This window comes from Cryptomeria japonica, chromosome 11 (genome assembly GCF_030272615.1).
Source record: "Cryptomeria japonica chromosome 11, Sugi_1.0, whole genome shotgun sequence".
NCBI classification, from domain to species: domain Eukaryota; kingdom Viridiplantae; phylum Streptophyta; class Pinopsida; order Cupressales; family Cupressaceae; genus Cryptomeria; species Cryptomeria japonica.
The window spans coordinates 66,722,098-66,778,188 of NC_081415.1; the positions used below are offsets into that span (position 1 = coordinate 66,722,098).

The following is a 56,091-nucleotide window of genomic DNA, read 5'->3' on the forward strand; positions in this document are numbered from 1 at the left end:
TTTGACTTAATTTGACTTAATTAAAGTCTCTGAGCATCAGTTTGATTAATTTTCCCTTTTAGGTTTAATTAATTAAGCCCCTTTTTACTAACTATTCTTCCTAATCTTTTAATCTTTCATCATCAACGATCTCCTTTTAAATTGTTTATAATGATGCTTTTCTCTTTGAATGTAATCACAAATGTTGTATGTAATGGCATGACAAACACATGAACATGGAAAACCCTAATCACAAGATTGATGCAATTTTGGTCCATAATGGTTGAATGAAGAATCTACAGCCTAAAGATCTCTGAAAATGCTTGATGAATGTTTCATGGATGCACAAGTCTTAGATTGCTTAGATTTTTAGATAAAAATAGGTTGATAAAATGTCTTTATACAGGGTTCCTTAGGTAATTTAATAATTAGGCCAACCTCCAATGGTCATGTATAGCCACACAAATGAATTCCCGCCTCGTAGATACAACACCTGTCCTATTTCAAATTTGAGCCCCACTAAGAGGGACCATGGTGTTTTAGGGCACCATGGTCCAGATTAGGACGTACCATGCCCTGGTCCCACTACAAAGGGGACTAAAATAAGGTGCTAGGGAGGTGGGTACCCCTTTGTGGGACCCATAATAGTTTGTTCATGACATCAAAGTTGGGTAATAAGCACAAATTGAACCTGGAGAGGGGATGGGGATAGAAAACGCTAAAGTGGAAGCACAAAAATGAGGTGTAAATTGGACCGATGATAATTTACAACACTACATTTATCCCCCACTTTAATGGGAGTATGAGCCTATGCAAATACTCATGGTAAAGTAGATGAAAGACGAAAGAGGAGCAATCATGAGCGAGATCACAAGGATTACAAGACATCACTAATTTCGAGTAACCATGGTCCCAATCTTGGGAACTTAACTCACACAATTGCATGCAAGGGCACAAAAAACAAGACAAACAAATACAAAAGGCAAAAGACACACCACAAAATCTAAAAACCAGAACAAGACCTCAAGTCAACTAGTCGAAGAGACCTAAATAATCAAATGTCTCAACCACTAATATCATTCCCAAAATGCCAGCACAAGAACATAAGCGACCACATAAAAGAGCAAGAGCATGCATCAAACCATGAACCACAAATAGCAAAGTTATGAGCTCATGATTAGAAGAAAGGAGGAAACATGGATGACATGAGCTAACTGTGTTTGGCTAGGTGATCCATGAGAGGAAAATAAAGAGAGGAAATGGATACCACGAGCTAGCTGTGTTTTGCTAGGTGATCCATGCTGGGAAGGAGAGTCGAAATAGTCTAGCTGTGTTTTGCTAGTTCCACTCATCTTGCTATATATGCAACTGTCTAGTTTCAGGAGTTAAGAACCTTGTATAAGAGTTTGTTTTCTCTAGTTTCGAGCATGCACCATCTTATATAAGACATGAAATGTAAATGCAAAAATGTGTCTAGTTTCGGGAACATCTCATGTAAAACTTTACTTTGTTTGGTTTCAAGTATGTGTAACCCCGTGTAAGACAAATATATGCCTAGTTTCAAGAACAACTCGTGTAAGACTTTGTTTTGTCTGGTTTCAAGCATGTGTAATCCCGTATAATAAATATATAAATGTTGCATCTATTTTTGGGCATGAAGCATCTCGTTTAAGACTTTGTTTTGTCTAGTTTTGAGAATTAACACCCCATTTAAGACATGCAAAAACATAGTACAATATAGTACAAAGAGGGCGATATGTATGCCTCTCCTTAAGATGTCAACATAGTCCTGTGTTGATGTTTTAAGGAAGCTAGAAACAAGGATACCCACCTTCAACACCAAGGAGATTTCCTTTCAAGAAATAATGTTCATAAATCCAAGCAATACTTTTGTAAGCAATGATAAAATAGTTGAAAAAGAGATATCTTGCAACAAGTGTAAAGAGGATCCTTTAAGGAGAAGAGATCTTTTCTCAAAAGATATTTACCTCCAAGAGGAGATTCTTAAACAAACATAACATCTTCTACCAAAAAAGAGAAAAGGAGAACATGAATGCATACCTTCCGCCTATTGCTATGTGAAAGGGATTTTTTATGAAGGATGACACACTTTTGACCTAAAGTGGAGGGTTTGTTTATAGTAGACATACATTGCCAAGTGAAAAAGAGGTTGTACTCAAGGATACACATCTCTTGCATAAGAGAGAATCCTTGAGAAAACAAAAACTTCACACAAGGAAAGACACCAAATCATAAACAAACACCACTCACCAAAGGAAAAGTGGATCCTTAGAAATACTCCCCAAGGAACAATGAGAAGAATTACACAACCTCTAAGAAGAGATTATAGATAAATAAAAGAACTACTCCAAGGAAAGAAAGATCCTAAACAAGAAACGCACATGTACTCACATGAAGGAATATTCAATGCAAGAAAAAACATCAAGATATGAAAAATGCAACTATAAAGAAGAGGTAATCTTCAAATAGAAAGATAGAATTGGATATGTATTGTCCTTGCCCCCCAAGCGAGGAAGCAAGGAAGAAACATGTGTCAATTGTTGTTCCAATATGTTTGTTATTTAAAAAGCATCACTAGTCATGACAAAGAGCCCCCAATGAAGTTAACTTCTAGTGTCATGGGGCAAGGAGCAACATGAAGGGTGAATGGAGTGCTAAGGCATTACCTCTTCACCAAGAAAGAGTGTAAGATCAGTCGTAAGAGCTATGTGAGCTCTATCATATTGGTCTTGAACAAATGTTTTAAATGCTTTACAATTCCCAAGAAAATGAGAATAACTATGATGAAAAAGACAATGTTCATCACCTTCCTAATGCTTAGAGTTGTAATGAAGTCTAATGAAAGGAAAAACAACATTCTTATCATACCTCAATCTCCAAAATATTATTATAGCTAATTTCTCTTGGTCATCAATAGTTTGATCAGGTTTTGTCTCTTGAGATGTAGAAAAAGGGTTGTTAAAAGAAGATGGATTGTTTTCTGTGATTTTGACTATGCCATTATCAATGAGTCTTTGCATTCCATTTTGAAAATTTGGACAACCATTGGTATCATGGTCATTAGTTTGATGATGTGAACAAAAGGAGCATGTGAAGAAGAAGCACCTTTAGATGGACAATAAACTTTATGTCTTGCAAAGTACTCCTTACATTTTTTAACTCTAATGTGATCATCCATAGGTGAATGATGAGAATGTCCTAGACCTTTTGTGCAGGCTTGTGTAGGAGGTTTATAGGGTTTGATTGCTTGTTCAAATTTTCCAAGTCCTTGTCCTCTTTAACCTTGTTTTGATATTATGTTATAGCTACTCCTATAAGAGCTTTTTAATTGAGAATGAGTATTACTATGAATTTATTTAAAACTTGTAGTGTGAGTGTATCGAGAAGGAACAAAGGGAGAAGTAGATGAAGGAATATCCTTTGTAAGCAGATTCAACTTTCTATCAACATTCATATCTTGTTTGATAGGTTGGGAAAGAAGAACCGAATCATGCAAGGTCTAATCTTTACTTAATGTTATTTGGGGAGATAGATGATGAATGAAATGCATAACATCATCTTCTCTATAAATGTTTTGGTGGTTAAGATAAGCTCTAGGAGAATACGGGGAATCTAGAGAGATTGAAACACCAATATTTTGACCTTTCCCCCCTTGTGCTAGGGTATGCGTATGAGAAGAAGATTGTGCCTATAGTGTCCTAAATTGTACTCCCTTTACAATTTAGACCACATTTGGAGCTCTCACCTTAGTGTTCACATCCCTATGCTTGGCTAGGACCCATTTATGCTCACATAATGCAAATATGGCATTAATATCACATTTTACCTTGCATTGCCCCTTTATCCTAGCCCCATATTAGGGTAGGATTAGGGTGTGGTGTCTTGGTCCTCACTGGGACCATGGGACCACACCAAGGTCCTCCCTAATTGGGCCCTATTTTAAACCCTTTTACCCCATCTCAAATTTGAGCAGGAAACCTTTCTCTGTGTTGGCCTATGTTAAAAAATTAACATGATTTCCTGATGGGCAAGTATATAAGGAGGCTTTCCCCTCTCATTTCGATGGATATACATTCATAAGATGGTGAAATTGGGAGCACAAGCAATCAAACAATCAAGCATTCAAGTATTGAAGCATTCATCATCAAGAATTTCGAGAGGTATTCAAGGCCACATATTCTTCATCTATCTATTGTGAAGCAAATTTATATGATTCCTATGCAAGCATGTGTGTGTGATTAGGGTTTTGTCATGTTCATGCCATTTCATAAAACATATGTGATTACATTCAAGAAGAAAAGCATCATTATTAGTCATTGTAGATCTGAGATTTATCTTTCTATTATTTATTTTAGTATTTATAACATTTCATTCAAGGTTGATTCCTCAACTGGGGTTTGACTTAGGCAAACCCCTATTCCCAACCTACTTCCCATTTTTTCTATGTGTAGGAAACAAGTACGGAGTTGCGATCTTCAGAATAAGCTTTATTTATAGTGATGAATTAATCCCCCTTTGATGTGCAAAAATCTCGGAGGACCATGGTGACCACCACCACAGTTTTGATATTTTAGGTGCTCTTTCAAGAATATCCAAATTTGCATACATTTCTCGAATCTAGGTGCACAACTCAATCCCGCATCTATAGTTCACTGTTTTCATTTTTTTACTTACATTTCTAGCACTTTATCCAAATTCAACTTACAAAAGAGAACCCCAAATTAATCAATCCAATCAGTATTCAGTCTTAATCCTTGTTGATTTCTGATTGAATCTATTGGATTCCCCCTCTTTTGAATGTAATGGTCATCTCAAGCAAAAATTAGTGGTTTTATTCCTCTAATGGTAGAAACCCTAATTTTTCACTATTACAGTGCCATGTTGCTCTTCAATGTTTGCTCTCCATTAGAGAGATCATTGATAGGAGTATTGACTCTTTCTTCATTCACATAAGATACCCTATGAGAGATAGACGTGTTAGGTTTTTCATTAGCTTCTCTCGAATTATCATTTTCTACAAAATATTTTATGTGATCTACATAAATAATGCATTTTCTTAAAAATGTCGTCATAATACAACTTGCATCATGGATAAAAGCTTTGAGATGTAGTTGATTAGTAGGAAACATTTTGGAAATTCTAAAATTGCAATATGCCAAAGTGCTATGAATGAAAAGAAGCAATGTAAAGTGAAAGAAACCATTATCCAACACATGATTTTGATAAATATAAGGAAATCAGATCTATTAAGAGTCATTATGCATGTCTAAGATTAGATGTGAAAACAAAAGTTACAAATTATGCAACCCACAAATCAAAATAACCAAAATAAATTAGGATTTTTATGAATTTAACCTCTAAATGTATATATTTTTTATTAACAATAGAATCCATGAGTGCAAAATTTAAAACTAAAATTGGATGCAAATTAGATCTGAGAACACAAATAAAAAATAGTGGTTTAAGAAATCAGGTTCACCAAAATGTAATGGTGGAAAAAATTAGGGTTAGGGTTAAATTAAGATAATAAAACCACGTAATTACCTAATTAAAAATTACATTAGGTAGGAGAGGAATCTAATAGATCTAGCCTTCAAAGAATAAGATTTTGATCAGATTCTTGGTTCCTTTTGATGGGGGCTTTCTCCTCCTTGAATTGAATTGGTTTGATTGTTGAAGATTAGGACAAAATAGGTGATTATTGAAGAGATAGAGTGAAAACAATGAGTTACAAATGTTGTATGGAGCCACCAACCTAGATTTGGGCAAAATAATATGTTTCAGACATGTTCCTAGAAGTTCAACTTGATTTTTGAGGACCAAGTAGTATCAATTCGCCATGGTCATTTGAATTTCTTGTTGTCAAAAGTTGAACCTATTCGTCTCTATGAATTTTGTCGACCCTCCAAAACACAAATTTGTACTTGTTTATTGCACACAAAAAGAAAGGAGAAATTGTTGGGAATTGGGGTTTGCCTAAGTCAAACCCTGGTTTAGGAATTAACCTTGAATAAAATAATGCAAATACTAAAATAAATGGTGAATAAATGTGGAATAGATATACCTCAGATATGCAATTATTGATGATGACACTTTTTCTCTTTGAATGTAATCACAAATGTTGTATGTAATGGCATGACAAACACATGAGCATGGAAAACCCTAATCACACACACATGCATGCACAAGATTGATGTAATTTTTCTCCACAATGGTTGAAGAATGAATATACAACCTTGAAGATATCTGAAAATGTTTGATAATGGATGCTTCACATATGAATGAATATTAGATTTCTTGCAGATGAAGACTTTGATTGCTTTGATTAAAATAGGTAGATAAAATGTCTTTATATAGAGGTTTCTAGGTAAATTACCGATCAAGCCGACCTTCAATGATCTAGGGAGATACAACACCTATATTTCAAATTTGGGCCCCATTGAGTGGGACCATGGCGTTTTAGGGCACCATGGTCCAGACTAGGACGTACCACACCTTGGCCCTCTATCACAAAAGACCAAGATAAAGTTTCAAGGAGGTGGGTACCCCTCTGTGGGACCCACAACAAGTTGTTCATGGCATCAAAGTTGGGTAATAAGCACAAATCAAACCTAGAGAGGGGTTGGAAATAGAACATGCTAACGTGGAGGCACAAACATGAGGTGTAAATTGGACCGGTGACAATTTATGACACTACACTTTGGGGTCTCAAATTATCCCAATCCCATTCCTAGTGACAACACTATGAATGGAGAAGATCACTTAAGATACAAGTCACTAATATGATTGATGATTATGAGATTGAAGACAAACATAGGATGACGAAGTTGTTTGTTTATTCCTTAGAGGAGAGTGTTAAGGAGTGGTCTAGAAATCTTCCTAATAGCATAATTTCTTCTTTGGGAAAAGTTTGTTGTTGTGTTAAGAATGTAGTATGGGGACAAAATTAAACAAGTCATTTCTATCCATGATATCACCACCATAAAAAAGAGCAAAAATGAGATGGTGAATAATTTCAACAATAGGTTCATCATTATAGTGAGAAAGTACCCTAGAATCTTAAGCCTAATGAATCTATATTTTTGTGCTTTGTTGTGGTGCATTTAACTCTAAAATGAAATATTGTTTAAGAGATAAGAATCTTCAACCCATTAGGGAGGAAAATACTACAACCATAAACATTGAAAGTAATATGAGGGTATCTAATAAATAATTAAAAAAAGTTGATGTAAAGTTGTAATAATTGGATAGGGCTCCAATGAACAAACTCCTCATAATTTAGGATAAATTAGACAAACTAATGGTGTCATGAAAGACTTGTCTTACAAGGTAGAATATAATGAGAATGAGCTACCACCTCAAGGTGCATCTACACATTCAATGAAGGACAAAGGTTGCACAATAAACCATATAACACTAATTGGCCTACAAGACCATGACAAGATAATGGAAGACTTTTCTTAAGATAAATAAAATTTAAACAAGATAAAGATATACTTGAACCTTTGACCAAAGAAAGTGTCAATTATCAAGATGATAAAATGTGGTGTGATTCATGTTTCCTTCCACATGATCCTCTCAATTATGTTTTTGCACACTCATTGAATAGAGAATGAATTCCCAAATGATGAATGTGATCCTCAATACTATGAGGACAACATTTACCAATTTGATGAATTGGTTCATGGTCATACAATAGATACGACATGTTATAGCAACTCTTGTATGAATGACCAACTTTTCCAAGTTGATGAAAAGCTTGGTCTTTAACCACATCAGTTATGAGCACATGATTTTGAGCATATGAAGTCCTTTGTGCAATAGAGGTATGAGAGGAATAGACCTTAGGTTGGTGATATCAAATCCTGTTGAAGACACACCAAATGTTGAGAGCGAGAGGGGGAGGGGGGGGGGGGGCGGTGGTGAATCAACATTAACCAAAATCTTAAGACTTCAATCTTCCATTAACAAGTTTATTTCAGACATGCACATCAAAGAGTATAACATGATAACATCATGAAACATTCACACATGAACACCAATATTTATACGTGGAAAACCCAAACTAGGAAAAACCACGGTGAGCACTAACTCACATAAATGATCCATTATATAGAAATAATTTACAAAAGAAGGAGCTCACTACTCTAGACTTGCTGACCAAGGTTAACTGCTCTTGGGGCAAGATACAAAAAGAGGACTTGCACACTGATGCTAACTAGAATAGGGCAAGATACAACATTGCAACTTTCAGAAAAAAAAAATAAAAAAAAAAAAAATTGTATGAACAAGGGCATCTCGGTATGCTAATTATAGTCTTTGTTATAGCAAAAACTCTGACCTTACTCAAGTATCCAGACTCCCAAGTCTTTGGATCACCACTCTTATATCAACTGTCACCTTTGCACTGCAATCTCTTCTAATGTAGCAACTACAATCACATCGACATCCTTACATCAAGTCACACACACTCATTGTTGGATTCTACAAGCTCATATCACACTTTCTTTTCAACAAATCATCACATATTTACCAAACTGGAACAAAAACATCCTCACCTTGAGTTAGCCAAAAAGAAGATTGTAACATGTATGCATATTTCCAACCCAAATTATACAATTAGACCAAAATATAAAACACAGAGAACATAATCTAGACCAAAACCAAACCAAACGTGCAACACACAAACACTATACCAAAAACATATGTTATATTTAACTTTGAATATATGTACCAATCATTTCTTCTCACAATAGCAAAAGTCTAGACCAAAACAAACAACACCCGAACACAAAAATCAAGCTTCCAATTGTCTTCACCATATAAAACAAGCTAATATTAATCGAATCAACTGCCAACACAACCTATCCACATCCAAACCACAATACTAATCATAGTGACCTCCGGTCCAAAAACATAACTGCAAATACTTCAACACTATAGCTAGCTCTGTTGATGTCCAAACCAGAACCCGTCTAGACCACACTGTTTGACATCAATGACAACAAAGCACATATTTGTAACAAAGCCTTCATTGATGTAGTCATGGTGTAGGCCTAAATGGGATTCAATTGAGAAATATAACTATTTTGGTGTAACTATAGAATGCTAGTAAGTTAAATGTAGTGACCCAAAAAGTTGACATTGGTAAGCAAAAATTGAGTGTTGATGACAAATAATTGTTTTCAACTAAGAAGATTGTTTATCAAAGGAAAAATCTTAACCAACAAAATAAAAATAACTCATATATCTCCAAGGATTAATGCCTTCCTATGCAAGTAAATGGTATTTTTATTCGTGAAGATACAAACCATAAGCATAAAGGAGTCTAGGAAAGGCATTGGGGCAACAACATGGCAAGTACTTGTAGATGCTCGAGATGGAAACAAAGTAAGATACAGTCAAATCATTTCTTCTATTAAAGTGAATTTATGCATACCAAATACAAATTTGTGGTGACCACAACACCAAGTACTCCTCTACCATAGTACACTCCAATTGACATGGGACTAATTATGATTCAAGGAAGAGTTTCTATTACATTGTCATTGGCTCTTAGAATCTCAAACATAGAGCTAGGGCTACATCTTTTATTCCAAAGGTGGTGTAGGAGCAACCAAAGGATACTTCTATTGAAGAAGAAAATAAGGTGGATAATACTTTGGAAGTATACCTTGGTACTTTAAAGGCCTAGATATGAAAATTTTATATTACCCTCAAAGACATCAAATTTTCAAGAATTTCATAATGGAAGATTGTGTATTAGTAAATAAACCTAGGGTTACAAGTTGTAAGTTGAGCAAAAATGATTAGATTCCATATAGATCAATGTTTGACAACCTACCATATGTAACAACATCAAGGTGTGACATTGTGCCAGCAACAAATGTGAAGATTTCATAATAGAAAAACCAACTAAAAAATAAACACAGTTATTAAAAAACATTAAAAATTCAACACTAATTTATTTTTTCCAAAAATACAATTTCAAAAATTATATAGTTATAAATCTAATGTCAACTTTAAAAAAACCAAAAAAAATTCAAGAAAAAATACTCATTTTTAATGGATAAATAGTTTATTAATAATTTTAAAATAATTTTATCAAATACAAATAAATTTAATAAAATATCTATACTAATTTTATCTATTATTATGTATTAAGTTATTATTTATTATTATTTTTTCATTGAATAAATACTTCCAATTCTATTAATTATAAAATATACACATAAAAAAAAGTCGGGAAGACACAAGATTACTATTTTTTATTATTAATTTTATTTTTCTATATATTTGTTATTTTTATCAGTATTTGAATTTCAAAAAGTTTAATCTATGTTACTGGTTTGTGCAAGAAAATCTTAGATTTGGTTCTGGATTTAAATCCCGTGTGTGCCAAATGGACCTGAATTCAATGAGGTCTGTTCTGTTTTGCTGGACTTATACAGAATCCGTCTGAAAAGGGGAGTAGTTTTAATTTGGTTTGTTTTTTGCTCTATTACCTGCTTACGCAACATGGAAGTATCAGCGGGAAGTTTCAAATTCCATCAGTATGGAGTTGGGAAACGGCGGCTATGCAGCCAGAAGAACTGCATCTGATTTGACAATTTTTTTATTTATTTAATAAATGGAAAATAAGAATATAACTGTGTACTGATTTTGGTTTTATTTAATAAATGAAAAAAAATTGTCAAATCTTCAGACTGCACAGCCAATTTCAGTTAGTAAGGCTTGAAGTATTTATTTACCTGCTGCATTACTTGGTGAAAAGCAGTAATTACCTCTGTTACCGGAAACGCACATTTGGTTTCCCGTTTTAACAGGTTCCGTCTTGAATGGCCGTTGTGAAAATATTATTTCTGTTTTTAGCGTTTTCCTTAAACTGCGCCTTCTTTTCCGCGCTTTTTCTTTCTGCCCGTTGTAATAATGTCATTTTTTTTTTTTGCTTTTGAATTCCCTATTTCATAGTTGGTGATTATATTTTGTTGGAGCAGTTACCTTGTGGAATGTGTCAATTTCCCTCGCTTTTAAACTACGTTCTGTAAAAGTTTCTCTCATTCTTTTAATTCTCTACTGAAATTAACACATAATGCAGAGAATTGATATGCAATACAACTCTTGGCTGTTATCAACTTCTCTCAATCAATATTGCAATATGTACATGCTTTGAATCATTGTGGGAAGCTCCAGCTTGAAAATGGCATTCTGCTTCCAAATTGCATAAAAAGTGCACGGCTACAGGTCTCAAGGTACAACAATCCATCTTACTTGTTTTACGTCAGAGTCTTCGCACTCTTCTACAAATTCACCATCCGAAGACTGTTCAACTGCATTCTGTGATTGTTGCTGGGATATGCCGGAAAATCAACATAGGAGACACCAAATCACAAAACAATTAACAATCAAGTTGCCAATTCACCTAACTTCAAGATAGGGTGGCTAGCTTTCTTTTCTGTGTTCATTGGGATGGTCTCAAACATAAATGAATCCATTACTGATGTCCTGGTAATGAATTCAACCACTTAGAATTTGTTTCTGCTATCTGCTGCCTAAATACAGGTTCAATCTGGGTCAACTCAATCATGTCTGCATAAGTTATATCTTCACGTTGGATTTTACTTGTTTAGTCCTGTTTGAGTCTGTCACTGACAGTTCTTGTTTGGATATTAGAGGTTTATTTCAGGTGGCCATAACTTCATCATCATACTATGGTTGGAGAGCTATTGAAGAGATTAATGTGGATGTTTCAATAGGTTTTGATTTGAATTTGCAAATTTTTAAAAGTATGAAACATAAATCGTTATATCTAGCATAATTTTGCATACAAGCTATCAATTAATTGTCATCATAACCATGCAAACCATGTTATTTGATTTGACTAAATTTGGCTGATCAATTTCTGATTGCTTTTGCTGTATTTTGATCTGTCAGATCTGCTGCTTATAATTTTCCTGTTCTTATTTTTTAACGATACCAACTCTCATCTGTATTCATTGATTTTGGTTCACAGTTAATCGATTACAATGACTGTCTTTGTATTTTGAAGTGGTGTCTTAATTTGTTTAGGTATTCTAGCTTACCATACAAATTGTTCTTAAATGTGAACCCTAATTCATGAAGGTGGTTTTACTTTTAATCATTTTCAACACTGTTGGCTGTGTCAATTGCAAATGCATAATATGAGTTTCAATGGCTTTCTTTCTTCCTTATTTGTTTTCTACAGTATGTTTGTCCGTCAACTCTGCTTGTCCACTATCCCTCTCTTCTCCAATTGCTTTTGATGGCACTTGCACTGGTCATTGATTCATGTACTTGTTTTTGATGTTCCAAATGGGTTTATTGCCTAGTTGTTCTAGCTTACTATAAGTTACTATCGGATTGTTTCAAATGTGAACCCTTGTTAATGTAGTTAGTTTCACTTTCTATAGTCCTTATTGCAAATGCATTGTACTGGGCATATGCAAGTTTAAATGAGCCGTGGTGGTGTCACTGGCTCCCCTCCCTTTTCCTGTTCTTTTAGTTAGAGGCTCACCTGTTTTTATAGTATGGGTTCCAAAGGTTTCCCACTTCTTGGGGATATATCAACTGCACACTTGAAACCTGCAAGGTAACATTTCATGCCTGTTTGAAATATGATTGTGCTTCATGCACATTCATAATATTATGACATTAAATTTCTCTGTTACAAAAAGTTCTTACTCAAAAATTAGTAAATCATGTACCAAGAGCTATCCAATCAGATTGAGAACTTCTTGTCTTAGTATTGGGATCAACAAGTTTCCTATGGTGCACTTTTTAATTATTTGTTCGACAAATTCTCATGCAAGTCATTGTGTCAATTTTTGGGAACTCCATATTTCATTGTTGGTAATTATATTTTGTTTTAAACTGCGTTCTATAAGAGTTTCTCTCATTCTTTTTAATCATCCTTTTGGACCATAGGTATTGTTGTAAAGTTCTTCTGGAGGTAACACACATTCATACCATTGTAATGAGGTTCAAACTCCATTGGTACTTGGCAAACTGATTTTTGTCCGACTTGGATTTGGTGAATTTCTTTTCCAAATTTTGGCATAAATTTGGCAATTAAAAAACATAAAAAGTAAATTTGTACAAAAATCAGAAAAATCAGGTGTTGACTGAGTGGGTGTGATGGGTAAGTGAAATTAGAGTTTTCAAAACTTTTAGTTTTTCTGTATGAATTTTTTATTTTATTTTAATTCTGAGATTCTTGTAAGTCCGATCAGATTAGTGGGCTGTGCTGCCCCGCAAAACTGAGGCTAGAGATTCACAGCTAACACCTTGCCTTGGGGCCTGCCGGATGCTCACCAATACTTGCCAACTTTCAACACTTTGATTCATCACACACATCTTCTTGTCCGCTATTAGGATGTCTCTCAACTATAGTTCCCAACATTTTTTTTCCATTAGTTGTTTCTTAGATGTTTATCCCTTCATACTTATCTTATCATGGATTTACTTTGTATCTCAAGAATTTCTATCATAGGTGCCATCATTAGATGTATTTAGTTTGGATTTATAAAGATATTTTAGCATATATATGTCTGTTTATGAGTTGATTCTGTCTTTGTCATCTCACCGATGTTATTTTGGGAGTTTTACATTTTTAGATGTTATGGATTACCTATTAACTCTTTATAATCTTGAAAATATATGATATGTGTGTGTATTTTGTATCACTTTATGTCTTAAGTTTCCTATCAATTATTACTGTCTAGTTTAACTTTTCTCTGCAAGTACAAATAATGTTTTTACCATTGGCAGTAGGACTTACTATGGTTATCCTTGTTTGTGTTAACAGGGTTTCTGTTATAGGGAGTTCAGTCAAAGAATTTGATCAGGGCATATGTGCAGGATCATAAATTCACAGAAGAATTACTGAAAAGGTTTTTAAAATTTTAATAATATTTTCCAGCAGCACATGCAAAAGATGTCAGATAGGATGGGATATGAGTTGCTGGAGGTTCCAGATAACTCTCCAGATCGTGCATCTACACAGGATTTTGGTCGTTTAAGAAGGGATTTTGGGGCAAGGCGACAGCATTCTGTTTCTTTTCGGAAGAGAAGTGGAGAGGATGAAAACTTAAGCAGCAGAGAGCAAGACCAAACTGTAGGAGAAAAGGCCACTTTAGGTTCTTATTTGTCCCCTGGTTCTGTAGCAACATCATGTAGATTACAATATAGCTCGAGGAAGGATGGTTCTACACAAAAGAAAGACCATGGGCACCGGCAACGCACATTTTCCTCTTCGGGGTTTCATCCTCATCGATATTTATGTCATCAGTCAGAAGGATTAGCGAAAGAGTCATGTATGGAAACTTGTAGTAATGTGTTGAAAGAGGACAAAAACAATCGGACTCTTAATATTGATGAATTATTTCAAACTGCTCTAGAGGAAGTTAAAATGAATGAGAATAATACACTTTCTGGTCATTCAATTTCTACACCTATGCAGAATCGAAGAAAAATGTTGGTATGCAATGGTGGCATATGCCCAAATGGAATTGCTACAGATGAAGCCATGTCAAGCAAGAGTGTGAAAAGACTACGGGAGGCCAGTGTAGAGGGGCGTATTATGAATGATGAATCTGCAGATGCAAATAGTTTCATTAGTTGTGAATCTTGTGGTCTTGATTCGGAGCCTAATAACATTTCTTTACCTTTCGTTGGTCAACAAGAGGATAGGAAGAAAGGCAATGCAATTGCATCTGGCGGTATGGTTGAAATAGACAAGAATAAGTGTGTCCAATTGCTACCAAGGAGGTAACTAATAAATTTTGGCTTGAATGTGGATTGATCTCTTCCAATTAAAATCAGATGTACTTTTTATATAATATGTTGAATTTTGTTGAAATTTGAGGGGTAGTTCATTTTTTCCTCTGTTGTAGTGATTCTCAATGTTCGATTAATCTTTGGTAAAACACATCTATCAATATTTGTTCCTTTAGAGTCTGTAAACAGTCTATCTGGAAATTTTGTATCAATCATTGTTGCCCTGCGGGGTCATTTCTTTTTTATTACAAGCATTGTATGTACTTAAAATTAAGTCTTTTAAGCAAACAAAATTTGTTCTCATTTATCATTCATATGGTGCTTGACCTTATAGTGTTTTCATCTTTAGTGAACATGACTTGCTTTCTGGAGATATGTTTTTCATTTTATAATTATAGTGGTGCTTGCTTTTCATTTTAAGTGTTTCTGCTGTAATTTACCTGGGTGCCACATCGTTGTAGTGTTTTGATTTTATGATACACATCAATGCTCGATATCTGTATTCTAATTATGCAGTTCAGTATTTAACTCTTAAAAGACTTAGTTATTATTTTTAGGAATTTTGTTTGTCATGATGTTTTGGCATTAAGATACCATTCTAAATTTATTAGGACTGTAATATTGCCATTTACTTTCTTCTCGGTTGTCTCTATGCAGGAAGAGAATGCGAGTTAATTCTTTATGTTCTGGAGAAGTTAACAGATTCTCTGTATGTAGAGAATGTTCTAGTCATTGGCCTTGTGGTTCTTCAAGTTCTGGAGAAGTTAACAGATTCTCTGTATGTAGAGACTGTTCTAGTCATTGGCCTTGTGGTTCTTCAGGTTCTCGAGAAGTTAATAGATTCTCTGTATGTAGAGACTGTTCTAGTCATTGGCCTTGTGGTTCTTCAGGTTCTCGAGAAGTTAATAGATTCTCTGTGTGTAGAGACTGTTCTAGTCATTGGTCTTGTGGTTCTTCAGGTTCTCGAGAAGTTAAAAGATTCTCAGTATGTAGAGACTGTTCTAGTCATTGGCCTTATGGTTCTTCAGGTTTGGCTACACAGGGCAAGAGCCAAGTTTATACAAATGATGTTTTTCACAATAGTTCAAGGGAAGCAAGTGCAAGGGCCAGACAAATAGAACAAGATGAACTCTTGGCCAAGCAGGTCCAGAAGGAATTTGCACCAGGAGTCAAAGGAGGCCCACAGGTAAGTCATTGTTCATACTTCATAGATATATATATATTTTTTTAACGATTTACCAGTGTAGTTGATCTTTATTTAATCTTATTCTTCTATATGAATTTAAATTGAGGTGCATGCATCATGAATATGAATAAAATTTTATGAGTAATCTCTTATCTCTTATATTTTAATTTTTTTTTAAGAAGCATGAAATGATATCATGAAATTTCAAGTCATAGATGTTTTTAGTTATAGAGTTCAACTTAAAGGGAATGACAAAAACACTATTTCTGGCCATGCAATTCATACATCTATGCAGAATCAAAGAAAAATGTTGGTATGCAATGGTGGCATATCTCCAAATAGGATTGCTGCAGATGAAGCCATGTCAAACAAGAGTGTGAAAAGACTACGAGAGGCCAGTGTAGAGGGGCCTGTTATGAATGATGAAGGAGATGAGAATAATTTTGTGCAATTGCCACAAAGGAGGTAATTGATAAATTTTGGCCTTAATGTGGTTTGACCTTTTACAATTAAAATCAGATGTATTTTATATATAATATGTTAAGTTTTGTTGAAGGGTGGTTCAATTTTTCCTCTGTGCTAGTGATCCTCCATGTTAGATTAATCTTCGATCAAACACATCTATCAATAATTGTGTTGCTTTAGATTTTGTACACAGTCTATCTGAAAATCTTGTTTAATCATTGTTGTCCTGCTGGGTCATTTCTTGTTTATTACAAGCATTGTATATACTTATCTGCCCTGGGATCGAGAATATAACTTTTTGAGTTTTTATTATTTTATGTTTGATAGAGATTTTTGGACTTCCTTACAGTGCTTTTCCACCGTACAGTGATTTTCAAATCTGATTTATTAATAAAAGTTTGGCTACATATCGGTATTGTATGTACTTAAAACAAAGTGAGGCTTTAATGCAAACAAGTGTATTCTTAATGCCATTGAGCTCAATAGTTGTTTTCATTTATCATTCATATGGTGCTTGACCATGTAGTGTTTTCATCTGTAATGAACATGACTTGATTTCTAGAGGCATTAAGTTTTTTTAATAACTACAGTGGTGCTTATTTTTCGTTTTAAGTGTTTCTACTGTAATTCAGCTGTGTGCTTTGTCTTTGCAGTCTTTTCTTTTTATGATTCACATCAATGCTTGATATCTGTATTCTGGTTCTCCTCATGCAGTTCCGTATTTAACTCTTAAAAGACTTTAGCATGATGTTTAGGCATTAAGATAACATTCTAATTTTAGGACTGTAATATTGCCATTAACTTTTTTCTCTGTTGCCTTTTAGCAGGAAGAGAACGAGGGTTAACTCTTTAAGTTCTGGAGAAGTTAACAGATTCTCTGTATGTAGAGACAGCAGTAGTCCTTGTAGTTCTTCTGGTTTAGCTACAAAGGGCAAGATCGAAGCTTGTAGAAATGATCTTTACATAAATAGCTCAAGGGATGATGCATCAGAAGGAAACATAAAGTTTACTTGTAAGCCTCAGGGTTGCTCAAGAGTGCATCAAAATGAAAGGCAGCTGGCAAGGCTTGACAAAACCAGAGGTGGCTTACCGTCTTTATCTTCGGTTGGGGATCAAGGGAACACTTTTGAAGCAGGTTCACCAGAAGTTATATTCCTTGGGTCACGTAGACCATCACGAAGAAATCATTCTTCTACTACTAGAACTAGTAATGTTGTTCAGGATTCCAGCTGTGGTGTCAAGGTTCATGATCATACCCCTATTGATGTTGATAGCTTAGAATACCCTATCAATGGAGCTGTAAACCTAGAAGAAAGTAATAAGGAAGCAAGTGCTAGGGCCAGGCAAATAGAACAAGATGAACTCTTGGCCAGGCAGCTCCAGGAGGAATTTGCACGAGAAGTATGCGAAGGAGGCGTACAGGTAAGTCATTGTTTATACATATATTTATAACGCATCTTATGAATATGAATCTGAATTGAAGTAATGCATCATGAATATGAATATAATTTTATGAGTAAATGTTAGTGTGAGATGATGAAACTAAAGATGCTTTTAGTTAGAGAGTTGAAGCATGCATTGGTAGACCTTTGATGAAAAAAGTGTCACTCATTTTACTTAAGGTTAAATATGTGCATGCAGCAAGACGATCATATTTCAGATTTGATGGTACAAAGGGAGTTAAGGGAGCATGTAGCTGCCTCTGATTCTGATTCCGCTCCTGTTTCTACTGGCTTACATGTAAGCGAATTGCATTATCATTTATCTGGAACTCATTTTTTGTTTATATATGTTATATCTTCAAATGTGCTTTTTGTTAGTTTTACTAATGTATTGCTTGGCTGCTGTTCTCTTTAAGCAGTCTGCATATATCAGCAGCATTGTTTTATTTTTACATTTGTTTTCTTTTTCTGTAAGGACCAGCTAGTCCTAACCTTGAGACTTACTATCAAATCAAATTCTAACAAGCGTTTATTAAGTACTATTAAAGTCTGCATACTCTTATTCGAATGAATAACAAAGGACCATTAACATGAGTGCCAAATTTACCTATATAATAACGAGTATGGAGGAATGTTATGACAAAAATAGGTAATTATGACAACTAAAGATTAACATTTATGAAACCACGAATTACTACTATGATGAATTAAAGTTAATATGCCTAACAATATCTCAACAAACTTATGTACTAACTTTCATATATGAGGAATGTAGTTGAGTAAAGTAAGGACTATAGGTTAATACGAAAGAGAAATACCGTATCAAAATATTATTGCAACTTATAGTTGGCATGATTAAGGTAAGATAACTAAAAATGAAGAACTTCAAATGTCTATGATTAATACAAACTGGGGTTAATGTGTAAAAGAGTAAAGATAACTTATCATCTTAAATAATATCATTAACCATGCATTCATGAATGGAAAACATAAACTAAGCAAAGAAATCACATGAAGGATGAATCATGCACATATCAACACATGTTAGTAGGTTGGTGGTTAGTAGCTTTCTCACTTTTCTGTTAATTACATTTACATGGCAACCTCCTGTCGCATTTTCATAGCTTACTTAATTTATTCAAAGATTTAGGGAGATCAGAATTCTTGGAGAAGGGTGTACATGCACATCCATAGAGGTGCTGACGTACCGTAGTAGGACTTACCTTTGAAGAGTTAAATCCCACATGTTAGTGCTTCATGAAAAGGTTTGCATTTTGAAAGAAATAAGGACCTCCATGAAAACCTCCATCTCTGTTAGATGCTTTAGTAAAAATAGCTATAAAAAATCCCTTAGCATAGGGTCAAAGCTCATAATCTCCTTCAACCTTCCAATTCTTCCAGTGCATGTAAACAACTCTTCCAAAGAAAGCTGAAAGCCTTCGAATTGATGGATCAGACTCTTACCTTGAAAGGTATAGGCATTTTTCTTGAATCCCTCAACATTTGGAAAAACTCTTGAGATTCCTCAAGAGTTGGCATGCAAGAATTTGATCCTTTGCTAGGTAGATCCATCGTTTTTTTTTCCCACAATCACTATCACCAAATCAATTTCTTTTTCTCAAATCAAAGATCTAGATCCAACAATTGCATCCTTTAATGAGTAGTGAGAGGGTGGAAAGTTTGCCCCCTACCAGCAGCCATTGAAGTAGGAACTTGAGATCAAGAAAGCAATACTAAAATTCAAAGAGACATAGCAAGAAGCCAAGAAATCAACAAACCCTAGTAGACTTTATTTCCACAATCTAATAGAAAACTTTAGAATTAATTATTAAAATAATAGAGGAAACCATTCTTGATGTAGGTATAGAGAATGTGACTTTACTATAGTGAGTGATGGATGATTAGATATATGTCAGGCCGTTGATTAATGTTTCGGTAGCTTGCCTTTAAGATTTTGTGGTCTTGAAGGTGACTGACACCATGCACTATAAGAAAACTTCATAGTTTATTATTGATTCTATGAAGCCAATTATTGTGTAGTTTAATTCTGAGATGCTAGTAAACTTGCAAGCAAACAGCATAAGCAAGTTATAGAAGCAACATCACATGAAAACAACATAACATATGATTTACCCTGGAAAAATCTAATTTGAAATTTAAAATTCATGTAAATGATCCACTAACAATCAATAATACAATTGTGTTTCCCTTTGTGGAGGCACTCTAGATGTATTACGTAACTCAAACGCATTCTTGTTCCTCCCACGAAGCCTATCATGCCTGTAATATAGTGAATTATTCAAAGTATCGCGAAACTCGCGAGTACTCGCGAGCCAGAAATGCCTACGAGTCACTCGCGAGTAAACTCGCGGACGAGTTTTAGGTTAATCTCGCTGCGATTTTTACCCTAAAAATAGCAGAAAAATGCTTGAACTCGGCCAAAAAATTGCCGTATGTCAACACCCAGCCATTTCCGTCGAACCCTAAACTTTAATTTTTTCTCCTGACCTTCATTAACGATGCCGCCTTCATTTCCGACGCGCGAGGGCATGTTTTTTTGACGCGAATTGAACTGACGAAAATGGGATAAGACGTCTGAAGTTGTAATTAGAGTTATAATTTTATTATATTTAGATCGAAAACTATAGTTTTATTTATTTACATATTTGTAATAAAATTATGAGGGGAATCAAAATTTTCATAATTAAATAGGTGGTTATAAAAAACTATGACGCCAAGTAAATACTAGTTTTCATTTATATCTATAATTTTATTTACATTCAATATATTATTAATAATTGATATTATAAAAGAATTTTAAAATTTAATTATTATATACTTTATCAATATATTATTTATTAAGCTATATATTAACAATTATATGATATTATTATAAATTAAAAATTAAAAATTACAAATTAAAAACTTGTATATTTATATACATCATAACATTATAAAATATATATTATAAGTTTATAACTATACTTATTTTTAATTAATTTATAACGTATATATTAAATTTTTAATACATATATTAATTTTAATTAATATATTTAATTATAAATTGACAAGCTTGTTCCCTTATTAAAGGCCTAAGAACGCCTAAATATTAGACACTCATTTGCACGCAGAAAAACGAAAACATATAATATTTCTAAAAACATGGTGATGGATTACAACCTTTAATTGCCACAAACTCTGGGCTGGGATTGAGTATCTCAATGAGTCCAGCCACCTTGGCAGATACCTCAACGTCTGTACTTACGCCTGAGGATGAGTATAGGAGTTGACACTAAAATATTTCCCATACAGCGAGACAGAAAAATAACCAATTCACTTGGAAAAGCTTCAGCTACACTATTTTGTCATACATGGAACAAATTCAACCCCAATTAAAACCGTCTGCCATGCCTTGTTACATTGTGCCATTTTTGGCCCCAACTGAAATGGTAAAATTATTTTGGCCCCATTTGTAATTGCCATTGATGAAATGTCCTACAGCTTGTTGAGGCTGTAATTTTGTTGAGGCTGTAATTTTCATATATGGACCCAAAATGAATGCTGTTTTTTTTTTGTAGAGGCTGTCATTGATGAGTAGTCCTATAATTTGTAGTCTCTTTTATGCAGTTTTTCCCTCTGCAACAAACCTGTGTTTAACATTTTGTATATAGCCCAATTGAAACTGAATATTTATCCAATCAAATTCGGATCACCAAAACATAACCAGAAGATATTTACACTAAAGAACAGTTCTCATAATTGTCTAGCATTTGTTTGGGTAACTTTATTCTCAACTTGTGCTGCCTCATCAAGAATTTGATGCTGTGTTGGTAACATTTGCATTCATGAAGCTTGTGTTAGTTTTGTTTGTTGCTTTTAATGTCTCTGATTGCAGTATCGGTTTCAGTTTCTTTGGTGATGTATAATAAATTTAGCTGTACAAAGTTTTTGGCTAAGTTGTTTTAGTCGTGGAATGCATATTTTTGACAATGAAAACAAAATTTGATATACAAAATTATGGAAACCTGGCAGCCAAGTTTTGGAACTAGGGGAATGAGAGAACCAAGCCATTCTTTGACAATTCATCCATCACTACCTCCCTTTTTACCTGGTCATTCAACTGTTCCACTACACAGAAGGAGAGATGAATTTTCAGGAAGATGGCACCAAGCATCAGGGAGACCAGTTCGTGGCAGCAGATTCCAATTCCTGTCACATGGGAATATTGAAATGAATGCTCTTTTTAATTTTTGGTGACCTATTTTTCAGAGAGTAGATGTGTTGGAAGCAATGGAACATGCTGTTGAAAGCAATGCGACTCATCGGTTCCTTGCTGGACTTCAACGCAACTTCAATGAGTAAGTTCTCCAATTTACCATAGTTCTGTTTATGGGATGTATTTTTAAGTGAAGACAATTTTAAAAAATTGGTTTTTCCTTATAACTTTTACTAAAATTTTCCAGTTAATATAAAATAATACGGGTAAATCAGAAAAGAATGTTGAACCATCTAAAGCTTTGCACTTTCTAATTTTTGATAGCTTAGCTGCTGTTCTTTTCTAGCAGGTGCAACAATAGTTAGACTCAAAGTTGCAGGCAGAAACATCTTATTTTCATTGAATTAAACTGCTATTGATGGATACTTTTATATAGCGACTTTGAGTGCAGAAACATCATATGTTTAGTGAATTAAACTGCTGTAGATGTTTACTTTTATATAGTGTTAGCTTTCTCTTTGATATTTTTAGTTTGTTTTATATCTTTTGTAAGTACTTCTTCTTTTTTTGTATGAGCTAGAGTTGTATTTTTTGGTCCTATTGTAATGTTCCCTACTAGGATTTGAGCTATTTTAACCATAATTAATCAATTTCTATATACTTATAACTTAAACTAGATTGATTAGGAAGCAATTCCATCTTAACATGAACCAAATCTAATATTTTTATTTGTCTGATTTAGACATTAAGTATACATATATAACTATATCTGTATATGTATTTGTATATATATAATCCTTATTCTAATTTGAACATGCAAATAAATGAATTATAAATTATACTATAAATCATTTATATCTTTATTAGTTGCCTATTTATTAATTATTTATTATATAAATAATAATACAACCACTGCCTAACAAAGCATCAATTATACTAGTGGCTGTAAGGGCAGACAGATCTGACTTGGTCTGCCACTTTATATGAAATCAAAGAGTCTATATTAATATTACTATTAAACTCTGCATTAAAAAAAAACATTATTAAATATCATATATTAAACATACGTATTGCAGTCTACAATAATGTTACTCTTAAATTCTGCATACAGACATTGTATCGGGTTTCATATATTAGGCATATGTATCAAGCACATCCCCTATGCAGACCCCCAGAACAAAATGTTATTGCCTGTCCTCTTATGAGCACAGACTGTATAATTATTTCCCATCTATCCGGTCATTGCCCAATCCTCTCTTTCCTAGTTTTTTTCCCGATGGAAATCGTTTTGAATTCTTTCTTATATCTTACTTTTGGAATGATAAGACACTATGTCAAAACACGTCTTATTGATATCTCCTTTTTCCTTAGTGATAAATGCACCTCTTAATAACTAATTGCTATATTCCAATTCTTTTATATTAATCACCTTCTTTCATATGCGATCGGTTGGCTTATGATTAGCCTTCTTACTAGTCGATGCCTGCTGATAACTAATCACTATCGAGTCCCTTCATAAGAGCTGAGAGCATAACATCGATTGGCATATCTTCTTTACTTATTGATTAGATATCCCTTGTCGCTCGTTGTTACTTAATATAATTCTTTGTTTTCACATCAGTTAGATATAATCATTATTTAGTCATAATCGTGCCATTTTATAAGACATTAATTAGTTTATAATCGTTATCAACTTATACACAATATCAATTGGACTAATCATTGATGAAAGATGCTGGGTTATATTTGTTGATATAAGTTGTTGCTGATCTCTATCGATCTCTTAATGTTATTATTTCTAATGGGGACATCACTTATTCTCTATCCGTCAATCGATTTGGGAATGGTCTTAATAATATAGGTGATACAGTATGTTATATGATGCGATTAGGGCAGGATGCATGATTCTGAAATTGTGAAGTCTTACATCCACAAGACAATTTCATATGATGGTTCTGCTGTTGGATAGGGGACATGACACCTATTTTTAGAGAGATTCTAAGGGACAGGAAATGTGATAAAATTCCAACTTCAACCAGTACTTTAGCTTTGTTTTTGTGCTCCCAAGATAGTAGTAGGTCTATTTAATGACCATGGGTGCTCACTTCATTAACATATAAATGTTAAGAATAAGAAGAATATTCAGACAGCAAGTAAAAGAGTTCTGATTTCATCTTATTTGTTGGTTTTGATACTTTTAGCTGATTTGTTTTGCAGGTTAATGTTATTAGTGTTGTTTGTAATTAGGGATGGCGGATTCCAATTGCCTTGGGTAACATTGGAATCCGCCTAAGGGGGCCAGCCCCTTCTCCAACGTGTAGGGCTAGGCCCTATACCTCTCGGCTTCTCCTAAAAGGTCTCCACGCTACACTCAAACCCAACACGTCATCTTGATAGGGCCAACCCTATCCATTTCGGATTAAATAAATTAATTAAATTAAAAGGTTCAATCTAAAAGGCAAGCTGACCTGTTAGAGGTATTGCTCCTCATATAAATAAGCACATACCTCTCATAACAATTCAATTATTCAGTTTCAAAGGCATGCGAAATATATACATTGAGGTAGCGATTGCTTCTATCATCTTCATGTTCAGCGAAATACACATAGAAGGCAGCAGATCATCATTAGGAGATAGCGCACTCCATTGAAGGCTCAGCAAACCTCATAGAAGAATTGCGAACCAGTTGAAGGTGCTGCGAACCCTTGTTCATAAACAGCAAATCAGTTTGGAAGGACTGCAAATCATGATCTCTGTCAGTGAGCTAATCTTGTAGACTGCTATGCCATCATTCTTGTGACAGCAACATCTGTACTCCAGATAAGTGTGTAATCATCATATGAATCTAAACCATAATCAGATCTGAGGATCTTTTCTGGCTGGGTTTTTCCTCCTAGGAGGTTTTCCCAGGGTAACTGTGTCTTGTCTTTATTTCATTCTCTTTCTTTACTATGCTTAAATCTGAAAACTATAAATCTCTAATCTAATTAATCTAATCAGTAAACAAATTCTGATTTTCTGAGTTTTAGTTAATCTGAAAGTGTTAAAAATCAACAATTAGATACATAAATGTCCATTAGTGACCAGAAGTATCAGTGGGACTCAAGAAAACACTAGTTTACAGTTGAAAGCTCTAGGAAAAGAACATCCTAGAAAGGCAAAATAAAAGGAAAAAAAGTACTAAAAACAAAATGAAGTTCAGCAACACCAGAAAGTAGTTAAGAAATCAATACAATAGCCATGTGGGGGGGACAAAATCCCCAAAGAACAAGGGTCAACAAAGACGAGAAGGATAGGATACAACTTTCAACAAATATCTTTGTTGATGGTCGTAAAGTGACTTTATATTTAGATTTAAATTTGGTGAGCATTTTGTTTACAAGCAGTTGATAGGTTTTCTAAGTTCTTGTATATTTCGCATATGCTAGACCTGAAAGTTGTAGTGAATACATTGAGTTAGTTTATGGTTGAACCAAGGGAAGTTCATTAGTCTGCTGCAAAAAACGTTTTCCAATAATTGAAGGGCATACTTCATCATTGATTGGAGTATGATGGAGACAGAGTTTATGTTGCAGGCTTTTTGTGGATTTAGACTAGATAGGTGATTTTATTGCTAGGAAGAGCATTTCAGAGTTTTGTTTCAGCATGGCCTCGAATATGATATCCTAGTTTAGTGGGAAACAAGTAGTAGTAGCATTTAAGTTCAGCTGAGGCAGAGAGTACGTAGCAGCTTCTACTAGTTGTGAGGTTATCTGAATTTGCAAGTTGATAGCATAAATTGCTGATCAAATATTGGAGCCAACTTTAGTATACTGTGATAATTAGACTTGCATCAAGCTTTTTGAAAATCCAGTATTTCATGATTGCTCCAAGCATATAGATATTTGTTATCATTTTGCCATACACAAATTTCAAATGGCAAACAGTAGTTCTTCATCCTCAGATGAGATTAAGAGCTAAGTTGGGTTTGGTGGAGAACAACATTCTTGTGAAGAGGGTGTCAATTTTTTATTACTTAGTTGCTGTTCTTTTGCAGTTGGCACAATGGTTAGTCTTAAAATTGGGCATAGAACATCTATGTTGTGATCTGGGATAGAGTCTCTTGAATTAGTCTAGATGATCCTCAAGAAATCAATCCTTGGTGAGAAAATGGAACAGAGTGGTTGCCTTCCTTCCTCTCATCATCATGGAGCATCACAAGATGAGAGGGAACATATTTGCACTACTTGACACATGAGAGTAATATTGGGGTGAGTTAAAGGACTTGTTAGAGATGAGTGATGGTGGCAGGCATGAGTGTAGATGATGGGTAGATTTGGTAGAATCCAATATAAGGTATCTTGCCCTATTATCTAAAGGAGATGCCATGATCTTTGCAATGTTCAAGGTTTGAGTAACATTTGGGCAACTATGAAAAGCTACATGCATTCATACAAAGGCAGGGATGGTACGTACAAGAAGCAAGGGCACAAAGTTTTTACAAAGTATCATCATTTGGGATTAGGCACTTTTATGCATAAGTCATTTCTACCTTCTTTGGGATCTTCATTTGGTTAGGTCTTCTGATTTCAGATAAAGAAAATGGTTTATCTTAAAGCAATTTGGTGGTTTGATAATGTTAAGATAAATTATTGTGTGTCCTGTTTTATTTATGTTTGAGATTTTCACCATAGCCCTTTGTAATGGCTGTGATTGTTTTGGTTTTGGATTTGCCCAATGTGCATATAAGCAAAAAAAAAAAGATCAAATTGTGAAACGTTGCGAGTTATTGAGATATAAATGGAATCATTTGAAAGGCTTCCGTTGGAATCATGAATGCAGATTTCTTAGGATGCCACAGGGTCATTATAAAATGGCAAGACATGATATGCCATTTTTTTTTTGCTCAATAGACATGATATGCCATTATTGATCTTGATGATTAAAGATTTTTTGGAGAGATGAATGTATTATAATGTACATAGTATATTATGGAGGTGTTGTGACGTTTTCACACATCGCCCCATTGCAAATGGGGACCCATGTTTTTTTTTTGCTTCTTAGGGTTTGTTTTTTTAGGTCTTTTAGGGTTTTGTCAGTTGGCTTTTGCATTTTTGAGTGCTGTCGGGGAGATCAATAGGATAGCAGGTCCTGCTGGAGTGAAGTCCTAATCCTGAAAATTTGGCTAAGTCTGAAAGTCCTGGTCCTGAAATTTGACTAAGTCTGGAAACTGAAAAACCTCAAAAAACTAGATTTTGCAATATAACTCCTGGAGGACTGAAACCACTCTCAAACATCCTGAAAGTATATATGGAATATAACTTAAAGTATAAGAAACTCTTATACTTAAATGTTATATTCCATAAAAATTATCCTGATAGAGAGTTCAAAAAATCAAATTTCACTCCTGTCCTTCACTAAGGGTCCAGAGCGAATTTCGCTCCTGACCCTCCCAGGAGGTCCAAGGCGAATCGCTCCTGTCCCTCACCAAGGGACCAGGGCGAAAATGTTTTAAAGCAAGCTCCTTCCAAAGGTCACACGAATTAAACTCTAAATTCCAAGCAAGAGTGCCATTTTGAACGTCAAGGATGGGTTTTTGAACGTAAAAAACTAGAAATGCAAGGTCTAAAATCTATGGGCGCTCCTGTCCCTCTCCAAGGGACCAGAGCGATGTTTTTCATGTCTACTATTTTCCCATGCTTGAGCACGTACCTTGAACAACTTGCATCAAATGCCGAATTCGCTAAAACCTTGAAATATTTTAATTAAATTGGCATTTAATAAGGGTGCGTTGATATTTAATAATTAATTTTAAGCCTAGGAAAATCGTTTTTTTTTTAATCAATTGAGGCATTTGAAATTAATTATTATTAAAAAAGGGAGCGCTTGAGGTATCATTTTTATTTAAGTCGGCCTCTTCCTTTTTAGTTTTATTTATTTTTTGGCCTATTTTCATCAAGTCGGCCTATGGGGAGGTGAAATGGTGAGCGCTCTATATATTTGGGGTGTGTTTTTCATTATTAAAATCATTCACTCATTGTTTCAAGTGCGATTTGGAGAAGCAAGGAAGGAGGTGCGAAATCTAGCTTGTGTGGAGCGAATTTCTACCAAGTGTGGAGACTAAGGAAGGCGAAATTCATCTTGAAGGCTATTGGAGAGGCGTATTTCTTGCTAGTTTGGAGGATAATTTCCAAATTTTTTGAAGACATTTGAAGGCGAATTTCCAGATTTTTGAAGAGGAAGGTGGAGTTCTTTTCCAAGCTAAAGGAGGTGCATTTTATCCAAGGGAGAGCTTTGATCTATCTTTCGCCTAGCAAATTCATCTATTTTTACATCATTTCTTAGAATTAATTCTCAAGTGGAGGTATGGCGTGATCATCCTTGTCCCAATGTTGAAATTTTGAATTTTGAACTTCAAGTTTTTTTTGAAATTGCATAGTTAATTAGGAAATGATAACTCAAGATTTATCATGAAGTTTCCTAATTAAAATCTTAAATCTTCCTTTTGAATCCTAATTTCTACACTTCAAGATATATTATTAATTGTGAAATGTTGTGTAGGTATCAAGATGGCAACTCCAAAGCCCGGAGGATCTACAAGTCGGCAGGTTCTGATCAGGACGATCTCCTCCAAGGACGATCAAGCAAGGACAAGGGCGACCTCCTCCAGTCTAGCATCGACAAGGACAACCTTCTTCGATACAGCATCATCAAGATAAGGGCGACCTCTTCCAATCCAGAATTCCAAGGCGAGGTACATCATCATCCTGCAAACCAAGAACACAAGAAGTCAGAGCAAAGGGTTCGTTGAAGAAGCATATAGTTCCAGATGAGTTAATTAAAGCTAGCTTCTCAACAACATCAAATTGAATATCTACCAAGCTACAAGTGTCAGACGAGTTGGCATCCTAGTCATCACTCCTCCAGTCGGATTGGTCCACCTCAACAATGTCCAAATTCAATGTACCTAACTCATGGAAGGTGGTACAAACTTCGATGTACCTACCCCGGCTATCCATTGGTCGATTTTTCCAGAGAGGACATGTGTCCAAGCAACACAATTATTTCATTGGTCGAGCATTAAATGTTATGTAATGGTTGTAACAAACCCTAATTAGGGTTTTCATTGTTGAATCTTGGCCATTGATCTCGAATTGATCTAAGCCATCGAATTTTATTGAGGGCACTATATAAGCCCTGGCATTTCATTTTGTAAAGATAATAGAGAATAGTTGGAAGTAGTTAGAAGACAGATAGAGAGTAGTTAGAAGGTGATTAGCTAGTTGATAGAATAGCAATTAGAGTAGAGTAGAGAGAGAAGGCAAAGATTGTTGCCAAGATGTTGTTGTAAAAGACTTGTAAAACTTCATTGAAGAAATGGTGAAATTTATGGGTTGATTCAACAATTTGCATGGTCTTTATACTTCTCATATTAGATTTCATGTTATTAGATGAATGGAAGAAATGTGCTTGATTGATGGTGGAATTCGTATATCCATACTACTAGCAGTTTGTTGATTGCAGACTTGCCTTGCGTAGTCAACTGGAATCATTCAGCTTAAGCTTAACTTCAATTGTCGCTTCTTCATTGATATGCATCAACCTGATGGTGTCTATGCTTGCAGTGATGATTTGAACATCATAAAGCTTTCCTTCGAAGATCGCACTAACCTTGTGGAGATGGTCCTGGGATGTCAAAACAAGACTTAGTTAGAATTTCATCAAAGATCAATCATTGCTCCTACATTCTTAGTGTTAGGATTAGATCCTTTCCTCGCCCTCATCTTTTTTCCTTTTTTTCAAATCAAAGCTAGTAAGAGCTTGTGTTCCAGCAATATTCAAAGCAGATCAGACGTTCAATCATCAAATGTAAGTCCCCTTGTGATTCCAGCAAATCACATCATACCACAGAGAGCTTATCCACACGTAGAGACCCTACATACAAGAACCTTGAAGTCATCCCGATTGAACCTTTTCACGACATCTTCAGCATTCGGAGGCTTTATTCAAGAGAGGATAAGGTACCCTTGGGTATTTTATTCTGTGTTTGATTGTGTACAAAATACACGTCAACAGGAGGTCAATCAGAATTATGGATTAAGCTTGTTATAGGTAAACTTTTATGATTATGTGAATGTTGAAAGTGAGAAAATGACTATGTATCCTTTGAGAACCCTAAATCAAGTTTTGAGTGTTAAATATCTGAATATTGGTAGACTAATAGAGAGAACTTGTATATTCATATACCATATCAAGACCATGATGTTATAAACTTGATAACCTTGCTATTTTCCTTGATACATGCATGGTAGCAACTATTTTGATGTCTTGTAATCCATCTACTCAAAAAGATAAGGGGGATAAACAAGGATCGACAAGCTATTTTTGTCATGTCATTGATATGATCAAAGTATTAATCTTGGAAGCGTTGTTTAAGGATAACTCTCTATGGGGTTTTGATTACCCTTAATTCATGCAACATTACTATGTGAGGATATTTATGCTTGGATTGAGATAGAGAGAAATGAAATTGTACCGTGGTAATGAAACTATGTATGGTCTTGCTACTACACTTTTTAAGTATATCGTGTTGTATTGTGAGAATTATTAGTGGCCTAGGTTATTTTTGAGATCCTCGATTGACTTCATAAATGAAGTCTTCTTTAGCTATCTTATGCATAACATGGGTACTAGGCAAATATAAACATGTTGTAAGACGTATGAGGTCACATGTAGTTCCTTTGAGGCTTTGCTTATGTCTATGATTCAGACATGATAATGGATTGTCTGAACTTGACTTTTATTTGATAGACTTTGAGATAAAGTGGGTATTAATGCCAATCGAGTTAAATGTATATATTTGTTCAACCTTGTTACTTTAAGCATTAACATGGGATGTTAGATAATTATCATATATGTTGGCATTAATAAATGCAACATTTAATAACTAATGGGAATCTAAAAGGGGTTGTAAAGAACCGGTTTGAATACTTACTTATCCCAATGGGCCTATGCAAAGGCTTGAACCAGTGATGATGCTAGTTTTGTTAATCATAAGGGTTACATGATAAAGGTCACAATATGATTGTGCAATCAAACAAAAATTCGTGCTGGTAGGTAATCAACCTAGCCTTAGTGTTAATAAGATGAGCCCATAGGGGTTCTAGCATGTCTATGCTGAATCAAAAATCCTAATTGTGGATAGGCCTAGAATTGAGATTTTGTCATCCTTTGAAGTTTCTTAGTATGTGTTTGCTAAAGGGTCAACTTAATTGGGTCTCCACTTACTACTAGGCATTATTAATTGATGGAAATCATTAAAAGGAACCTTATTAGGGTATGCAGTAGTAAGTGATACAACTTAGATTGCATGGGACTTCAATCGTGTTTGGAAGTGGGTATGTAGGCAGTCCTTGGGTAAAAGATCTAGTAGGGGAGGGATTAGGGAATAGCTCCAAGATTTGGGGTTCCTAAACTTGATCATCTCTTTATTTCTAGTGTGCTTCATCTGGTAGATGGAGTTGGTATCGAATGATGGGGAACTCATCCTTTCAATTAATATGTCCCCAATATGTTGGTTTGAGCTAATAAAAGATAATTCATTATCATCAAGCCTATCTACTCAAAGGTTTGTGGGGTTGGGCTTTCCAAAATCTACTCCAATCTTTTATGAACTTTCATGAATTTTTAGAGTCATTGTTATTATGGTTTGTCTTAATGTGAATGTTGAGAATGCCTCTAAACTTATTTGAAGTAAAATAATTGGAGTTTGTGTGTTAAACACGATAGCCTTGGGTGTTGGATTTGTAACAAGTATAGGAAGTTAGAGATTGGGATCAAGACTTAGTGAAGTCTATTTTGGAATAGGTTAGACTCAAGCCCTAGCAAGGTCTATTTTTCCAAGAAATAAGGGTATGATAGCATGATAAATTGCCATGACTTGGCTACCAATCAGTTATAGAAACCTAATAACTTGCATTTAATGGTGATGTTGAATTAAGCCATTGTGATTTGATGGTGTGAACAACTCTTAGTATGTATGGGTGGTCCACTTTCTCTAACTATGTACATGGATCTGTATTGAGTTAGGAATTAGGATGTAAGTCCTTATTACATCCTAACTAGATAATGCTAACTAGGGCATTAATGGTAGTTATAGTTATTAGTTATTACTAAATATTGTATGATGTTTTGCCCTTGTATATTTTTGGTGGATAATTGTGTGCTAAGCTTTATGATTGGTAGGTTTAACCTTTTGTCTAACAAATAATATGTTTTGTAATAACAATTAAATGAAGGGAATGGACTTTGATTACTTCATGAAGTGAATGGATTTTGATTATTTTATGAGTTTGTACCGGATTATGTATATGTGTTTGGATAGAGACCAACTCATGTGGGTTTAATATTCATTGGTATCTTGGATTTTGACCCCAAAAACTATAGGACCTTTGCATAGCTTAATGGATCCCTTTTGGGTAATTTGAATGGGCTGATTGAACTGGGGTGTAAACCCTTAGGGCCATATGTTTTAGATCAATTTTTTTGTACCCTTTAATGTTAGAATGTTGAATTGAGATCAATATAGGAGCTGACTTCTCAACATCACAACTAGGGTTAAGAAAGGGACTGTATGAAGGCATAGGTAGAGAATAATTATTCCCTTAGCATATCTTGTTCCACCCATCTTGAGATGATCATTTGGTTTGTAAAACCAATGACTCACTTATAGATAAGCTTATCATTGCTCTAAAATGATAGGAGTTAGGGAGTATACTTGACCAAAATAAGTATTGAGTTGTATCATAGTGGTAGCTGACTTTCATCAGTAGCATGTAAGTGATAGATGCTAGGAGTTATCCAATTTCATAGGGCTAGCTGGCTTTCACTAGTAGCATCAAGTGATAGATGCTAGAAGCTACCAATCTCAAGAGTTGAGTACATCATTGATTGTATTAAGTCGTATCATTGGGTTACTTGACATTAGTAGCATGTAAGTGAGATGCCAGGAGCTACCCAATTTCACAAAGTTAGTTATCTTTCACTATCAGCATGAAAGTGATAGATGCTACAAGCTACCCATCTCAAGAGTTGATTTTATCATTAATGTATCAAAAAGAATGGACATGCTTCTAGTGCGTTGTCTACTTGAGGTATGGTTTTCAAGGTTTTGATTATTAATAAATAAGTCAAGGTAGTTGATGGTATAGGCACCAATCTTGGGTTTTATGGTAAAACCATAAAGACATCTTGATTATGTAAGTTATCTAGTTGTATGATGACAGAGATGATTAATGGGCTTGAAAATCTTATTAATGACTACTCAGATTGTGTGTTGTTACACTTGTACCCTTGATGGTGAAAAATAAGTTGTATTGGATGCTTGTCTCTGATGGAATTGATCTCATAAAAAGGATGGGAACCATGATGTCATAGGGGAAGCATTATCGTTCATCTTTCTGGTTGGAATTAACTTAAGGGATTACATGTTAGCGAACCAGGTAAAGGGGAAGATGCTTGTAGTTAGGTTGCAACCATTTTGCTAGCTAGTCACATTGTGTATATGTGATGTCTGAATGAGCTAGTCACTATATTACATGTAATGTTTAAGTTATTTGTATAATGTGTATGTGATATATACATGAGTTAAACATATTTTGAATATGTGATATATGCATGCAGTAGTCACATTACGTATAAGTGATGTATGCATAAGTTAGGCACATTATGTACATGTGTTCTACACAAGTTAATCATTATGTGTATTTATGTAATGTATGTATAAGTTGGTCATTGTGTGGTTTTGTGTACCGGTACATTGATGATGTGGAACTGACATTTGATTGGAATGCATTGGCTATTATACTATTGTATGTGGATTGAATCAGAAAGATAAGCTTAATTAATGGTTGAGCTTGAAGATCTCGTCCCAATGATGTGAATGAAGTCATCCTATCAAGGTATGTGAATTATGGTGCCTCCATTTCCCAAAAAGAGATGTAGGTAGAGCAATCTAAAATGAACCCTCAAGGATTAGGTTTGGGTCTAGGGCTTTGTAATGTTATGTGAGCTTATTTTATTCAAGCAAGATCATACATTTGTGCTGTAGACTACTGCCCTTGCTATGGTTGAGTAAGGTTATGAAACTAGTCCTCTAATTTGGAAGATGTTGCTTCATCGATCAAGATGATATTGAAGGTACATTGAAATTAAAAATTAAAAAAATGGTAGTAACTAGGGGTGATTATGATAGGAGTGTTCAGCCTAAGGTGCCTTTGGCCTGCTGTTGAGTCTAATTGCACAGAAAGGAAGAAAGCATATCAGAAATAGTTCAAAATTCCATTTTTTGTAGAGTTAACAGGCCAACGACCAAGGCTTTTGGGCATGATCCAGAATTTATACTTCAATGCAGTGACCACAATCAGTTATCAGAATTTAAAACCAGTCTTCAATTCATCAATCCCTTATTTGAGCTGTTGCTTGACAGATATTTCAAGTCTAATTTTGAATTTACATTTTTTAATCAACATAAATAGTTTCGGTATCTTATGTATCTATCTCCTATGTTTGTGCCATGCTATATTTTTTGGTATCTGGTCTGTGTAACTGTTGATGTGTATTTTGTACACGACCAAACACAGAATAAAATACCTAAAGGTACCTTATCCTCTCTTGAATAAAGTCTCCGAATGCTGAAGATGTCGCGAAAAGGATCAATCGGGATGACTTCAAGGTTCTTTGCTGTAGGATCTCTACGTGTGGATAAGCTCTCTGTGGTATGATGTGATTTGCTGGAATCACAAGGGGACTTACACTTGATGACTGAACGTCTGATTTGCTGGAATCACGAGTCCTATTTACTAACTGGAAGACAAACAAATGGCAAAAGATGCAAGGTTCAGGAAGTCTACTCTAATACCTAGAATGTGAGAAGACGGGTGAATGACTAGGTGGATTCCTACTGGCTGGGTCTCACCATCAGGCTGAACAATTCAACACCAACTCAGTGCGATCTTCTAAGGGATGCTTCAAATATGTTCAAATCGTACACCATCTGACAATGATCACCATTCAAGATAATGCATGAACAATGGATGTGTAACGACTTAAGATTAAGCTCATTTCATTCCAGTTGACCACACAAGGCGTCCTTACAATCAGTAGGAGGCTAGTGGTATGGATTAAACGGATTCCACACAGGTGCATTCAACAATTTCCTTCATTCGATCTAATCATCTACCATCTAGAATTGAAGATTCAACAAGAAACCATGCATATTGCAAGAAACGACACACTTCACCATTACTTCAATGAAAATGGAGTTTGTTTACAATCAATGGCAAAAATTTATTGCCTTGTCCTCCTATTCTACTCTAACTGCTATTTTATCAACTAACTATCCACTGTTAGCTAACTATTCCTCCTCTAACTACTCTCTATTATCTATTACAAATGAAGAGCCAGGGCTTATATAGTGCCCTTAATACAATTCAATGGCTAAGATCAATTTGAGATCAATGGCTAAGATTCTACAATGAAAACCCTAATTAGGGTTTGTTACAACAAACTCAATTCTGACCAATGAAATAATTGTATTAATTGGACACATGTCTTCTCTGGAAAGTTCGACCAATGGATAGCTGGGGTAGGTACATCGAAGTTTGTGCCATCTCCCATGAGTTAGGTACATTGAATCTGGACATGCTGAGGTGGACCACACCGACTGGAGAAGTGATGACTGGGATGCCACCTCATCTGACACTTGGTTGATGCCAATTTGATGTTGCTGAGAAGCTAGCTTTAATTAACTCTTCTAAAACTATCTGCTTCTTCAACGAACCCTTGCTCTAACTTCTTTTGTCTTTGATGTGCAGGATGATTGATGTACCTCGCCTTGGAATGCTGGATTGGAAGAAGTTATTCCTGATGATGCTTGACCGAGGAAGGTCGTCTTTGTCGATGCTAGACTGGAGGAGGTTGCCCTTATCCTTGCTTGATCTTCTTTGATGATACTGAGCTGGAGGAGATCATCCTTGTCCTGGACCGAATCTTCTTTGATGAGAACCTGCCGACTTGTAGATCCTTCGGGCTTTGGAGTCGCCATCTTGATACCTACACAACATTTCAAAATTAGTCCTTGAGCATTAAAGGGTAGAAAATAAGACTCAAAAAGAAGATTTAAGATATTAATTAGGAAACTTCATGATAAATCTAGAGTTATCATTTCCTAATTAACTAATCAACACTTAGACTTTTCTAAAAAAAAGTGCCCAAAAATCAAGTCTAGAATATTAAGATAATTTCGCCATACCTCCTCTTGAGTACTTTTAAAAAAACTTGACAATGATGAAAGAAAAAACTAGACTTTGATGGATAAGGCCTAGATTATAGTCCTCCCTTGGATGGATTGCGCCTCCTCTAGCTTCAAAAGAATAAATTCCACCCTCCTTAGTCTCCACACTTAGCAAAATTTCGCCTTCAATCTTCTGGATTTCGCTCCTCAAATTGCTCCTTAATTTCGCACTTTTAGAAGGGATGAATGAATGATTTGAACTTGAAACAATGCCCCCCTATTATATAGAGCGCTCACCTTCTTTCCTCCAAGGCCGACTTGGCAAAAGGGATAAAAAAATAAATAAAAATTCTTTAAAAAGGTGGCTGACTTACCATAAAGGCAAAATAATGCCTTGAGCACTCAACTTGTATTTTTTAATTTTTTTAAATTAATTTTAAATGCCTCCAAGATGCTCGTTTTGATTATTTCAAGATCAAAAATTAATTTTAAAAATGCCTCTAATTTAATGCGAATTTGATTTAATGTTTCCAAATGCCTCGAAGTTAGCAATTTTGAGGAGTATTAACGCTTGACTAAGGTATTAATGAAGAATATCAATAACTTCGCCCTGGACCCTTAGCAAGGGTCAAGAGCGATTTTTCAAATTAGGCCTTGAATACCTTATTTTTACACGTCCAAAACTTCATCTAGGCATCTTTTACTGGAGTTTGGGTTTGATTTCACTTGAACTTTGGAAGAAAATTGCATTTAGGATTTTTTCGCCCTGGACCCTCAGCAAGGGTCAGGAGCGATTTTGCAAATCTGTGCTTACTTCTTCATCAACTTTTCTTGAATCCACCCTTCAAGGCTAGGCAAAGGTCTTCTTCTTCCACTCCATCCAAGCTTGGTTCATTCCTGCAAGGCAAAATAGGGGATTTTCAAATTTTCGCCCTGGACCCTCAGCAAGGGTCAGGAGCGATTTTTCTTCCCTGGCTTAGAATCATCAAGTTTTAGAAGCAAATATTTATTCATCATGTTTTTGAAGGCCATTTTTACCCTAGTGCATCCTTGCCTTAGCCAAAACTCAAAGGAAATAGGTTGATTTTGCAATTTTCGCCCTGGGCCCTCAACAAGGGTCAGGAGCGATTTTTGCAATTTTGACTAAAAATCTACATTTTTCCAACTTGAAACTCCTTTGCAAGGTAGGTTCTCATCTTTCATCATGTTTTTGACACTTCATTTCAACCAAACCAAGCAAGAAAGCCTCCTTCTAAGCCTTTTCGCCCTGGACCCTCAGCAAGGGTCAGGAGCAAATTTTGCAATCTAGACTCAAAATGTTTCATTTTTCACCTTGAAACTTCTTTGACATTCCAAAACTAAGCAAAAATATCCCCCATAAAATTTTCACTCTAGACCCTCAGCAACGGTCAGGAGCGAAATTTTGGTTTCAAGCAAAATCCTTCATTCTTTCAAATTGATACTTTCTCAGGTGGGTAAAGGGAGATGTCCTCGTTTCATCTATGTCCAAAACTTGACTTTTTTTCATTGCAAGATGAGAGCCATTCAAAATTTCGCTCTGGACCTTCAGCAAGGGTCAAGAGCGATTTTACCTTTGTTGCCCAAAATTCATCAATTTTCATGCTTTCAAACCCTCAATTGCATCAAGTGACGTCCAATCTTCCTTCTGGGAGACCCTGCACAAAACAAGTTAGCCAAAATTACCCTAAACCCTAAAGTGAAAAATAAACTCAAATACAATTTTCGCCCTGGACCCTCAGGAAGGGTCAGGAGCGAAATCTCCATTCCAGGCTAAACTACTCAATTTTCAAGTTTGAAATCATTTCACAGGGCAAGGTAAGATCGTTTTCAAGGCCAAGAACAAGGTTTCAAGCTCAAACAAGGTGGCAAATGAAGTTTATAATGAATTTCGCTCTGGACCCTCAGCAAGGGTCGGGAGCAAAATTCCTAATCTTGGTCAAAATTCATCATTTTCTTCAAGGTTTTCAATCAATTCCAAAGTCCAAACAAAATGCTTTGCAAATCAAAATTTGGTCAAATAAGGCAAGGAATGGGTCCTAGATTGATTTTCGCCTTGGACCCTCAATAAGGGTCAGGAGCGAGATTCGCTTTGGACCTCCTGAGAGGGTCAGGAGCGAAATTCGCCTTGGACCCTCAGGAAGGGTCAGGAGCGAAACTTGACTTTTTGAACTCTCCGTCAGGAATATTTTATGGAATATAAGTATAACATTTAAGTATAAGTGTATACTTTAAGTTATATTCCATATATACTTTCAAGATGTTTGAGAGTGGTTTCAGACCTCTAGGAGCTATATTGCAAAATCTAGTTTTTGGAGGATTTTTAGTTTCCAAACTTAGTCAAATTTCAGGATCAGGACATTCCAGACTTAGCCAAATTTCAGGATCAGGACTTTCAGACTTAGCGAAATTTCAGGATCAAGACTTTCCAGACTTCATTTCAGGATCAAGACATTCTAGACTCCATCACTTATCAACTTGACCTAACTCAAGCAGAACCTGCTATCCAGGTGATCCCCCTGGCGACACCACTCAAAATGCAAAGGCTAACAGACAAAACCCTAAACACCTAGAAAACAAACCCTAAGAAGCAAAAAGCAGGGGTCCCCATTTGCAATGGGGCGATGTGTGAAATGGTCACAACAGTAACTATGGTTGGAACTTCAGATATAACTTAAGCTGTTTCTTGTAGCCGGGTTGAGGTTTATTGATCATTTCAACTTCTAAGTTCATTTATGATCTATCCATCAGTCACTTGAAGAGCTGATCCCTGCAATCATGCAATTACTGTGAAGATGATGCTCTGTATTACAGAATAGTGACCATATGTCACGATTTTTTTCTGTAATGCATTAGAGTCATGGTGGATGCTTTTTGCATTCATGAATATCTTGGTTTATAGTGTATAAGTGGCTTTCAGATTTTAATAGATGTCAAAATTTCAAATGTTTTTATCAGGAATGATTATGAGATGTTATTGGCACTTGATGATGACAACATTAATTGGAAGGGTGCATCACAACGGCATATAGACTGCTTACCCATATCAACTGTACAGGTGAATTCAATTTCCCCATTTTTAAAGGAAACTGGTTATCAAGTACTATTTTTGCTATACTTGTCTTTAACTTCAGCTGAGAATGTCTTGTTGCATTACAGAATGATATTTCAGATGAAGTCTGCTCCATTTGCTTAGAGATGCCAAAATCTGGAGAGGTTCTTCGACATTTGTTATGCATGCACAAATTTCATAGAGAGGTAGAGATTAAATTGTAATATCTTTTTTCTCAATAAGAGATTGTATCTACTTTTGTATTGAAAGCTACCAGTTTTCATGTTCTCATTAGTGTCAGAAGTTTGTTTTGAGACTAATGAGTTAATTTCTCATAGCCATGTTTATTTATGATTTTCTGTTACTTTGTTGTTTACATCTTGGCATGGTTGATTGCGGTGCATTGATCCCTGGCTTGCAAAACAAGCATCTTGCCCTATATGCAAGTTATCTATTTAAATACATCCTGTTTAGGAGACAGTTACCTTGACATGCAGAGCTGCACTTTATTTACAGAAGCATTTCTGATTTGATGACCAGGAGATATCAGCCACTAATGCTAATGAGAGTATCAAGGGCTCTTTTCTAATTATTTCGTAGTAATGTGGCCATTTGTATCTTTAGCACAGCCCAATGGTTTCTTGCCCTTGAGGTGCATTGCATAGTTGTGTTTACGAAATAGTTTCTCCTGATATGGACTGATTTTGTGTAATCCCCAAATTTCAAGTTCCATTGGAACTTCTATTCTATTAGTCTACTCTTATTGCTTCTAATACAAATTGCCCATTTGCTCCATCCCTTTAACCTTTGCTCTGTACTGTAATATTTAATATTGTTCATATGAGTTAAATAATTTAATGTTTTTGAAGTCATGGACATCCTTGGTTTGTAATTAAACTTCAAATGAGACAAAAATGAAACAACAACAACATTTAGTATTTTAAAAGTGTAGAAATTGACAACTTTCTTGAAGAAAAAACTATCTACATTGTGATGTGGCCACTCTACAGATGCATGTCCAGATTATTGCAGAGTAATGCAGATCGTGTAATTTTCCTATCTGTAATATAGATTTTGAAATCTTTGGTTGATGCTTGTCCAGAAAATATCCAATAACACCTACGGGTTGTACATTACAGCTATTTTCCTCAAGTACTATGTCTTCAAATTTGGCATTACTTGCCATTGTCAGCTCCTTTATTAATTGAGACTCATTTTTTAATCTTTCCCAAGAAAAATGCTTTAGAGGAGATTATATAGCAGTCCCATTTATGCTAACATCTTAAATGTATTTTTTAATTGTCTTACAATTTTGTTTAAGTTAGTCAATATTATTTTATTGACTCAGTAGCTAATTACTAAATTTGTATTACATTGCCCCCTTTTCCGTACGAGCAAAGTTTGGCATGCATCTGTAATTTCAAATTTGTATTGTATATCAGAACACGTGTTAACCAAGTTACTGGAATGGTTAATAATTTTAACATTTTAAGTTCCTATTAGAGATTTGGAAATTTTAACTTATTTCTGTAATATGACTGGGACATTGTATTATTGAACTTCATTTGCCGCATCATTTTCCATCTTTTTCTTGTTTGTTTATCACAACCCTTTCTATTGATATGATCGCTCTTTGCTACTGATTGTGGTAACATTTGGATCCACTCACCTGTCACCACCCCTTACAGACTAAAAATAAACATTCTTTTTTCCGTTGGTAAAACTAAATTACCCCTATAAATGGTAAGAATTATTAGTATTATGCTAAAAGGAAGTCTCTCAATTGACACGAGCTTATAAAATCGAGTCCATGAACCATAGAATCAAAGCAAATCTTACAGATTAATTTTCTATTGCAAGACAACATCAAGAATATGTGGCATAATGCCCTAACAGGTCTATTTAAAATTTATCTGCCATTGAATCAATCATGACAAGACAATTTAAAAAGTTATCTGCATACAAATCAATCACGACTGGTCTATTTTAGCCAGTTAGGAATTAATCCATGTGGACCCCTGTTTCCTATTATGTTACATCATCGCTGGCTTTTGTAGTAAGGCCAGTTTCTACATCTTGTTGATTTCTCTTGAACATTTGCATCTAGCTTTCATAGATGGCCTGGGAGCCATTCAGCATCTTCTTTGTGTTAAAATATCCACTAAAATGTGGGAAAAGGTATTTTATATATAATAGTGATCTTCAAGTTGTGCTTGACTGAATGCTAGCAGCTAGATGATCCTAACTACTGTATTTTCAAATCATCTTGCTCTCTGTATTGGCTACTACCCCAAGTTCTAGTAAAAATACTTATTTCTGCAGGTACCATCATTACTAACCATTGTTTTTCGTCTTGAAGAAGGAAAAAAGAAACTCCCTTATCTAAGCTTCTTAAAAATATGTATCTTTACAGTATGAGCTCTAGAGGAGAAAAATCTTAAACCTAGGATATTAAACTAATCCCAGTTATCGTCTTTGAAATGAAGCAGCATCATATGGTCTAATCTTTGCTAAACAAGTACAACCACACAAGGACCTTGATAAAGCTTTCCTAAAGATCACAAGACTTTAAACGACAGCTTCACCAAACTTTTGAAGCTGGAAAAGTTTGTTAATTATCTTTTGCTAGAAAATATTATTAACAGAAATGCCTTGTTTCTAGGCATGCTATATCTTCATATAAATGAGCTGTTTATGCTGGCTAACAATTTACATGAGGTAGGAAAATTTGTGATCACCAAAAGTACTTACAAATCACAAGAGAAAGCTGAGAATGTTCAGAAGTCCAAATAAGGGCTTGTTTCATCACCAACAAACTGAAGGCCTTTAAAATTTGCTATAAAATCATTCAAGGAAATGGAAAATTGCTGAGTTTGAACTTAAAATTATTCTCTTCTAGAAGTGAGACTCACCTAATATGAATACACTTGTTTTGGTTAGATCATGAATACAAGGAACCAAACCAAAAATTCACTTTTGCATGTTGAAGCTTAGAGACTTTCGAGGATGTTGTGTATTGTAAGTATAACTGCAGTTAAAGGAAGATAAAATAATAAAGCTTAACAATGAAGGACATTGATGAGAAACTAGCAACATGACAACGAAAAGAAATCAGCTAACAAAGGGGAAAAACAAATCTTGACAAATGACCAATTTAAAGTCAGGCTGTTTTGAAGCCAAATTGTTCCAAAGATCTTTGAGTACCGTCAACCTTTTTTGTCCTTAATACTAAAATCCTTGCACTCAAATCTCCTTTTCTTGGAAGAATCAGGAGGATCAAAAGGGCCACATGCAGTCCCAACTCTCAACCATAATGCCTCTCTTTATAATTTTGTCAAAGGGGTCTCCATCATAGCTCTATGGTCTTTGTGTATATTGTAAGAGGTGGTTTTGCAAGCATTATAAATAGTTGGCACATGCTTCTTTTTTTGCCAATGAAATTGTAAAAACCACCCCTCGGTTACTATTTTTTTTTAGATTCAATTCACAACTACAAAATCAACCGTTGCCATGGCAATTGCTTCACATCACCAACATGCTTACATTTGAAAGTGGTGAGCTCCCAATGTTAGAGTCATCCTCAGGCCCAAACTTAAACATCAAAGGTTCATTCATGATGACTCAGTCTAAGTATCCCATTTAGGAATCAGAGGATTCATTGCTTGTGTACCAATGATAGGGAGTTCATCCTCTTCTTTTGTGTGAGATCTTTTACCTCTTATGGCATGGAGATCTAAACATACCTAGGTACAAAGTCCATAAGCAATCCAAACTCAAATTAAGAATAAAATATTGGTAAAGAGTGTACATCCCTATATAGTAGTAGTCAAAATATCATGATGAAAGAACAATGTAAAGACCTTGATAAGGCTCCTAGTAAGGTCCCACTGCAATATGGTTCAATGATATCCAATATCATAATAATATATGACATCATCCTAGATGGAATACAACATGCATCGACAAGGCCACACAAAAATCTTCTGAACATCAAGAGTCATAACACAATAGCTATAAACTTGCTTCAAGCATGAACGATACCCAAGTCAAACTCGAGACAATTGATAACGATATGCTCATCATATCTTCATGTAAAGATATACACCTCCTAATATTAGTATTAATAATATTCTAAACCTTCTAGTTTTATTTACCCTATGGGATAACTCCATAATCTTATAATAGCCTAGTTTACAAACTACATAATATTGCACTTGCTATTATTTATACTAAATATGACCTTAATTGTCAATAGTTGGTGATTTCTTATGGCAGAAATAGGTTGATCAGTCAACTTTTAATTCTTAAATTTCAATGGTCATAAAATGTAGAAACATCACAATTCATCGAACATCTTTCAGAATCCAACATAATGTGACTAGCAAGCAACTAGACACAACAAAATAGATATAGGTAAATTGCACTCTTGTTGGGATAAAGTTTTTATTTGGGCTTAGAAGATGATGTCTTACAACATATAAGGTACAAATTATACATAAAGAAATAAAATGAATAATCTAATACTTGTCACTCCACAGTGTCTCAACCTTCATAGTGGCCATCTTTCTAATCAATTTAGACCCTCACTCAAGAACTTTTCAATTAATTTCCAATTTCATATAATGGACCCATATCTTACAAATTTAGCTCTATATTAAGCGTGCATTACTCTTGACAACAACAACAATGCCCATCCTAGATTGCTTAACTTAATACTTGATAACAATGAAATTTGGTTCTTTTCCCAACTTAAAATAGAGTGTGCACATTCATCATTACTTGAGGACTAATATGTTTCATCAAAATTTGTAGTCATAACTGTTTGAATAATCATGTATACAAAAATATAAGGGCATGCACAAAGCTAATAATACAGTCTCCATTTTCATTACACAAGGGAAGCTCACCAGGAGGAAAATAAATACTCTTTTCTTTCTTTCTTTTTATTCCCGCTAATGATATATCTAGGTTAAAGTCACACCTGGATACGAGAATATCAAGCCAAGAATTACCTCTTTTCAATAGGTTGATCACATACTATGTGATTTGGAGAGTTTCTAGTGTCTTGGCCAATATGTGAAGATACCAACAGCTTATTCATCTCTATTTATGCTTTTATCCAAATCATTTTCAACAAATGACCATAAGATCTGCAACCTTTAAATCATGATGTCTCTTTATATGTAACATATACATAACCAAGTAGAAGAATGCCCTGATTGCCTACAATTCCTACCTAGATTTTCCACTATGCTTTTTGGATTTAGAAAGGAGACATAATGGACAAAGGTATGACTTTCTTGTGGAATTCAAACCCAATCTCGAGTATGCCTCAATATGTCCCCAGAAATATCAATCCCACAACCCCATGACATGCATAAACTCAATGAGTGAGAGCACGATCACATGCATTATGCAGGGGTCATAAGTGATATCGAGATCATATCTTGCAAGCTTAGTGTGATTCATTGTTGCCTGAGATCAATGATCAAACATACAAATGCCCATATTAATAGAAATTGTCAACTCCCACCTAAGCTCCCAAGAGTAACCACCCCTCTCTCTATTCTCAAACACCCTTCTACCATTCTCCTCCACAACTCATAACCTATTTGAAGGGGGTCAACAAGATTATGCTAATTTGAGGATCTTTTCTTGTTGACACAATTTCCAGTATAGTCCTCATGCCTTCCACCTCTTGCGTCTTTTCCTCTTTCATTTTCCATCTACACACCCTTTGTAATGAAATTCCTCTATCCTTTTTTCTTGGAGTGATGCCCATAACCTTTTTGAAAGCTCTCATTTCATTGTAGGTAGGGGGAATGTTGTCAAAGTTTGTGGATTCTCGATTTACACTTGCCAACTTTGTTTTCCTTGAAAATTTCTAAAGCCTTCTCAACAAATTCATTTTGTGCCTTTTCTCCTCTCCCCTCATCCCTTCTTGTACACTTCATAAGTGCTGAGGGGGGACACCATTCTGCATAATGGCATTCTAGTTCCCCTTCATGATGCCAAACCCTTCATTAAAAGCATTGATGCAGGTCCATATTGTGCTCCACCTTTCTCTCCTTCGACTATGCTTGACTTGAGAGATCTTTATTTTATTAATTTCCAATATCTTTTAATTATGTTTTATATTTTTAACATACATGCGTTGTAAAAATAGTACTTCTTGTTGCTTGGAAAAACAACTTCAGCGTGATCCGCTTTAAAGCAGCAGTGGCATACACCCAAAGAGTTTTTGAATTCAATTTTCTAAACTTAATTACCCAGATTGGGTGATAAGGTAATCTATGAAGAAAGCACCTTGTCATCCTCCATAAGAGCACTCTTGCAAATAGCAATTTGTTTTGGAATTTCGTGACCACATCTGTTGCAATATATCTCCTAAAAAGCATTGGCAATGCCATTAAATATCTCTTCATCCCATTATTCCAATGGAGCATCCAGGCCTACAGACAATCTTGCATTGCCCAAAAACATTTTCAATTTCATTTCAGTTTTGATGTTTGTTGTTTCAAACTTTCAGGTACTCTCAACATAGGAAACCTCTAATTTGATTGAAATTGAAAAAGTGGAGTTTTCATCCAAGCACAGCTAAAATGCTCCACAGGCAATTTTACAGAAATAACTGTTTCGAGAAATCTATGAGATTGACAAAAATCAATTTATAGGCATATTCATAGATTTTGGAGTCCAATTCTTCACTAGGTAAGCAAGGTTTTTCCGACGGACCCAAAACTTAGTACAAAAAGAAGGATAGAACTTGAAGCACAAGAAGACAACAAAGAACAACCAAGAGGAACTACAACGAGACAGGAAACTACCAAACCTGACAAAATCATACAAAGACCCATCCAAAGTCATGGTGGTTTAAAGAAATGTTCCAAAGGTTTTGGTTAACCTTAGTACCAGGATCCTTCTCCTCCCAATTAATTTTCTTGACACAAGGAGAATCCATAGAAACATCTGAAGATCCCTCATGCAACCTCGTAGCTTTAGAAAAGGTAAAATTAACAATAGGAGATTTTCCCCTGTTATCCACCATCTGCTCCTCCATGCAAGAAGAAAAAGACTGCTCATTAATAGAAGGCATTTGTCCCTTTTCCTCTAGACAAAATGGGCTTTTCTTTGCACAAACGAGTGGTAGTAGCAAATTTCTATGTTACCATCAGCGAATTTAGGAAAATATTGATTTTGGAGTTTCATGATAGCTGAAGAAAAATGGCCTTGCTGGAGTCTTTGTGGGGCTGTTCCTCACACCCTCGCCCGTTTTCAGAAGAAAATAAGCATTCACCTAATAAGTATAAAAATTCCAATTTTACTCATTCAAAGGACCAATTTGATTGTTTATTTTTTAATGATCATTAAAAGAGTTTTGTAACTGATTTACAGCCAAATATTACTTTCTTTCATTACAATTTCTTCAAAGAACTGAAGAAAGATTTAATGAATTAAGGAATGAGCTAAAAAGGTGAGTGCCGCCTCAATATGGTGAAAAATGCCACTTAAAGCAGCGCGCCTAAATAAGGGAAAATCTGAGGCGTTGAAGTTATATTTTGATACCAAAAAGAAAGGTGCAGCACATGAGAATTAAACTCCAGTTTTTTGTGTTTGTGTGGCACCATAAATTAAATGACATTGGCATATTAAAACAAAGGAGCTTTAACGTCTATTACTTAGAAAACAAGACATATTTAAAGGGAGAAGATGAAACACCCAAGCTGAAAAAGAATGTTACAGAATTAAAAACAAACTTACCTCACATTTGACAGAGGTGGAGAGGGAAAATAACGCCAGCTTCCTGTGTATAATGGCGCCTTAAACTTTGGTGATAATTGATGGATTTTAAAATGAAAATAAAAATTGCAGATATGAGGTGACAAGTGTTGGGAAGAAGTTATTCCTTTAGCGGCACCCTGGTTTTAGTGAATTATGTTGCAGATTCAAAATAATTTTTGGCACATCTTTTACTGCAGAAAAACAGAGCAGAGTAAGGGAACCTCAAGCTGAGGAAGATATGGTAACTACACATTCTGAAAATTTGTTTGATTTTGGGGGTTTCAGTAATAGAAAATAATCTTCGATGAAAGGGGGCAACATTACAGAGTTAACAGAATAGAGGAAGAGTAAAAGTAGATAGCTATGACCGGAAAATGGATTGTGAGGGGCTGTGAATGTCCTCCTCGTACTAGGCTAGCACTTATAAAGGGAAGATGGAAATGAAGTGGCATAGGTCTATATACATGTATTACTAGCAATCGCAATGGTTACGTGGAAGAGGTGTGGAAGGTCAATTAGGAAATATTTTGGTTTATGTTTTGCACACATTTATGTAGTACATGAGTTCAATTGATAGGCCATTTAACAGTTGATGTTGTTTGCACAACAAAGGTCTTAATGGAGAAGTGATAGATTGCATCCACTTAGAAGGATCGAAACATGATTGAAAAAACCCATTAAATTAGGAGGATAATTATCTCCATTACCAATAGGTTCATGTTATGTTTGTAATAGGGAGAGAGGGAGAACGAGCAAAAGATAGGGATTAAAAGAGGGAGATGGAAGATCGAGATAGAGAGGAAGATAGAGATGAGAAGGAAATAATGAGAGAGGAAGGGATAGAAAGATAGAGATAGGAAGTGATATATAGAGGTAGGGAGAGGGAGAGACATAGGGGTAGACAAAGAGGGAGATATGGAAGAAGAAATATAGAGAAATGTAAATAGGGAGGGAAAGAGATATATGTATAGATAGCTATGAAGAGGGATGGGAAGAGGGAGAGGGAGAGGGAGAGAGATGGACGGGAAGGGTGAGGGAGACATGTCTAGAGATAGAAAAGGAGAGAGGAAGATAGAGGTAGAGATGAAGATAGAGGGAGAGAAATAGATAGAGGTAGAAAGATTGAAAGATCGAGATAGAGAGGAAGATAGAGATGAGAGGGAAATAATGAGAGAGGAAGGGATAGAAAGATAGAGATAGGAAGTGATATATAGAGGTAGAGAGAGGGAGAGACATAGGGGTAGACAAAGAGGGAGATATGGAAGAAGAAATATAGAGAAATATAAATAGGGAGGAAAAGAGATATATGTATAGATAGCTATGAAGAGGGATGGGAAGAGGGAGAGGGAGAGAGATGGACGGGAAGGGTGAGGGAGACATGTCTAGAGATAGAAGAGGAGAGAGGAAGATAGAGGTAGAGATGAAGATAGAGGGAGAGAAATAGATAGAGAGATAGATAGAGGTAGAAAGATAGATAGGGAGATAAAGATGGAGAGATGGAGAGAGAGAGAGAGAGAGAGAGAGAGAGAGAGAGAGAGAGAGATAAATGGTGAGATAGAGTGATAGAGAGATAGCGATATAGAGAGGGGAGATGAAGAGAGATAGATTGAAATACAAACATCTAGATAAATAGAGATAGACAAACAAAGATGGAGAAAGGAAGAGAGAAATCAAAGGAGATAGAGAGGGATAGATAATCGAGGTGGATACAGAGAGGGAGAGATAAAGATATGTGGGAAGAGAATGAAAGAGAGATGCATAGAAAGAGAAAAGAGGTAGAGATAGAGAGAAAGAGATAAAAATGGAGAGAGAGAGAGAGAGAGAGAGAGAGAGAGAGAGAGAGAGAGAGAGAGAGAGAGAGAGAGAGAGAAGGGGAGAGATAGATAGAGATAGAGATATAACTATAATATCATTTTAAAAATAAAATTACATTTTATAAAATATGATATATAATGATATAATCTATATTATATAAATCATTATATATAATTATTTCTATTGTCAAATACTTATATAATAATAAATATATCTACAATATTATTTTTAAAATAAATTTATATTTATTAAATATAGTGTATAATAATATAATTAAAAAATTTATAATAAGCGTAATTATATATTATTAATAATGTAATTATATAGCTTTATTATAAATTTCTTAAGATTTACGTAATTGAAAGCAAAACATGTTAGATAAAAAATTTCAAATTTTCACCTAAATCTCCACACACATATTAAAAACAAATATATTATCGATTAATTATTAAAAGAATTTATTTTATTTTTTTTTAATATATTTATTATAAAACATAATAAAATAATTATCACAATTTTAAAAATAAAAATAATATATCTTTTTTAAATATATAATTAATTATTCATAAATTGTAATAATTATTTTTAATTATAAATAAAAATAATATTTAAAGAATACTTCACTTTAATTAATAATAATATATTTATTTTTTATTTTTTTTAAGGTAAGTGCTATCTTTAATGGGGATAGCTCCCTCTATTACTTTAAAATATAAGATTACATAATATTCAAGCAAGAACATGCTTGATAGACCAACCAATCATTAGAATCGGCCAGTCTTCTGAAAGGGGCGATATTCCCATTTATCACAGCGCACCAGAAGACTTCCCACGCATTTTCTCCAAACGTTTTCATCCTTTCACGCTCCTCCCTTTTCACAGCGCGTCGTGCCAACTCACGAATCACTGTCAACAGAGTCGCCGCTGTCATCCTCTTCAGTGTCAACCCCCTCCTCAGAGTCAAAGGAAAGTTAGTTTTCTCGATGGAAATAAGTCTTCAGTATGCTCACCTTGGTACCCTCCTCCAGGCTGAGGATGGCATTGGCAATGTTATCTCCAATGAATGACTTAATGAAACCATTGAAAAGCTCAACCGCATGTTCACCAGAGTCAATAATATCAACCAGAGGCATAAGAACAACCTCATCATAGATAAGGCATCACACCAATGCTAGATCTCTCAAGCCTGTCGACTGGGGATAAACACTACCATGAGGTAATTTATAGACTAGCACATGTAGGAGCATGAAACAAATCTCATTCATGATTTAACACCCAAAATAGGCATGATGCTAATTTGGACATAAGAATTCCCCAAAAAACAAAGACCACGGCAAGGAAATGATGAAGTGTCCCAAAGACTGAAACCGCAATCCAAATGGAATGGCCAAAATCAGTACATGTGATATATGAATCTTTCGTCAAAATAGAGAGATCGAGATTGTCGTAGTACCATGATCCAATATCCCAGGATTGAAACGACAGTTGCAGCCAGAGCAAATGACCACTAGAGGACACATATGCTCGCGAATCGGGCAGAGAACTCCCAAGAATTATGTCGATTATCCAATACCTTCACGTGGGGTAGTAATACTATCTTTCTGAATCTGCTCCAGGATGCCATCTAACACCGAATTCTGATTGAAAATGACTCTGTCGTAACTCATATCAACTCCCAGATTTGCAAGATAATCGGCAGTTCGGTTGCCCTCTCGTAACCTGTGCTTAATTTCAAACATAGGAATAGAACCAAGAAGGGAATTGATGTGTGGTATCCATTTATTTAAATCCCTGGTCTGAAACATTGAATTGCAAACTCCATTTAGGATAATCTGGGAGTCACCTTCAATTATTACCCTGGGGTGACCAGATTGAATACAAAGATCAAGTCTAGCTTCAAGAGCTCTTATCTCAGCTATGTTATTGGTAGCACAACCAATTCCGCTGAAGATTCCTTGTAGGAGTTCCCCATTCTCATTTCGAATAATGGCGCCAATTCTAGAGGAACTAGGATTACCTTTGCATGCTCCGTCAAAATTGAGTTTAACCCAACCGGTTGGGGGGGCTTCCCATTTGATAGATTTCCTGTCCGGTTTAGCTTTTTTAGGCAAACCAAAAGCATTTGGAATCTTGAGTGACCAATAGTCTTCCATCTTTCGATCCCAATCATTATAGTTGGTCAGTGAACCAATACTAATCTTGTCGTTTATCACTTCTTCAATAGAAAATTTGATTTTCTTGATAAGCCCGTCCACAATAAGCGAGGAGTCCTTAAATATCCTTCTGTTTCTTTCTTTCCAAATATGTCAGACGATCATTGAGGGGCCAATTAGGAAGAGGTTACTCCATCTCTATTTCGATCTTGCTGGTCTGGATATCAGAAAATCTTTCAGAAATTCGTTTCTAGCAACTCTCAAATTGATTTTGTCCAGATACCAATTCCAACACTCCTCAGCCACATGACAGCGGAAAAGCAAATGATTGGCAGTTTCTTCATCTGATCCACACATGATACATCTATTTGGACCCGCAATGCCAATGGTTTGCAATGGATCCCCTGTTAAAATTCTTCCATATAATGCAACCCATAAAAAGGCACCTGCCTTTGGGAGGACCCGCTTATTCCAGTAGAGCATATGTGGCCAGTTAGATTTATTCCCACGTATTCTTTGAATCTCATATCCCAATTTGACACTGTAGTCTCCCGATTTCAAGGCACACCAAAACACGTAATCTTTCTCATGTGAGACGAGTAAGCATCTGTTTTTAATTAAATCCCACACTTTCCCACATAAGGCAAGGTTACCAATAGTGATCCTTTTCCATATTTTATAACCGCACAATTCAGCCATCTCCTCAAAATAATTATGGACATATTTTCCAATATTGTTTTCAACAAGGTAAATTCAATCTTGATCCTCAATCAAGTCGATCAATGTCGGCAACCCATCCCAAGAGTCCCTCCAGAACAGGGCCTTCCTACCATTACCAATCTGCCATGATAAATGATCAGTTATTATATTTCTACAATTCCATAAAAAATTCCAAGTAGCAGATCCCCGAGCCGAGTTTGCAATGGAAAGGATTCTTGATGGATCCTCAGAATCAAGATATTTCTTTTGGAACAGTCTGCACCATAGTTTTTGAGGTTGCTTATACATTTTCCAAGTTAATTTTGCACCCAAGGCCTGATTTTGCAGTGACATTTTCCTCAAACCAACCCCCCCATCTTCTTTTAAAAGACACATTGTCTCGCAGTTTAGGAGAGGTATTTTTCGTGTATCCTTTGCACCATCCCAAACAAACTTTCTGAGTAAATTATCCAGACTTTTCCCAGCAGCATATGGTAATTTAAAACATGACATATTGTATATTGGGATGGCCGAAAGGACAGATTTGATCATGGTTAATACTTTTCCCTGCAGCATATGGTAATTTAAAACATGACATACTCTATATTGGGATGGCCGAAAGGACAGATTTGATCATGGTTAATCTTCCAACTTGTGACAACCACCTGTTTTTCCATAAATCTGTTTTAGCTTGGCATGAACCAAATACATCTCGCCATATTTGATTCTGTCTGCAAACCTTTGTCAATATTAACCCCTAGACATTTCAATGGTAATTCATATATATTTATGTCCAACAGTTGCGCAATTCGACTTTGCGTCCTTTTGTTGGTGTTGAAGAAGAAGAGATGAGATTTTTCCTTGTTCAAAAACAATAGTGTCATGGAAAACTGAGAATGTGTTATAGGTTCAAATTAGTTGTGAATAATAACACCATTTCATAACCCATCACAATGTTTTTTCTTAATAAATCTACCCAGAGTTTCAGCCATTAATACAAATAGAGTGGGGGACAGGGGATCTCCTTGTCTCAAACCTTTTTCAGCACCAAAGTAGCCACATGCATTCCCATTGACAAGGATTGAGAAATTGACTATAGAGATGCAAAATCGAATGCAGTCTAGCCATTTGCGTGGGAAGCCAAATCTTTCCAAAATATTAATAAGAAATTGCCAATTAACCCTGTAGTAGGCTTTTGCCACATCTAGTTTAATGACCATACCTTTGATTTTTTCATTGTGTAGTGAGTGCAGCACTTCAGATACCAGAATAATGCTATCAACAATTTCCCAGCTAGGGGTAAACCCATTTTGATTCTCCCAGATCAATTTAGGTAGCAACCTTTTGAGTCTCTCAGCCATAGCTTTGGAGATTATTTTATATATTGTATTACATAATGAAATTGGGCGATAGTCCTTCATTGTTACACAATTTGCTTTCTTCGGTATCAAAGTGGTGATAATAATATATTTACAAGAAAGGAAACCTAGATTTAGGAATTCCCCAACTCTCTAATTTTCAGATTGTTTTCTAAAGACAGGTATTTTTAATTGTAGACCCAACACACATTAAAAATCTTACAAATTTTTAGAATATATATAAAAAAAATTTATATAATTAAATAGACTAAATTATTTGTAATAAAATGCATATATTTATTAAACTAAAAGTTTTAGAAAATCTTTAAAATTTATGATTTCACAATTTAACAGGTATGGAAAAACATATTTACCCACGGTAAAACAAAAGTGATTAAAATAAAATAAAATTTTATTTTATTTTATTTACGTGACTTGGTTTTAACTTTTAATTTGTTAGGTTCATAGTATAGATTATATGTATACACTTATTATCAAAAGAATGTTTTAGAGTTAAATTTCAAATTCTCTTCCAAATATTAAAGAAGACAAGTCATAATTAATAAAAATAAATAAAATATTTGATTTTTTTATTATAAATTTTGACAATAAAAAGTTATTTTGTCAATCTTATAATCTTCTAAATATTAAAATTAATCATGATTAATAAAGAATTTTTTAAAATTATAACTAAACATTACAAAATATCCATTCCACTAAATTTGTCTATAACTTTAATACAATTTGATATATTTTATTATGTCGAAAAAATTTAAATTTCGAATTGAACAATATATTTTTTTCTTAATAAATTCTTTAAATTAGAAGCTTTCTTAAGCCACATTATTTATTAGCACTTGCATGATTTTTAAGTTTTCAAATTACAAAAATTGTTTTTCTTCAATCTAATTGGCTCAAATAATTTGCATTTTATTACTGGATTTTCGAATCCACTTTCTCAATGAATTTTTTAAAGCAAATTTTTAGGTACATTTTTTATATTAAATATAAGGAGACTGAACAAAGTATAAAAAATAATCGAATGAGTTCAAACTGTCAAAAAGACAACAATAATCATGTCTCGGGTTTAATCATTCATCATATAGGATCTACATACTAAAGCTTATAACAATGTGTATAATAGTATATACAAAATAGCCAATCTGACAAGTATGTTGTATCAAGATCATCGTGTAAGACTGTTGCATAAAGAAGTATACAAAAAATCAAATATGAGAATAACTAGAGACAAAAGCATCCTTAAGTGTCTATCCATGAGGTCCATCCCATTGGACCCTCCATTCAAATAGCAGATATGGTCTCTTGAATTATTATGGGTACATTAGCTTGGGCTTGATGTTGTTGCTCCAATTGTCTGCCTTCATTGATCTCCTAGTTCACACATGCTTCAAGTGCACTCACAAAGGGGGATTGTTCATTGTTGAATTTGGTCCAAGTGTGTCCATGAGAAAGTTTTGAGAGGTAGACTTACACTGATCCTTCTTCAATGAATCTTTCAAATTTCTCCACTGCAAGCCTCATCACAAGCATAACTTGCATGTCAAAATTGTAAAATATGAGTCTCTTATATGCACTCTATCCCTATTCTGAAATTTAGCCTCATTATGAAACTTCCAAATGATCCATAAAATTTCACAAGATAAAATAGACCATAAATAATTAACATCTCTTTTCATGCCCTTGATAAACCCATTAAGAACATCATAGCGAGATAAACTATTATCAAAATTAATGCCAAAAATACTCCAAACCTCTTTAGCAAAGAGGAAATTAAAAAAAATGTGTATGGTATTTTCAGGAATTCTACAAAGATCACAAATAGTAACATATTTATGATGATTTCTAATAGGCAATATATGAAGAATAAATAGCCATTTAAAGCACTTATGTTTAGGAGTAATAATAGAATGCCAATGAAGGGGAAAATGTTTCTGCCAATTAGCATTAGTATACTGTAAATCCCAAATAGAATTCAGATAAAGAATAAAATTATCATTAGATAACAGAGAATTGTAAATCATCTTAGCATTAATCTTATTCAGGGGTGACCCATTCACCCATGTGTATGAGGTAAACCTGTCCACCCTCAACACACATGACTTGGATATGTTCACTATGAGACAAGCATCTCCAATCATGGCATAGGTCCTCCAGTTGGAGGAGGGAATTTGGAATCTCTGCCTAAGGTTGCACAAGGGAATCAACATCCCATTGTTGATAATATCATTAAAATTTCTAATGCCTTTGTGAGCCCAATTCCTCGCAGAGAAACCTTGAATAAGAGCCAAGGCTTATCTTTATGCACAAGGTTCCACCAGATAGATTTCTCACCATAGATAGTATTATCTTTGTCAACAATCCCATTGTTAGTAATCAGGTGTCTAATAAATTCTGAGGCTTTCCAAATAGACTTAAACAAAGAGGACCCAGTCGGGTAGACAGGAAACTTGTCGGCGACCAAGTCATCAAAGGGGAGCATCTTCCAAGTCTTAGTTTGCTTAGGAACTGAGAGTTTAATATTATTCCTAACAAGGATCTTCCACGATTCTTCACCTTTTAGAGCCTGAAAGATCCACTTAGCAGCTAGAGCAATGCCTTGAAGCTTCAAATCCTTCAGCTCAAGACCACCCATACCCTTCTCCAAACAACACCAATTCCATCTAACTAAGTGCCACTTTCTTTTCCCTCTACCGTCAAACCAGAGAAAATTCTTGATGGCCATTTGAATCTCATTAACCTGATAATTGTTGAACATCCATACTAAAGCATAATACAAACTGTAAGAAGAGAGAATCTTCTGGAAAACTTGAAATCTA

The 56,091-nt window shown here is 35.0% G+C and overlaps 1 protein-coding gene across 2 annotated transcripts; it reads left to right on the forward strand.

Moving 5' to 3' along the window:
- The first annotated feature begins 10,833 nt into the window (after nt 1-10,833).
- LOC131042535 (uncharacterized) lies at nt 10,834-40,255 on the forward strand. Of its 2 annotated transcripts, XM_059214844.1 has the most exons (9): nt 10,834-11,252; nt 13,826-14,787; nt 15,454-15,982; nt 16,278-16,447; nt 17,275-17,869; nt 18,089-18,187; nt 21,922-22,247; nt 39,354-39,453; nt 39,555-40,255. In XM_059214844.1, the coding sequence occupies exons 2-7, from the start codon at nt 13,946-13,948 to the stop codon at nt 22,144-22,146; spliced, it is 2,460 nt and encodes an 819-aa protein (XP_059070827.1). In that variant the 5' UTR covers nt 10,834-11,252; nt 13,826-13,945; the 3' UTR covers nt 22,147-22,247; nt 39,354-39,453; nt 39,555-40,255. The 2 variants fall into 2 exon arrangements, with proteins under 2 accessions (XP_059070827.1, XP_059070828.1); XM_059214845.1 differs by lacking the exon at nt 10,834-11,252 and having other exon boundaries at nt 13,763-14,787.
- Nucleotides 40,256-56,091: the final 15,836 nt, after the last annotated feature.

Bases quoted from the DNA above. Each gene is read 5' to 3' on its own strand.
- LOC131042535 (XM_059214844.1), top strand. From the start codon at position 13,946: ATGCAAAAGATGTCAGATAGGATGGGATATGAGTTGCTGGAGGTTCCA. The intron at 14,788-15,453 runs GTAACTAATAAA...GTCTCTATGCAG, and splicing joins GTCCAATTGCTACCAAGGAG to GAAGAGAATGCGAGTTAATT. The intron at 17,870-18,088 runs GTAAGTCATTGT...ATGTGCATGCAG, and splicing joins TATGCGAAGGAGGCGTACAG to CAAGACGATCATATTTCAGA.